Below are 72089 nucleotides of genomic sequence, written 5' to 3'. Positions count from 1 at the left end.
GTCCATATTCCAGTGGGAGGCTGGGGAGCAAGGGACACTGACAGCTAATCTGAGGAATCCCTGTGGACATCATCTGTGGACACGCCCTGCAGTGGGGCATCCTCCTGAGGTTTGGATGCCGAGGACAACTGAGATCCTACCCCCAAATCCTCACTATTACAAACACTCTTGGTTAAGCTCGCAGTGTGGATGTACAAATTAAATCCAGCATTCAAATTACCTGTTAAGTATGAAGCAATTTGAGTGTATAATGATAAAGTCAACACAGAACAGGTTTCAGGGACACAATCTTCAGTGAGGGATTTAACCCGGTGATTTTGAATGTAACTCCCTGTGTTTGTAGGGGTTGAAATGATTTCGCAGCATCTTGAATGGCAGGTTATGGGTCATCATCCATCAAAATCATGGGTAAGCAATGAACAAGGTTGAAGATGGGTGATTTAATAATAAACAAACAGATAAAGTACCCCGTTCTTATGGAGCATGGATATTATTTCATTTTCTATTTACTGTCAGGATCTCCATGATAAATAGTCCTTCATAACTTTGATTTTCACATGCTAGAGTTATTAAACTTAATTGCGTTTCCCCCCCAGTTTTATTAGGGCAGGGATGAATTTTCATGATTCACCCAACATCTGTAATTTGCTATAATCTCATTGTTTTGCTCTTTGTCTCAGAAGCTATAATATTAACCTAGGTCAATAATTCTGTCAAGCAGGAGTGATGATACTTGAAACTGAGAATTTAAAGCATGGAAACTATCTTATCTCAAAGATACAAAAATGAAAATCTTGGATAATCACTGGATAAATATGTTGAGAGCAGCTGGGGTCTGTACAGCCAGGGAATATTTGCCTGTTATATACTTACAATACGCTTACATTGTGTAAAGTCGCCTTCTATTAGCTGTTGGCTTGGATAGAACTTGATATTATGAGCATTTTTTCCTCCCCCCTCTGGTTCCCATAGAACAGTGTGCTGCATTATCTTAAGCAGTACCCTGAGATATCGTCAGCTCTTGGAAGAACTTCAGGGCACATCTGCAACCCAGAGAAAACTCAGATAGTTGTGCCCTGAGACACGGTACATGGATTCAGACATCACAAGTCCTAGAAGCTTTGTCACGTTACATCTTTTGTTCGGAACCGCAATGTTTTATACAACCATGTCTTGCTAGAGACTGGTTGTCCTGGCCAGAGAATATCATCATGTGCACCCATGCACCCCAGGAAATCCAACTAGAAAGCCTCAACTTAAAAGCAAATGAACATGAGGCACTTTTATTGCAGTGTCATGCATCACCAAACTCAAACGTTCCACCTACAGTGGAAAGAAGACACTTTCCAGATCTCACGTTGATCCTAATTTTCTTTTAAAGAATGTATTTCCAAAAAGCCTTTAGAGTAATCCTACATATTACTATTGCCAAAGTTAGATCTCAGTCTCCTGAGATTCATTACACTTAAATCAGCTGCCAGAAGGACCTGGGTCTCAGAGCAGATGAAAGAGGGATAGCAGCAGGCCACAGCTCCCTCCCTGTGCTGGGAAGAGCTATAATGTATTCTAGAGAGACTGTGTCCCGAGGTCTTGAATTACACAGATCTGTATAATGAATAAACCGTTCATTTCCTATTGTGTTAACAGGACTGTAATCTCCAGAAATCCAAAATTACCTGGAAAAGAATATAATACTCAACAGTAGCGTAACAGCAAACTATCCCCCAAAGCACAGAGTTCAGCTCATAACATAGTTTCAAGTGCCCTCTTCTGTGGGAAAAAAGTTCTTCCAGTCCTCTAGTAATTGTTTAAAATGAGCCTTTCAAAGCTCCGAAATGCCAAACTATGAGATAAGAATATGCACCGTCTTAAGCACTGTGGGTCACATTATCAAGCTCTTCTCTGCAATCACGAGAAATAGATATTGAAAAAAATCACCCCTGAACAAATGCACATATATTCCTTGTCCTCGCTCCTTTTCTTCTCCTTCCTCACAGTTCATTCTGCCTTTACAATCCCAGAGAGCAGCACAATGCCATCTCTCTTGCATGGCCAAGGAGCTTGGGTTGGTCGTGTCCCCAGGGACAGTGTCCCACCCATCTGATCCACAACAGGCTGTGGTTGTACTCGCGTTCATCATGTTTCCTGCTCTTTCATTTGCTCTCTACCTGTCCCCCCCCCCATTGCAATGTTTTCCATATGGCCAGCCTCATACCTTGATTCACATCCTGTTCTCTTTTTAATCTCTTTGGGCATCAAGGGGGGAAAAAATCAATCCACTTTATACATGCTGCTTTTGCAGAACTTTCATCTCCTCTGCCTCCAGCCTCTGATGTCTGTTCCTTTTACTGTGTCTGCCTCCAGTCTGTACTGGTAATACATGAGTTTGATATATATTTTTACACTGATACCAGACAAGGGTTTGGGTTTTCTTTAAATTAAGTTTAATTTCATCAATCACCAAGCACTGAGCAAGAAAAAGCACCAGAGCTTACCCATCGGACTAGGATGTCTCAGACACTGCAGTTTTTAAACATACGAGTAAAGAAGCAATCCAATAAGCAGCACATCCATCCGCCTTCTCCTTCCCAACCTGAACGGCCATCTACAGCCACGCTGCTTGGGGGCCACCCAGGAAACACCCTTCAGCTCTCACGGTTAACATTTTCAATAGCTGTGGCCCCAAGGGCCTTCTCCAGGGGCACAGGACAACTCTGGACACGAACCACTTGGGCTTTGAAGCACTGAGCCACTGGCCCCTGTTCCCAGGTTAGAATAACATGTGAGGAAGAGCCTTTTGGATTTGGATGACATCTGTTGTAAGGGACACAAAAGCTGGGGAGGATCCATGAGAGAAACAGTGAATTGCGAATCCTCCTTGTCCAACACAGCCTCGCTGCAGTCCTGTCAGGGTTTTCACTGCTCAGAGAAGGGAAGTGAGGCAGCAGACGCAGCTTCCTTCACCTGACAGACATGGTCCAGCTGGAGCATTTCAACACCAGATCCATTCTGGAGGCAGAATCCCCTTAAAAAAATCTCTCTGTGAATGAAAAGCCACATCCCTTTTGCAGCTGTTTCCTGAGCTCCTGTTCCTCGGTACCCTGAGGATGCTGGCCAGCTAGGTGCCCTCCTCACAGACCTACAGGACATCTGCTTAGTCCTTGCTACACCAGCCAAACTGTTCTGGATCCCATAACCTTGTTTGAGCAGATGAGACAATAGTTGAGTGTCTTGTCCTGTCTCTTCACCGACGCCTCGTGTGCTCAATCAGAACACTGCCAGGTACAGTAACAGGGAGCAGGCTGGAGCCCGGGAATACTTTTGCTCCTCTGGGAGAACATGGGTGCTTGTGAAGTCTTCTTATGGAGACATCCTACCTTGAGAGACAATATGATTTAAAAGGTAAGAGGTGTGAAAATCACTTCCATTTAGGTATCTATAGTGTCAGAGAATCACAGGATGGTTTGGACTGGAAGGGACCTCACAGTGCTTCTGGTTCCAGCCCCCTGCCATGGGCAGGACACCTCCCAGCAGCCCAGGTGCCCAAAGCCCCATCCAGCCTGGCCTTGGGCAATTCCACAGCTATGTCCAGCTAAAATGTCTCTTATCATGAAACCAGCAGCTGACACTATATATTTCTGGAAGTCACATAGTCTGAAAATTTCTGTTTTCACATATAAATAGTGACTAGGTTTTCTGGTCTTCAGGTAGCAGAGAAAAGAACCCAAAAGACTGACTTAGAAACATTCTTGTGACTACGGAGGTAAATGAAAAAATATAAACATTTTTTAAAGAATCCCATGACTTTTAGTCCTTCTTTATTTTTCGAGCAAGGCCCGGCCGATGAATTTTCATTGCTTGAAACTGAAATCACTGCTGTGTGCCATCCTCATGGCTCAAGAAAGCTCCATAGTAAACATCAAAAAATTCTACTTTTCCTGTAAAACATCCTCATATTCCCAGAGTGATAAAAAAATAGCTTATATATAAATAAGCTGGTCAGCTGTACTTAAAATATTCAAAGTAATTCTCTTCTTAGCACTTCTCTAAGATACAAAGCGAGGATCGTTGGCTGCTCTTTCCTGACATCCTTGAATTTCAAATAAAGAGACTCCGTAAGGCTGCCTGCTTTCTCTTCTGCATTCTCTTAAAAATGCCTTTACAAATTATTTAAGGCAAGTTGTCTTCATGGTTTTCAGTTCACTACAGATGAGAAACAAAGCTGGAGAGCACCCCACTGATAGTATTATAAATGCCATGCAGGTTCTTTTTTTCAATCCCAAACTTTACTTCAGTGCTGGCATTAATAGAGGCAACTCCTGATTTTGCATCAGCTTAAGTGAAACCAACATCAGAGCCACAAATATTTGATTTTTTAAACAACCAGAAAGACTAAAACACTAGAGAGAAATTAATTAATTAGTGACATTTCCAATAAAATAGCTGGGCTATCGCGTTTTCTTCCCATAGCTGTTTGAAGAAAGGAAACTCTTTTAACCACCGGGGTGTAAGAAAAATGTTGCCAACACAGCTCTGAATATAAAAACTGAGACATAAAAACACTATAAAAAACAATCTAACTGAGATCTATAAAAAACAATCAAACAAAAGCCCATAAAGATAATTCAGACAAGCCAGGTGACAATCAAGAAGATGGAGACGAACTGTATTTGCCAAGGAGGGCTGTGTTTGAATGACATGGGCTCACAGATTTATGCTAAACTACCCCACAGAGGTTTGCTCCAAAACATGAAACTTGGGACAAACATAGGCAAATGTGCCTATCTAGATCTGTTGGCTAATTCAAGATAATTATCAATTAGTCGCACATCAATGGTGATTATAGTGTAATTAGACTGTCCTTGAAAAACCTGCTCTGCAAATTCCCAACTCCTCTATGTAATTTCCAGCACCCAGGCCAGGATGCCACCAGCTTCCTGGAACAGCAGCAACAGTCTGGAAAATAAATCAGCATTTGCAGCATCTCAAATCTGTGTTGTCCCCATCCCTAACCCTCACTGTAAAGAGCTCCATGTGCATGATTAAAAGTTTCTCTATTGCAGTCCCATGTTTGGGTTTTCGCTGCCAACAGCTGCAGAACCGACTCAATGACCCAACGCTGGCTGGTCGGTCAGCAAGGGTTTGGCTCTGTTGGGAGCTGGCATTTTGGGACTGTCACACTTGGGTGCCCTCATCCAAGGAGGGATGTGCAGGCACCAGAGCCAAAATCTGAGCCCAGGGCCTGCTCCCTTGCCTCGGCGACACAGTGGGACCAGAGTCCTCCTGCCCACTCCTTGCTCTGGGGCCAGCACCAGGCAGCCAGGAGGTGCGGGGCAGTGCAGGCATCTCTGCCCTCCCTGGCACTCCTGCACTGTTCTCAGGAGGAAATGCAAAGCTGGGGACAGTGAAACAGCAGTGGAGACCTCCTGCTAAGTTGCAGCAAGAAAGAAAAAGTGGCAGAGCATAAACAAGTTCGTGTGACTTTTTATAAGCAAAAGTGTTTCCTTTTTTAGTTCAAAGAAGTGTTTTGTTCTGTTTACAAATGTCCTTGCATTTTACCTACAAAAAATGAAAACAATGCCAAAACCTCTAAGTAAAGGGAAAAAAAAAATCTCTTCACCTCGAAACAACTCCTTTCTCATTTATTAAAACTGTTGAAGAATTTAAGGAATTTTTTACCCAGCTCCAGTCCCTGGGCCTTCGGGGACCCTACAGCTGTCCCAGGCTCCCCGCTCCAGCATGGCAGGGCTGGCAGCTCCCCAGGCTTCAAAGCAAAGCTCAAAATCAGCTAGATGGTGGTTTACATGAAAGGAGAATCGTACAGAGATTAAAGCCTGGCTTTCATAAAGAGTGTTGGAATTGCAAGGGAAGACAGTATTTTTTTTTTTCCGATAACATCAATTGAAAAAAAAGAAACCAATCCACTGTTTTCTTTGTCATGAAACAGGAGCATTGACTGTTTGTTTTAAGGACACTTCACTGTTTGTTTTCTAGGTTGTTTTGTTTTTGTTTTCTTTTTTTTTTGGCTGAAAGTTAGAAAAATAGTAAATCTCAACCTTTCAGTAAATGTTGAGCAGCCTGAACAAAAATAAAATCAGATATTTTCTTTCCGCTAATAAACACCTCCTTAAATGTTAAATGTTTTGACGGAGACTCCTCAGCCAGCTTTACCCTCAGCTCTCCTGTAATCGCTTGAGTTACCTGGGAATTAAAATCAATTCCGATTAGAGAAAAAAAAAAGAAAAAAAAAAAAAGAGAGAGGAGAGACTGAAGAAACTGCACATGACTCCCAGCTGTGTGACATCTCTGCCACTCTGCGTGGTGACATAGACTCCCTGGAAGGTACTGGACACTTCTCGTGCACACCTGCTGAAGGCACAGGAGCAACTTGGTGGTGACCTCCTGCTGCAGGAGGGTCCCTCTGGGACCCCACATTCACTCTCTGCCTGTCCCCACTCAGGTGACAGCCACAGGATGGACAGAGCCTCACCACAGCCTCCAGCATCCAGTGGGTGATGCTTGGGGCAGAGGTTAGGCAGGCTGTACATTAGGGCAGCACTGGCCGTAAAGCCACCCAGCCCTTTTAGCAGCCTAACTGCAGGGCTGGACTCCAGTGGTCACACATTACACAGGCTAGATCTGCACAGAGGGAAGACAAACAACCTTTTTATGAGTTTTAAATTTACTGGCCATTAATTTCACAAGACAACAGGATGGAGTAAAACACTGGGAAGCTTCAGTTTTTGTCACGCTCTTCACAGCCACAAACCTAACAAGTGCTATGTACCTCTCTTATCTCCTTCGCTTACTCCTCTCATGGTCCATCTCTGAGTCTTGTCCCATAAAGGGTGAGACTGAGAAATCCTGCCTTTCATTGGAGTTGGAAATGTTCAGCCAAAACTCTCTTTTTAGATTGAATTTTCTCTCTGTGAAATGGAATCTTTCACCAAATCTTTCTGCTTTCCACATTAAATATATAAAGTTTCTTTTGAACTGCCAAACATCAGAAAGGGAATATCTGTCCTTTTCCAACTCACCACCATATTTTGATCCTCTTTTTTTTTTTATTTTTGCTGAATTTGAAAAGCACAGGCAGCAGACAGCCACCTCTCCTGCAGCACAGCCCTGGAGTGGCAGTGCCTGTACGCTGCCAGCCCAGCCCAACAAAGGCAGAGATGAGTCCCACAGGTGCTGCAAGCAGCAGTGGGGCTGAGGTCCAGAGCCCCTGGAGAACCTACCCTGGAACCTGTAAGTCTACACCATTTATATGTGACCTCCAGCTCTGCAGATGCATGCACTACCCAACCGAGTGCCTTCTTATGCCATCTTTGTTCATAATCTTCCAAGAACCAAATGAAAGCCCATCTTGCTGGAAGCCCCACCAGCCCTGGGAGAGGCACTTCTCACCCCCAAGGGTCCCACACGACCGACACCATGCACAGGGTGCTGTGACCACACAAGCACAGACCTGCCAAGCACTTCGCTTCCTCAAACGCTGCATCTGACTCTGTCCCCCAGCTTAACCTTGCTTTTGAGCAGCTGCTGTAAACGAGATTTCTCTACCCAGTTTTAAAACTTTCAGATTCAGACTACTGGCATTTCTGCTGGGTTCTTCTCCTCCTGACTCTTATCCACTACCCCTCTCCAGCCAGGATGGGCAATAAACCTGCAGAAGCCACAGGGTGACAGATGGAGCTAACACCAGGAGCCCTAACGAGCCACATAAACCAGATTGAACAGCAAAGTCCATTTGCTGGCTGGGGACCCCGGATATCCAAGCCAACCATTTCTGCCTGTCTTTCTCCATTCCCTTCTGTTTGCTTTATTAAACAAGTGGCACAACCAGCCCCAGCCGCTGCCTCCTGCCTTTGCCCACCTGTGATCCCAGCAGCTCCTGGAGCAGGCACAAGAGGCAGGCAGCACGTGCAGACACCTGAGCAGCAAAAAGCAGGCTTGGGATGGGAGAGCAGAGCACTGCCACCAGAGCAGGTCAGTATGCACAGGTGTAAGATTTGGCTCCTGCTTTAATATCTATTTATTCAGTCCAAACTAATGGCCCGTGGCTTGGCCCCCACTACCAAGTGATCTGTTCTTCCACGAAGCACTTCACTTCGGCTCAGAGGCTGGGCACTGATTAAAAAGGGCTTGTGCCACATTCAAAAAAATATTTCAATTGATAAAAACAAACCAACCACCCAGCTGAGGCTGAGTAATCTCCTGGCAGGAGACATGAATGAAGTGGAGCTGGGCACAAATGTTCTCCTGGACTAAACTTATATCCAAAAATAGGCAGAAGTAAAGAGAAAATAAGGGAGGAGGATGAAGAGAAAATAAAGGTGAATGCAGCACGTGCTGCAGAGAGGGATGCAGGTCTCAGAGACAGCCTGGGGGGGCCCTGCAAATACCTGGACCAGAGGTGGGAAGGAAGAGGGGGAGATCCAATCTAAAGAGGAGTTTGTATGTATAGATGGACAATTATGGTAAGATTTAATTATTTGGGATCTTTCCAGATAAACTTGTAATATATTCTTTAAAACTCTGGAACATCAAGATATCTCCAGACTTTGGCAAAGAAAGCGAGGAAACAAAATGGATTTCTGCAGCAGTGACACCTTTTCCAAGCTCTGCTCACAGATGATACCATGATGCCATGTCCCAGGTCTGAGGGCTCGCCCTGAAGGCTCCTCCAAGCACACCCTTTCTCCTCCTGATTTCTACTAGCCAGAAGAAAAAAAGAGTGGCAATAAGCTTTTGCTATATACATAGCCCCTTGTCCAACTGGCCTTCCAGCCTAAGGAAGGACGTGGCTGGACAACTTTCCTCTTCGCTTCTCCAGGTCTCAAGAGGCAGAAGGGTTTTTATAGGGCCGGGTTGGCTCCAGGCATAGGGTGTCAAGGCAGCAGCAAACCCAGGCAGGGAAAGCAATCACAGCTTCCCTTCCACTCCGCTTGAGCCCCCCAAAACAACATGTATGCCGGTGCTAAAGGAAGGATCCTCCAGCAGAAGCTGCCTGCAGAACTTCTCACTAGGGTCCTCCAGCATCTCACCCCTGCTCCCATCCCCAGGCACTGTCCTTGGCCTCTGCACCCCTCTGAAGACCTGGGACTGCACTGGACGTTGCCATCACTGCAAACTCAGCAGCAGTAACAAGCGTGGCCCACAGGAGTCAGCCTTTCCAGCAGCTACAAGGAGCCAGCCATGCTTCTCCCTCTTTCAGGGCTGCACAGGCTCTTTGCAGACACCCACCCAGAAAACCGTGCTTGTAAAATAACTTCAGAGCTCCAACTGCTTGAAGCTGGCGCAGCTGAAGGGAACCCGCTTCCAGAGATAACCAAGTGTGGCTGCCTGCCCAGTTTCAACAAAAGATGGATTTTGTAAAGCCAACTAAAACTATGCCATCCATTAGCAGAACTACAAAGCAGAACATTTTAAAGTTAATTGGTTTTGCAATTAAAAGATACACAGAACATGTGATGCAATTAATTTTACATAAACTTGGTCAGGAATTAAACGTAAAAGCACTTGGTTACTTCCTTAACTGAAGCATATGTTTACTTCCAACACAACCAGCTTCTTTGCATACCAAAACGGGAGGCACTGAAATGCTCACAGACAAATGCAGCCAGCACAACTCTGCACCGCTGTATTTTTTTCAAAAGCTGCCTTGTTTTGGAGATGATTCGAGGTAAATCACGAAGGCCAGTTTGGAAAGCTGGCAGGACCACAAGTGGGGACGGAGCAGTTTCCTGCCCCTTCCCCCTGGGAATTATCCATCAGCAGGGTATAAATGTTAATCCAGCAGCGTATGGTTCTCAGTTGATAAATGTGTGCAGTTGTTTAGTTCTGAACAGCTGAGTGGGTTTTTCAGAAGTTCAGCTGCTGAAAAAGCTCCAAGTCTGAGTTTTCAATGTACTGGCTGGTTCTTACCAAGAGAGCCGGCAGCGGGACTTTCTGGCTAAGGCATCCTTGCTTGTAGCATGTCAGGAATCACAGAATTGAAGGGGTTGGAAGGGACCTCAAAAGATCATTGGGTACAACCCCCCTGCCAAAGCAGGTTCCTTAGAGCAGGTTGCCCAGGTAGGCATCCAAACAGGCCCTAAGTATCTCTAGAGAAGGAGACTCTGCAACCTCCCTGGGCAGTCTGTCCCAGCGCTCCGTCACCCTCACCGTGAGGAAGTTCTTTCGCATCTTGGTGTGGAACTTCCTGTGCTCCATCTTGTGACCATTACTCCTTGTCCTGTCCCTGCAAACCACTGAAAAGAGGTTGGCCAAATCCCTCTGTCTCCCCTCTCAGTCTTCTCTACTCCAGGCTGAACAGACCCTGGTCTCTCAGCCTTTCCTCATAAGAAAGATGCTCCAGGCCCCATATCATCTTTGAGGCCCTCCACTGGACTCTTTCCAGGAGATCCCTGTCTTTTTTGTACTGGGGAGCCCAGAACTGGACACAGTACTCCAGGTGAGGCCTGATCAGGGCAGAGTAGAGGGGGAGGATCACCTCTCTTGACCTGCCGGCCATGCTCCTTTTAATGCACGCCAGGATCCCATTAGCCCTCTTGGCCACGAGGGCACAGTGCTGGCTCATGGTCAACCTGTCATCCACCAGGACCCCCAGGTCCTTCTTCTCAGAGCTCCTCTCCAGCAGGTCGTCCCCCAGCCTGTACTGAAACATGCAGTTGTTCCTTCCCAGGTGCAGGACTCTACACTTGCTCTTGTTAAACTTCATTTGGTTTCTTCCTGCCCATCTCTCCAGCCTGTCCAGGTCTCGCTGAATGGCAGCACAGCCTTCTGGCATGTCATCCACTCCTCCCAGCTTTGTGTCATCAGTGTATTTGCTGAGGGCAGACACGATTCCCTCATCAAGGTTGTTGATGAAGATGTTGAACAAGACCGGATCCAGGACCGACCCCTGGCCTTCAGCCAGACTCTGTGACGCCGATCACCACCCTCTGAGCTTGGCCAGTCAGCCAGTTCTCAACCCACCTTGCTGTCCACTCCTCTATCCCACACTTTCTCAGCTTTGCTAGCAGAATGTCATGGGAGACAGTATCGAAAGCCTTGCTAGAGTCAAGGTAGATGACATCCACTGCTCTCCCCACATCTACCCAGCTGGTGATGCCATCATAGAAGGCAAGGAGGTTGGTCAAGCACGACTTCTCCTTGGTGAATCCATGCTGACTACTCCTCATAACCTTCTTCTCTTCCAATTGCTTGGAGATGCCATCCAGAACAAGCTGCTCCAGCACCTTTCCAGGGACAGAGGTGGGATTGACTGGCCTGTGGTTTCCCAGATCCTCCTTGCCCTTCTTGAAGAATGGAGTGACATTGGCTATCCTCCAATCTTCAGGCACCTCTCCTGTTCTCCAGGACCTTTCAAAGATGATAGAGAGTGGTTCAGCAATCACCTCTGCCAAATCCCTTAGCACACGTGGATGCATCCCATTGGGACCTATGGATTTGTGTGCGTTGAGCCCACTCAGACGCTCCCAAACCACTCCCTTGTCAACAAGGGGGGAGATATCCACTTCCCAGACTCTTTCTCCTCCCTCCAGGGTTGAGAAGTCCCAGGGGGGAGTCCTTGAAGCAAAGACTGAAGCAAAGAAAGCATTCAGTATCTCCGCCTTCTCAGCATCTCCCATTACCTGGACACCCCTTCATTCAGCAAGGGACCCACATTATCCGTAGTCTTCCTTTTACTGTTTACATACTTAAGTTTTTTTTTTTTTTTTTTTTTTTTTTTTTTTTTTAATATCTCTTTTGCAAGCCTCATCTCTAGGTGGGCTTTAGCCTTCCTGACAACACTTCTATATTCCTCCCAAGAGGAAAGGCCCTTTTCCCACATTTCATAAACCTTCCTCTTCCTTTTGATCTATCGATGAGCTCCTTGATCATCCACACAGGTTTCCTGCACCCATTCCCTGATTTCCTACTCTTAGGGATGCACAGATCCTGAGGTTGGAAGAAGTGCTGCTTAAACGTAGCCCAACTCTCACATGCACCCTTGCCTTCTAGCAGCCTAGCCTATGAGATACTCCTAAGCAAGTCCCAGAAGAGGTCGAAGTTGGCTCTCCAAAAGTCCAGTGGTACAGTCTTGCTTTTAGCCTTACTTCTTCCACCAAGTTCCATCTTGAACTCCACCATCTCATGGTTGCTGCATCCCAAGCTGCCCCCGACCTTCACATCCCTAACAAGCCCATCCCTGTTGGTAAGGACAAGGTCCAGAAGCACCTCCCTCCTTGTCGGCTCCTCCACCACCTGCATCAGAAAATTATCTTCAATGCATTGTAGGAACCGTTTGGACTGCGCGTGCCTGGCTGAGTTGCTTACACAACTGATGTCCATAAAATTGAAGTCCCCCATGAGAACCAGTGCCCATGATCATGAGGCTACTACCAGCTGCTTGTAGAAGGCCTCATCAACCTCCTCCTCCTGATCTGGTGACATGTAGTATACCCCACAACAGTGTCCCCCATACCAGCCCACCCCTTATTTCTCACCCACAAGCTCAAGTTGTCATCCTGTTGGAACAGCCCTGCGAGCATGTCAAATCCAGCAGTTCAGCTTTGCAGAGGTCGTACAAACTTTTCTTTTCATGTTGATTAGAGCCCAGGAGTTACTGCGCAGGCTGGGCAGTAATTTGTCTCTTATTGAAAGGACGTTAAACAGTAACAAAGCCAGGTATGTTATTTTTGACAAATACAAAACCACCTGAAAGCAGATGTTTCAGAGGAATCATGATTATTCACACCTGTAGATCAAACGTCAGGAAAAATTCAGAGAAGAAAACCTTAGGTGGCAGATGAATTTCTCATCACTTTAAATCACTTTAAATGTGTTTTTTTTTGTTTTGTTTTGTTTGTTGTTGCTGTTGTTGTTTTCCTTAACAAAGGAAAACATACACTTCTAGCAAGACTAACACCATTTAAAACACCCCCAAAGGGTTAAATATCTTTGCAGTTGAAAAAACGTAATTCCTTTTGCACTGAGACAAATATTGTGTGTTGCTTTGGGGCTTCAAAAAAGGGGATTCTCTCTCTCTTTTTTTTTTTTTTTTTAATTATTCCTCAGCACTGCTTTGCTTTGAACAGCATCATTTCTAGGCAGGTGTAAGGGAGGCTGCCCTGGGAGCATGTCCCTGCATGGGGCAGGGACGGGGCTGAGCGGTGCCCATCAGAGCAGCTCATGGAGGTGCAGGGACAGCAGAAGCCTTCAGCTCACCAGAAGCATAGTGCTATCATCAGCCTGCTGGAAAGCATTCAAAAGCCCTCAGAGAGAGTGTTCATTTCACAAAAGCTACCTATCGTCCTCCAAATGGGCCAGTTTCACACCAGGCTCATTAAGGGGAAATCTGCATAAATTAACAGCAGCTCCTGGTGGCACTTTGCTGGGTTTTCTCAGGCTGATTTGCTGGGCACTGAAGCCAGGAGCAAGCAGGACCTCAATCTTTACACTCCTTTCAAGATGTTTTTATCTGTTGAGGATCCAACAGCAGCTGATAGACTTTTCTTCTTTGGATTTGTGCCAGCAGTCTATCACCTGTCCTTCCTCAAGGCGATGCAAATTCACTTCTCCCTGCCCCACTGAAGGCACTTCCATTTCAAGGGGATCTGAGTCAGTACAGATGGAAAGTCAGAGGAAAGTGGCTACAAGAAGTGTCCGGGCTTGGACAGCACCAAGCGACTGAATTGCAGGAGTTCAAGAAATTGCAACATGCTGAGCTGCTCTGCTGCTCGAAGGCAATGGGCCATGTCTCCAAGTACTCTTCCATGCTCCTTGCCACAATGCTGAATGGTTCCATCGTTAGCACACGAGCACTTACCAACCATTCACCTCCACATGTCACACATCTCACGCATGGCCAAGCCCTGAATATGGGCAGAAGCACATTTTATTGAATGCACATTTGCCAATTTGCAAGCTGGAGAATGTTACAGCAGGTTCTCCTGGAGCATGTCTAACATTATTTCCAGACAGCAATGTGTTTTTCCTGCTCCTGCAAGGAGTGACATCACTTTAAATAGCTAAGACAGACACTTTTTGAGACATTTGCTGGAAATGAAGCAGAATGCTTAGGGGCACCAAGGAGTGGAGCAGGCCAAGCCAGGCACTGCAGGCTGGGATTTGCAGTCCTTCGGGCATCACAGCACGGCTTCTACCTCCACCAAGTCACAGCTGACTTTTACCCCACACGCAAAAACTCACAGCCAGGGCACCTCCCAGCACCAGGTGATGATGTCCAGGAGGTAGCTGGAGGTCACTGTGGCCAATTTTGTCCATCCACAGCAGATGCCATTGCGAGCCAGCCTCACCCAGGCAGCAGTATGTCTGTGTGCCATGCCAGGAGAGGGGAGGCAGCAGAGCCAAACGAAGCCCAGATGCTTCGTTCCCAAATTCTTGAGACTCAATTTCTCCAGACCCAGCCCAGGGTCCAGCTTCTTTATCCAGCTGCTGGCTTCCTCGACAGGCAGCTTTCCTGCCCCAGATATTTTCCTTGGCATATCCCCAGTGGACAGGTGTTTGCAGGGCCATGTCGTAGCCCTTCCCACCCATACAGAGTAGGAGCATTGAGGAGCAATTGAAAGCAGTGTTTTTCTTCAAATAACTGATTGCTACATAATTAGCTCTTTTGTTCCAGATACACAAACTCAGCTAGCTAATTATAGGCCACCTTGCCAATGGTTTCTCAGTTCTCTATGGGTCTTGTTGCTGGGAGGCACATTAAGCAGCAAGCAAGAAAGGAAAGCTAGAAAACTGCACAAAATTAAAAAAAAAAAATCCTCTCGAGTTGTCAGTGAGAGCTTTCATTTTATGAGCAGCCACAACAACCAGTGCTTCCATTATGCCTCGCTGATTTGTCAGGCTGTAGGCATAAAGATCAGGAATGCTGCAATCCGAATGACTCTTTTCATGAGCTTTGCACACATAACAAAGACAGAGTTAAAAAAAGAAGAAAAAGAAAATCAAAGCAAGCAATGCTATCCAGCTGTGGTCTATGAAAGTACTTTCAGTTATTGAACTGTGCTGTATTTATCTCAGAGTTAGTGGGCAGGGTTTTTTTGTCCCCCTCCCCTCCCCCCCTCCAATGAGATGGAAGTCGTTTTTTTTTTTTCCCCCGCTCCCTTCCTTAGCTAACTCTCCATCCAGCAGGGTGTCAAGAAAAGTTTCACAGAGAGCAGATGATGCAGAAATGCACCACAACAAGGAAGGGAAGCATTGCAACAGGGAGAGCAGACAAACCTGAGCTTTTTCAACCACGCCAACAGCCCAGCCCCTTCCCCACCTTCCTCAGGGAGCAGTGAAGTGCCAGGCATGCTGGCCAGGGTATGAGAGGCCATGACATCCCACCACAAGGCAATCTGTGGTGAAAACAGTAGTTTGTCGTCCAGAGAGGGGGCTTCCCCCACGGCCAAGAAGAACTGGTGGCAAAAAGGGGACAGAGACCCTGCCTGGGAGCAGGAGCTGCCAGCTCCTGCACTGAGCCACACTTCATACGCCAGAGGCGGTCTTGGTTAGGTTTCACATAAACGTGCGTGTGTCTGGAGAAGATCAATTTTATCTGACTATAACCCAGAATGGTCACTGGTAGAAGTCACTTGTTTGCTTTGTTTTTTAGTGGAAAGTCACTCTTAGGCTGATTTATTATCATTATTAGTTTTTTTTTTGTTGTTTTTTTTTTTGAGTTCTATAATTTCGGGTGAGATCCCCAAATTAAAGGCACTTTTTTTTTTTTTTTTTTTTTTTTTCCTTTAAAAATGAAAAGAAACTCTTTTTAGGGGAGTTTTTTTTTTTTTTCCTCCTTTTTCAGAAAAACAAAGGAAATGTGCTTTTTTTTTTTTTTCTTCACAGAAAGAACACACTTTCCACTGAAAAGTGGCTTGGGTAGAAAGTTATTGCTTTGTACGAATGTCAGTGCCTCCAGATCCAGCAGGAAGCAGCACACCTCAGTGACAGCATCTCCTCGATTGCTTCAGAAAAGCCCTTGGTTCAGAAAAACCTGTTTTCTTCAGAAAACAATCGCAAAAAAAGCCACCCACAGCCAAGGGCACCAATTGAAAAAGGTTTCATTACAGCTTTGCTGAAAACTTCTTTACTCCAGGCCTCAGAACAAGAGGTCTTCAAGTATAACTGCTTTAACTTGAATGTGCTCTTTAGACCAAGAACCAATTGCATACACATTTGGCCACTGGAAAATGAGATTATTAAAGATTTATACATTCAGAAAAGCACTGTACAAAGAAAAAATGAACTTTTGGGAGGGTGGCAAAACTACTTAGATGCATCTGATTTTAAATGAAGTTCTTAATGAAGAATTTTTGCCTTTGGTTGTATCTCTAAGCATTTTTATTTCATTTTAAGGCTCCTTTTACGCCTGTTATTTAAAAGACTTCCCTTGAAGGAATATAAAAGCAGCACTTCTCCTTCATCTAAATTCACAGGACAGAAAAAAAATTAATTCCTCAGTCATTGTCTCTTCGACTCAATCTAATTTTCCTTCAACAACAAGGCTGCCTGATAAGACTTCTTGCCTGCATTGTTTGTCTGCTCCCGATTCCTGATGAGCAAAGGCTTCTTTTAGTCTTCTGGGCTCCTGCTATGGGCTCCACCAGGGCCAGGCTGCACGATGACTGCTTGGGTCACCAAGTCAAGTGCCGCTGGACTGGCCTCCTTCCTGCCGACTTCTGCAATTTCAACACAAATGGCTTAGTGTTTGAAGTGCTCCTGTGTTGTTGCAGAGGTCTGAAAGCTTCAGCTCCTAGTGTAATAGTTATGTGACAATTTACTCTTTCATCTTCCAAAAAGAAAAAAGCTTCCCAAAAAAGCATACATAGCAGAGAGCGTGCAGAGACTAGCACAACTGTAGTGCTGCAGTACTTTCTATGTCTGGAAGTGTTGCAACAGGAATAAAAAGTCAGTGAAAAAAAAACAGGCTTAATTACAAAATCCAATATTTCACAACATAAAAATAACTAAAATGATCTGAGACAGAATAATTCACTCCTTGCTTATCTAGGCAGTGCTGTATCTGATTAGAACTAAATATATGCAGGGGGAGAGATTTCACAAACATTTGCTTGCTTCTGAAAGCAGGTGGCTTTTTGGCTCCTTCCTGCTTTTTCACCACAAATATCCACCCAATCCAAGTGGAAGAAAGCAAATACCTCAGAGCAAGCTGAATTCAAGGTAGTCAGAGCTCTACCAAAACCACATCTTTTGTTGACTTTTGAAAAAGTTGCAGTGGCCATTACCTGGTCTTAATTTAAGAGAGGCACCAGTACTTGTGATCTCAAATCACACGCTCAGCTCTGAAATTTGCAGTCAGCATGAGGCAGACCAGTTGTTCTTGAGAAGAGAGTCAGGGAGCGCAATGCCTGTCTGCATTTCACGATCTGTTACCCATTGTCAGCAAACAGAAGACTGCTGAATTAAGAAAGGGCAAAAAAAAAAATAAAATAATTAAAGTAATTCCTTCCATTGTGATTTGCTCTCCGTTCTGTACCTTACCTGCCACCAGTTGAGTCGAGGCTCCTTGCGGGGATGTCTGGGGGCTGAAAGGAGCTTGTGGCCTTCACTTGCAAATTCAATGCCCCAGTTCCCAAGATCAACAAAAATGCAGGCAAATTTACTGGACTACTGCTTCAGGCACCACCCTTTATCATGGATTTCCTTCCGTTTATGGATTACTTTTCCTCAGAACACAGATGCTATCTGAATGTGGCTTTCTGCAGTTTTGAAAATGTAAATTTATTCTGTATTTCCAAAGTCGTGTGCTCCTCTTATCTGTATGTTACAGTTATCAGAATAAATACTAGTAGACAAGTCCTTGGAGAGATCCTGTAAGTACTTCAGCCAGTGACTAATCCAGGCGAGGAATTTCAAAACCTGGATTATTCTTGTATTAATTGCAAGAGATAACCAAGGCCTCACAAGCACAGAGGGGTGGGGAGAGCCTGGGAGGATGACAGGGGGCTTCCTCCTGGGAAAGCAAAGCACCAGTAGAAGAAAAGCCTTCCTCAGGAGTCGAGTGGAAGATGTGACCTCCAGCATCAGAGCTTGAAGCGAAGGCAAAAATTTTACAGGGCATTTCTGTGGTAGTTGGGTGCCTGTGTCTTAAGTAGCAACCCTGCAGTTCCCTCAAAGCCCACCACATGTATTCTTCAAAGCTTTGTTCTTCCCTAACCTGGTTCTCACCTTCACACCACACAACTTCCAGCAGGACCCCCCACCTCAGAAACTCCCCTCAGACACTGGAGGCCCCCAGCAGCTCATCCCTGCGCCACCACCCAGCCTGCATCAAGCAGCCTCAGCTTCCAAAACATAAAACCATGCCCTAAACCAGTTGCTCTCTTCAGTGGAAGGGGGAGTGATGCCCTTCCCATTGGGGGGAGAAGCCACGAGGGACAGCCCTGAGCAGGACACTCCATCCTCCAGAACTGCGTGCAGCAGAGACCCCTCAGGCCTCATGGCGGTGGGTGCTGCATCTGCTGGCTGCAGTGCTCCAAATTAGACCTGTTGGTGTTTCAGCACTGGAAAAGGACTCTGCAGAAGTGAGCAGGGGCCTTCTGCAATCACCTCTTCCCCAGGCTGCACCCCTACACGCTGACACATGCATCAGTGCCTTTGCCACCATGCTGCGGCCTCCCCGGCCCACCTGACATAGCTGGAAGAGCTGTGATGCCGGCGGGCGCAGCCCTGTCAGAGGCATTTTCCTTCTCCCCCTTACATAGCAGGGGGGGACTGGGATCACTTCGAGCAAAATGAGCGTTCTCTTTACATTTAATCAGCCTGGTATGTTAATTAAATATGACTTGATTGTAAAGGACATTAATTGAGATTTAAAACAGATACATTTAGGCGTCCATGTAATTAACTCTAAATAACAGAGGCAATAAATGTGAAAGCTTATTAATACAATAACCTTGCAAGGATCATTCAGATATTTCCTCCCCACACCCACACAGCTGCACAGCACTGGCTATCACACGTTACATACCAATTAACATCCTTTCAGAAGACGACACGCGTTTTCAATTAGCTGGTCTCTCACTTGCCGGCTCTGACAGCGGATCTACCTCTGAGCAGAGCCTGTCCCCCTCCGATACCCCTTGCGGCTGAGCTCTTTGCATCTCCTGCTGCTCCCTACTTCCACGTTAGCTCTGCTCTTTTGATCTGCGTAATTTGCGAAAGAGTTCAACCACCGAGCTTCTTCATAAATGCAGCAGCGAACATCATCAGCTTGGGAACAGGTAGAGAGGCCTTTGATTACCCGATCCAGACTTGGTGTTCAAACAACTAGTTTTTTTTTTCTTTGCCTTTCTGTAGACAATAAATTATTCAGGGCATTCTGGCCTGCATCAATTTTTTCTGTTTTGCCGAATGGTCCCCAAAAGGGCAGAACTGCAGAAGCGAAGTCTGCGTGCAACAGGAAACACACACACAGCACTTAGAGGCTTCTTTTTGAAGCAGCAACCTTTTTCCTTGTTTTTATCAATATCTTTTTCCCACATGGAAGTCCCCCTTTGAAATAAAATTGTACATGTGGCCCTTTGGGTCTAATTATCAGATCCTCAGCTGGATGTTATCTTTTACAGAGGTTGAAAAGGGGGAAAAACGCTAAGTCAAGTCAGTGTATTAACACTTTTCAAAATACATACATCATTTATCTACCACAGAGATGAGGTTTTGAAGCCTTGCTAATGAATACTATCTCTCCCAGCTTACTATTAAGGAGCACTGCTTCCACTGGAATTGAAGGAAATTGATAATTGGAAAAGTGGATTTCCCATCCCACAACAGCTTTAAAGATTTCCAAGACTCTTACTTTGAAGAGGGAAAAAAAAGTGAAAAATCTATAAATTTTTATGACTCGATCCTCCAAAAATCACAATGTTTATATTGGCTCGCAGAACTTCTGAGCATTCCCTAGGTATATCATTTTAATATTTCTTAACATAAAAGATTATTTCTAAAAGCAAATTGTATTCAAATAAGAAATATTCAAGTATCCACATTTTCAATACTGCACGCAAAGGAAACACTCTGATTTCCCCAGGGTCTTGGTGGGAGCTGGGACAGCCCCATGGAGATGTGGAGCTGGGCAGGAGGTGAGGGAGGGCTGGCTCACACAGTACATGCACAGCACTCTCTTCCACAGCTCCAGTGCTCGGAAGCATGTGCCTGTCCCAAGTGATTCCTGCAAATGCCATTATTCTACTGTGTTTTACAGATGGAGCACGAGCAGACTGAGGCCGTAATCGTGCACGCTCTGAGCCAGCATGAGCCAACACCGCTGCCAAACCCCAGGATGCATTCCCACCCCTGCAACACTTCAGTTTAGCAAAGTTAGTGCCAGGGCTGCAAGACTATTTCCCTCTCTCTCCATTTCTTTCCTTGCAGCACAGCTGTGTTGAAGCCTATCACTCTGAGCCAATTCTGCAGAGATTTATTCATTTAAACTAAGACTGAATGAAAATCAACCAAACAACCAGAAAGCAAGCAAAAACTGCATACCCACTAAGACGCGGATCTCCCCACCCCAAAGCCTTCACTGTCTTAAATTGAGTTTGATTAGAAAAATAATCAAGATGTTACAATGAAAAAATGAGATGTTGATATTTCCAGAAACTTTTCCCTTATTTAAAAAAAAATAAAGGCAAGACGGTAGGACTTAGCCCAATATCACTAATACACTTGTTTCCTCCAAAAATCTATGTTTGATGTCAACTTACTGTTTGCTGGGTTTTGTGGGAAGATTCTGTCCTGCTGCCTCCCTGGACTGACAAACATCCCATTGCTCATGCAGACGGTGGCCTTCTCCTGCACTGTGCCTACACAATGTAGGTCTCAGCCTCTCGTTAACTGTAGTGTTAAGACATCTGCCTATGCGAGCACATCCTTACAGTTCATTTTTACATCAGTTTTGTTGTGTTCTACTTTGCCTTGAGCTCCTGACTCCACCACTTTCACTCTAAACAAGGCATATCTTCCACCCAGGAGCAATTAGCCAGGCAGGTGCAGGCTGCAGGAAGCCAAGAGCAGCAGCTCAATGTCTGCCAGCAGCCTCTTAGCCTGGGAAGTCCTGGGCATCATTCACCTGGCTCTGGCATGCTCCAGTCATCCAAGTGTCCTTCTGGGCCAGGAACAGATCGCGGCAGACCAAGCACCTCTCCACATCCTCAGGGAAGCCCTGAGCTCATCAGCCAGCCTTAGGTGGAGGAGTTTAAAGTCAACAACAACTGCAGCAAGGTGGCTAACAGCTCCTCTTTCAACTTGCAGTCATGTGCTCTTCTCTTCCCTCCCCTTCCATTTGGCACCAAGGCTCCTTGGCATAAGAGGTACATTTGCTCTTTGTGGGGAGCGTTGGCCCGACAGCCATTCCATCTGGCCTGGCTTATTAGGGAAGATGCACCTGTCTTGCTCCCCTGAATTGCAGGATGTCTTTGGCTGGTCTGGGAACTCATCAATCCACCTGGAATACAAAACACCAGTATCAGCTCGGTGCACTGGATCAAAGATGAGAAAGCCCGAGGAGTGCTTTGGATGGTATCACAAAACAAATTTATAGCTATTTCTTATTACCATCCAATCTAACATATTTTAGGCCTTTTCCCCCCTTTTTGATATGAGAGAAGCTAGGATTGTGTTCTAACTTCAACAACAAAAAGCTTTAGAAAGACCAATCCCTATTTAGAAGAAAAGCTACAAAGGTGTTTGGAGGTTCAATAGGTTAAAATAACTCCACTTCCACAGCAGGTGATGACAAGATCCTTATTATTGATTTTTAAGGACAGCAAGTGTTCCATCACCACCTCCCAAAACCTTTTAGGTCTGTTAAGCTCAGCCACAGCATTGTTTAACAAAAGTACAGTCATAGTCTGGTTGCTCAGGCTTTTAGTCCAGGGACAGGAACACCAAAGATTCAGCTCTTCTCAGACAACTTGGGTATTTCCATTGAGAGCAGTATCAGCTGATTTTCTAAACTGAGTGAAAATATCTATTCTACAGAGCAATTACCTACTTGTCTAACTTTGATTTTAATTGAAGACTGAGAATTTTAAACCAGGAAAGACATCCTTCAGCAAAGGGAACTGCATTAGTACAAGACAGTTCTTGCTTTTCAGCACTGCTGCAGCTTCATGCCACATTCCCCCTCCGGCCCCACCAGATAAGATCTTTTGAGTCTCATTTCTTGCACAGAATAAAAGAGTCCAGTGATTAGCACTTACACAAGAGCAACTCAAGTTCACTGTGATTTTAACTCAATCCAAGGCAAAGTGACCCGTTATTAGCTATTTTGGGAAGTGCTCCTACTCCAAAGCATACAGCTTTGTATCTGGGGAGTCTTCCTGATGAAAATGGTACAATACTTGAATTCATTTCAAAAGATTTGGTGTTACAGTTTGGCAGATGTGTTGGAAAATGCCTGACTACTCAAGTACAGCATGGTCCACAGAAACCACACGCTTCCCTCCCCTCTCATTAAAATGGTGCAAAGAGAAAGAAATCTTCAATCTTCTCATACAGCCTTTTCTGAGCCAGCTGGAGAGAAGGGAAATCAGTCAAACCTCTGTCAAGAAATGGGTTGAAATTGGTGCCTGATTTCCAGATTTATTTCCTTCTCTCCTCAACTGCATCTAAATTTGCATATCAGGGGAGATCATTTTTCCTGCTCCCAGCCTTGGAGGAGCAGGCAGGTGTGGGCTAATCAAACACCATTGAGCTTTAGAGCTAAGGACGTTATTGCTTCAGGCTGTGCAGTGTGATGCTCTGCCTCCACCTCCCAGCTGTCCAGTGCCCTCCCCATCTTGTCATCTGCGTGTATCGATCCATATCTGAACCTGCCACTGCATTAGGGCTCACCTGTCCAACCCTGCAGCTGAGCAAGAGCAGTCATCTTCAGATGGTCCATAGCTCTGATATCCTCAGAGATTCAGACCCTTGCAGCAACCCTTTTACCCCTGTGGTTTTCAGGTCCAAGTCTAGAAGCCTTCAGGATTCATGGTGAAGGGTTTATTATAGCTGGTTTTAAAATAACTGCATATAGCATAATATTGTCTATAGAGCTGACACCAATAGCCAGCACTGCTGGAAAGTTACATGAAGAGAAGGGAGGGGTCACATGATGTACAACAACATATATACATGTAGTTATATATATATATATTATATATTTAGTTATTATATTGTTATATATAATATATAGTTTCCTTCTTCTACCCCCCAAATTGCCCAACTGTTGATACAAATCAGGAAATCAGCATGCTTCATCACAGGTTAAAAAGAAGGGCCATGCAGCTTTTGAAGTTAGATATGCTCTTTCCGAAGTTAAAAAAGGCCAAATAGAAATAGAGAGTAAGAAAAGGGCCCCAAGTCAATGCAGAGGAATCGCTGTGAATTCAGATACGTCAATACAGAGCCTCAGCAGAGGAGCCTGGGTCTTGTTTGTGCTGTTCATCGCTTGGTCCCTAAAGGCACGCTGGTGCATGTTCTCTGCTTCTAGAGCCCAGAGAAACTGAGGCAGAGGGAGGGGAGGAATCTGCCTGCAACCCCTCAGCAGAGAGCAAAGGCAGCAAGAGAACCTAGGGCCCCTACATCAATGTGTCCTTTAGGTCAACCAGGACACTGAGAAGTTACTGGAATTGGCCACAGGACACTTACTGGCTGGTGATGGATGAGGAGCAATTGACTTGCTTTCCCACTGTCCCCAAACAGAGGCTGTGCAAAACTCTGCCAGCCCACAGGCAGGTGTTGATGGCTCGGGAAGAAGATGTAGCAGGAGAAGATGGATGTAACAGGACTCACAGCACCATCCCTAACTCAGCACTCTACTCACCGAATCCCAGCACGTGGCAACCAAGCCATCCAGACTGGGTTTTGTGGGCGCTGTGCAGGCATCCAAGAAGAAAAAAGTGGAGCACCAGCTTCAAGTGGTGAATTGACAATGAATGAGAATGGCTTAATGTGGAGGATCTTATCAGAGACATGGAAAACATTCTTCAAAGGCTCCCAGAGAATCAAATTACTTTGGAAAATGATGCCACTAAGACTGGAGGAAGAGGGCACTAAACCACATCCTATTACATCCTGTGTCTCGTCTCTGCAGCATAGACCTGTGGAGTCTCCTTCTCTGGAGATATTCAAAACCTGCCTGGATGTGATGCTGTGCAACCTGCTGTAGGTGACCCTGCTCGGCACAGGGACTGGACTAGATGATCTCCAGAGGTCCCCTCCAAACTCAACCATTCTGTGATTGCACAACCCAGCACACTGAATTTGAGAAGAAAGCCCCAGGTTTTTTTTTTTTTGTTTGTTTTGTTTTGTTTTACCACAATAAGCCTGCTGCCAACCTTATTCTAAAGCTCCCAGGTTTGCAGGGGGTAAGGAGACTGCATGTTTGGGTGCCCTGTTTAAATCCAGAGAACTGGCTGATGCTGTGTGGTACCGGCACGAACCAACTTCACCTGTCAGTCCTTCTGCTGCTGCTGCTCAGGGATACACACAATACAAGCAGGAGGGCAAAAAAAAAAAAAAAAAAAAAAAAAAAGACCAGAGCCTATCTCCAAAACCTGACAGCAGTGCTCCTTTTGCTGGACACAGCTCAGAGCTTTGTGTTGTGAGTGTTTGTGCTCTGAAAGCACAAACCTGAGGATTATTGGGTCTCCTTTGCTAGCTGATTGCCAGAATGATGATGTCCTAAGCCTGCGTATGCCAACAATTGCCAGAAGGACAACTGCTAACACCAACACGATTCCTCCCACTCCTTGGCAGCCCCAACGGGGCTTTGAACCACGCTCCAAGTGCCACTGCCCTCAGGATGCCCAGACCCCAATTCCAAGGATCCTATCAGACTCAGCCTGCCGCTTACAGCACCTCAAGCACTAAGTGCTGCTATATTTACTCACACATGGCCAGGTGCTTGCAGAATAGATGCTATCATTGCTGTTTAAGCTCCTAGATAACTACTCCAGTAGGACAATCGGTGTACAAGCAATTCTGATGAGGCCGTTAGATACGCTGCCATCAGTGCTAATCAACACGACTGGAGTTGTTGAATGTACTTGCAAAGTGCTCCCGTCAGCTCCACGAAATAACGCAAAACCCATGTTGCCTTATAATTTCCCTTGCAAATTTATCACATCCGGTGAAGGTATGAATTCCCCATTATGTCCAAAAGCTGTCAAAAAAAAAAAGGGCCTATTTTCTGCTTAACCATAAGCTTTGATGATGGGTATTGCGACAGCTCATTTTCTATAACGAGCTCATCACTGTAAAATAGCATTAGAGATACGGCAAAACACAGGAATTGAGCTGCTCTGCAACGTTTCAGCCTTGTTAGCGCCACCTCACACCAGCAGCCAGCTCCACGGTCACTGCTAGCCCAGCAGACCCGTTAGCAGCGACAGTGCCCGAAGAGATGGGACAGCACTTTGGGTGGAAGCTCATCCCGTGGTTGAAGAGGCACAGAAACATCCCAGCAAGCACTTCCAATGAGTGTGGTTGTGCAGCATTGTGACTACATGAAGCACGGGCTGCTGGCAGAGCAGGATGCGAGGCAGGTGCAGCACCTGGAGCAGACCACGCATTGCCAGAACTGCTCGGGTACATGGTTTGTGGGCCCACCTGCACACTCCTTTAAATGGCACAGCAAACTTAGGGCCTCTTTCTGTTCTCTTTGACTAAAAGGATTAATTAAACAACTCATGGCTCTTTGGCTGAGAACACGGACTCTTTTTTCTTCAGCGGGTTTCTCATTCAGTTCAAGTGTGTCCCTTTAACTACCAGAGCTCTACTGGGTATCAATGGTGATGTGGACAAATCCCTACATGTGCTGCCTTCATCTCTGGGGGTTTGGATACGAGCCCAGCAACTTCATCTCAGGACTGAGGGCTCTGGAGGGCACTGCTCAGCTGCTTGGGGCAAAAGGCAGCAGGACTTGGTTTGCACGTGCTGAGGTTTGCCCTCTGTTGCAGGAGCTCAGCATGCTCAGAGTCCAAGGAGTGTTCTGCACAGGTTAAGGGACACAGCTCCAGGGGAAAGGACAACCTTGTCTGCAGTGGGGCTTCTCTGCACTAACGCAGTGCTGGTCATCAACAGCAACACACCAGAGACATGAAACCAAAATCCACCTTTCACCAGGCTGAGGAACTACCTTCTGCACTTACACCCCACTCCATCACCCCACCCAACTAACACACAGAGCTCTTGCAGACCTGGGCCCTCTGCAGGGAGCAGACAGCCCACAAGTCCAACCACAGATAGTTTTTCCTACATCATCTCTTTGGCTTCAGACATGCAAGCATAAAAACCACACAGAGAGCCTGCCAAATGGCACGATTCAAATCCTCTTCCCTTCCAGCCTCCATTAGGTCTCAGCAGTCACCCCCCACAGCCTTCAGACCATTACAGGCTACTTGACTACGTGTCGACGATAGCCAAGAGTGCACCCCAACCCCAACAGCCTGCAGCACAGCCAAGCCCTTACAGCCCACAAGAAGAAACTAGATTCTGATCCACAGAAGCCTGCAATCACCCTTCTCATCTGTATTGGCTGCAGGCATCTCTGAACACAGAGGTGCCCCCCAATTCCCTGGGGGATTCTCACTGCAGGAGGAAAGGCTCTTCATCTTTGGGAGACAAACCATTCCGGGCAGCACAGTTCAGATATGCAGATATTTTACTGTGGCTGTATTTTATAGTATGGCCATAAAGGCAATAAAACAAAAGGTTAATACTAGCAAGTTCATAAATTTAGTAGTCAAGGATTAGTACACTCTTGTTCGTCTTCTCTCACTTTATTGAAGTTTTGGATACAAAGGTTTAGATTTGCCCTTGCACCAAGTTTGAGGCAGCAGGAAGAGCCAGGCAAGGTAGTTAAACAGTTTCTCAATCTCAACAATAATTGGGGAGTTTTATAGTAATTCCTCATTTCTGTGTCACAGACCAGTGCTTGTCCTCAGCAGGCTGTGGTGACACATCCCCTTCTAAAGCTAGCCCAAGCTGGTGGAGAAGTTACAGCCTGCAGCCACCACCTCACTTACCAGGAAGGATTTATCTGAGTGCTTGCATGGCCAGAGAGAATCCCAGCTGGATTCCTCCTGCAGTGCCCAGAGCTCAGCAGGTTGACTCCACGTCAACAGAGGCGAGCACTCTGCCTTTTCCACTTACTCTCATGGGCACACATAGCCCATACTGGTCAGTCTTCCACAGGGATGTCCAAGAAGAATAGTTTCATGTTCAACAAATAAGGCTCTTGGTTCCTGTAGTTATGACTTACCCCAAAGGGCACAGAAAGCACACTTAATGGAGGCACTTGGTGTGTATCACCTCCCTGTGCCTCCACACACATCCATACGCAGTGAGAACAACCCAGTCCTGCCAGGGAGATCCCAATGGCTAGAAATTGCAACTTTAGTAAATTGAGAAACCATTTCATCCTAGATCTTCCACCCTTTCCTGAATGTCTGGAGAAGCCCAGGAGGGCTTTTGTCAGCCACAGGATTTCACAACACAAGGCATACACCAGCCCACTTGCCTGCAATAGGAGTGCTGTCAGCAGGACGATGTCCATGTGCTCATGCAGTGGTACCAAGGGGCCATGCCTATGTGAGAAATGCCTGCACTAAAGAAATCATCAACTCATGTAGTGATACAAACATCCAAGGCAGCTAACCCATAGCATGCTCCCTGCTTTGCCTTTGGTCTGAGACAGCAGCTCACAGCTTGTGGGGCAATGCTGGGGCACAGAACACCAAGGCCAATGTCAAGGGACAGTTCCCAAAAGCCAGACAGGACAACACTCCTCCTGAGGAGGAAAGGCTCCCTGTCTTCTGGGGGGGAAAGACTTTTAACGGTATGGATGTGAGCTGTGCTGTACCATTTCATGTCAGAGCCAGAGAAGCCATCCTGGTGCGCTTTGTCTACCATTACATACCTGCTCTCCTCAAAGACTCTTAGAAATCACAATAAATTCTGTTAAAAGGAGATACCTTTAAGAAGTTATTAAGATTATTTGAGGGAAAATTATTTATACTATATCTCAGGAGATTTACAGCCCATTCTGCCTCTCAACATACCCCCATTGTTTTTCCAATAGTCACTGCAAATATTTTATCTTGAGCCAAGATTAGCACTGTGCCATTTACTATTCTTATTACAATCTCCATGAGAACAAGCCCTCCACATCTTTAATGCCACCTGTAGTCAGTGACTTATAGTTATGTTCCTGTGCTGTGCTACTTTGATCTCTTCAGTATTTGGTTGGTTTTATGGGGCTGCCTCTTCTGTTTTTTCTCCATTTACAGCCTCACTAATCTGTGAGAAAGGAGCAGAATAGGCAATCAATCAAATTGCAAAATACTGAAAAGGACAAAACAGTGTGGCGCAAGAACTCTGCTTCCAACTGAACTGACATAATTAGTTCCCAGGGGTATGAAAAGCATTTCCTCTCCCAAGTGATGTGAGCTTCCTTCCAGAAGCCTTGTAATATACATGTCACAAGATGTCACGTAATGCTACTCCCTGGAGTTCGACAGCCTCACCGAGTCCAGGTCTCCCCTAACAGGGTTTATTAAGTCAAGAAAAGAAACAGCAGAAGGAGCAGACAACGCTGCACAGGGCTGACCAAACCGTGTTTTAAATATGTTGATTTAACAAGCACTGGACAGGACGACACATTTTGTACCAGATGTCTCCTACCCAACTGATGTAACGACAGAATTGTCTGCTGCAGAGTCTGCTACAGGGCAGATCCCCAGGCAGGGTCATCCACGGTAAACAGGCACAATGAAGGATGTATGCAAGCCACATGGAAGCCACTGTTTTGGTACTAAACTACAGTTATTTCCCTTTCTAAGCAATTCCTCTCTGATGGGATCCCACTTCAGACACTAGTAAAGATGCTTTTCTAAGCAACCTGAGGCTATGCAAGCAGCATCCTCCATGGGAGGGCTTGCACACTGGCCGTTTGCATCATTTTGCTGCTGGCTATTACTTACTTATGCTCCTTGTGGTGCACACACAGACAGCCTCTAGTTGCCAACTGCATATGTGCAAGGACCTCCGCAGAACTAGAAAGAGGCAGAATGGTTTGTTTTTACAAACCACTAGACATGCAGGTGCATGGGCTTTTTGTTCATCTGCAGACCCAGATCAAGTTTTGCGCAAAGAAATTAGCTACCTGGCATGAGGTTCCATCTTCAAAACTTCTTCCCCAGACCCCAAACCAAAAGCCAGGGTATGAATCTTGATAAAACGAAACTAGTTGAGACAAAAGAGAACGAGGTAGTACAGGACATAAGGAGGATTGTCCGAGAGTTATGTCCTTAAGTTAGCCTTGAAACAGTGCTGCACAGACTTTCTGTTAGAAAGCTAAATGTTCCTGGGAACAATTGATTTAAAATGAGTGAGGTGGCTGGGAGGATTGGTCAGTAATTTTAGAACTAAAATTGTGATTAAAAACACTTCACCACCAAAAGTTCCGAAGCAGATTGCCTGATCGTGATTAATATGATACTACAGGACTCAGCTGCACAGAAGAATGGCAGAGACCAAACTTGAGTTAAATTCTTATCAAGTGAAATGTATCCAGTGTAATCTGATAGGTCTTAAAAGGTTAATGTAAGCTAAATCAATGCTGCCTCCATCCAGATAAGGTGTGGGAAATTGTCCTTGAGTGCGAATGTTCACAAGTCTGCAGATGAGGGTAATAAAGGGCTTTCATCTTGTGCTAATCTTTGCCAAGTCCATTGCGATGCATGAAAAGTTGATAAGGAGACTGATTTATCAGCCAACACACATAACACTGGCGTAGGTAGGGTTTTAAAACATTTCATCTTCTTGGTTTACACTGGTAATCTTCATAAAAAAAGCCAACACCTTTTTGACTATCAAAGATGCTGAACACAAGAGGCAGGTGTCACAGCACCTTGCCTTGACAGCTTCTTGCAGCAAAACCCTGGGGATGGGGAGAAACCTGGAGACCTGGCTCAACTGGTAAAATGGCATTTAAGAGCACTGTTCTCCTGGAATAAGAAGCTAAGTGGAAGCAGAGCCTCAGCGTGCACTTAAACTTCAAGCACATGGTTAAATCCCAGGGATCAAGGAGATTTCCAAGCTCTATTCAAATCCATCAGAGCTAAAGGGGTGCTTAGCTTCCATGCACGACTGAAAATACCTCTCTAAATTGACGGCAAAACTTAAAATGTAGGCTTAAATGCTCTTTTGATGAGTCAAGTCAGGGACAGAAACCAGGAAAGCAAGGAAGCCCTGACTCCACTTCATGCCCAGACAGATGCAGCTTTCATTTTGGCCACACACTTCTGCTGGCTGTTTGTGGTTCTTCTCTTGACGTCTCTTGGTTTAGCCCAAACAGATGCACAAATAAAAATCTGCTCTAAAATCAGCTTGGACACACACTGACAGACACGTGCTGTGACACTTGCTTCCAGAACAATATTGATCCTGAAGTTCTGTATAAAATCCTACAACAGCAGATCTTGGAATCACAAAGACACAAAAAAGGGAAAAGCTCTTGAGCTGTACCAGCCCTCAGGCAACAGAGGATTTTCTCCTGTAATGCACTTTCTAACACTTCGCCCAGCTTAGGTTTAAAGACTCGAGTTCACTTGAAAACACCAGATCCAGCAGCTCAGCAGAGACCATGATGTCATTATGATTTGGTGGTAAGCGTACGCACAAAATGTGCAGATTTTAATTCATTTGGAGTTATCTCTGTCCATTACAGAGCTCAGCTTCCTCCCGTGTTTTCTGCTAAATCACAAAATTGCTCTTGCCAGCTATTTGCCAGCCTTTTCCTCTACCCAAGCAGATGGTGCTAGGAGGGATGCACTCAGCATTAACTCCGTGTATTATTGTTACAGTTGATTAATACCTGAACACTCTGTAACAACATAAATTATGATTATGTATCTAAACAAGCAGTATGTGCACACAAAACTTACAGGAGATGTATTTTCCCAGAATGAGCTGTCAATTACCAAGTATTTATACATTATGTTTACACAGGCTTTTACAACCAACACTTGAAGCACTTTAAGTATTAAGTACTTAAAACTATCGATTCGATTAATTCAGCCAGCTTCATAAAACCCTCCTCTTCCACTTCTCCCTGGCTGCAGCTCCTATTTGCAGCCTCCCCCCTGGCCTCAGTCCTGCTGTCAGTGCATGGTGAAGCTGTGGGGTGAGAGGCTGGGGGCTCACCCTGCCAAACACCACAGCAGCAATGCCCTAGTAATAATGCAAGAAAGCATGTGCCAGCCTCCCCACGTCCTCTTCTCCTCCAGTCCGTGCTGCCTTGAGCAGATTTCAAGGCACGGGTGGGCGCTTTGTTCAGTGCACGACTCTCCCTCCTGCAGCACTGGTCTCTGAAGCCAGCATTGACCCACAAGGCCAAAATCTGACCCAAAGCAGCTTCACACGTGTGGTTCTGAACAGCTGAAATAATTTGCTGCTTGCTATCAGGAGATGCTCGTGGGATGAAAAGCCTGAGGAGGGAAGCCCTGCTGTCCAAGCCTTTGGCCCCAACCCTCAACTCAGAAGCCATGGGGTCTGGCTGGCTTTTATCCCTCCGAGCATGGGAAATTAGCTCATTTATGTCATCTCATTAGAATGCCCCTTTAGAAATGGGATCTGCATCTGTGATTTGTACAGTGCCTAGCACAGCAGACCCCAGGCGCTCAGCCTCACTAAGGGAGCAGCCCAGCTCTCATCATCTGATGGAACAATTAACGTCAATCCACTTCTCAGCTGTAGCTGCCTCCCCCTTCTTTAAATCAAGCCCGAGGTACCATGTTTTCCTGTCACCTGTGCTCTTCCCGTCAAATCATTATTTTATAGCCTGCAAAGAAGTTTGGCTCAGGAAAAAAGAAGCGAAAAGCAGCATCCCAGCCACTCAGAGTGAGGGATAGAAGGCTAAGTAGTGGCAAGAAGGGCAGCCAAATCTCAGAATATTATTTAGGAGAGAGCAATAAATAACAAAGCCAACGTTCATGCAGGCTGTAATGGGTTTTTATCACCAAAGAGTATGCATCTTAAAGAACCAGGGGCAGGGGGAGCCAGGTAACAAGTTCCAAACCCAGAGGCTCACGACACCCACTGCCTTCTGAAAAATGAGGCAGGGGAGGACAGGAGACAGCCTAAGAAGAGACGGATGATACAGATGGCTCTTTACTGTCCCAAACTCTCGACTAATAAAAAATCCCAGCAAATGGAAGCTAAATCTTGAAGGAATAAATCAATAGCATGGAGAAATAGAGAGCAGTGAAAAAAAGGAGCCGCTGTGAAGGGATGCTCCAGCCTTGACTCTTCCTGTTTTCCTTGATTTGAGGCTGGAGACAAGCAGGACAGGGTGCGGTGAGCTGGGAGAGCAGGGCCCCAGCACATCAGTGCCTAACAGGGAGGGCACGAGGCTGTCCAGCACCAGGCTCTGGCCTCACACTGAGGTCAGCACTTTCCATCCTCCTGTGCCTCTGGTCCCCATCTCCATGCTGGTATCACCCTGGCACAGTGAGTTCCTGGCCTCCAGCAGGGTGTTTCTAGGCTCTGGCACTTGTACCCCTTGGCACAATGAGGAACGGGACCTGCCCAGCCTCTATCTTACCTCCCTTACATTTCTTAATTCTGCATTCCCCACTATTTTCTTCTTGCAGAACAGCAGACTTGGAAGTTTTAAGACGTGGGCAGTGCTGTCTGATAAACCAAGCATTGTTTAGCATTTGATACAACCTTGGCAGTGGTTAGCAGTCACCCTGCAAGAAAAGCTTTTGCAAATGCAGCCAGCTTCAAATGAAAAGTGCAAATGCTATCCAACAGGGCAAGCTCCACACGGATCTAACAAGCCAGTCATTTGAAGAAACTGTTTATGAAAAAAGACTTTAAACTCTTAATTTGGTGCCACTGGCTAACAACCCCCCCTTGGCAGTTCTCCTCTGCGTGGAATAACATTTGTTCCACAACTTTCCCACCCACTCAGTTTTTCTTGCAGTTTGAGTCAGTGGCAAGGCACAGATCACATCAGGATGCTTGGCAGCTCCCAAAGCTCTGCTTCTCATCCCGTGGCTCGGCCGGATAGCTACAGCCCTGACACAGAAATAACACCTCAACTAAACAACGTAGGACTAGACATCTGTCCATGGCAGAGCCACAGAAAACAGAGTCACAAAGGGGTTGTGATAGTGAAAGAAGCCTCATGTGTACCTGGGAAGGCTGCACTCACCCAGCAGCTCCTAGTTGCTCCAGGACATATTTAATGGGACCAGGTGGATCTTGAGGAGGTAGAGGGATAAAACCATCAAGGTGGAATAGTGCTGAGACCACCAAGTTTCTAAATTCCAGAATCCAGGTGCAAGGGCTCTCTGGATTTAGAGGTACAGCCTGCAAGCACATGCTCCTTTGACACTAACAGCAGTAAGAACCCACACAACTCCAGGAACAGCCCCACAGGACCATGCTGCCAGCCACACAGCTCACTCACCACCCAGATTTCCACATGTTCTTTAATTGTACCAGAAAGAACAGGTAAAGCTGGACTCCAGCTACTTCCATTATCAAATCCTATTAAACAAGCTTAAGAAAAAGCACCTGAAGAACCACATTGCTCTGAGCAAGCACCTTCCTCTGGCTGCTGAAGGCTCTTTCATCCAGATAGGACTGGGCAGGTTTCAATCTGCTGGTGCAAAAGCTCCTGCAGGTTTCCCCTCGCTGTAGGAGGGTCTGCCTCTGAGCAGAGTAGATTACAAGGGGTTGTCAGTAGGTGAATCCTCTACAGGTAAACGAAAGGATTCAGCTGGCAAGCTTCATTCTGTAAGAAGCTAGAAACTATTTTTTACAGCTGAGCAGCATTTGCTGTTGTATGGAGACATTTTACCTTACTGAGCTGTAAGTAAAGGCTGTTGAGGTGCAGCTGAAAGCCCATCAAATCCAGGGTATTCCAAAAGCACCATCTAGAAAATCCGAGCTTAAAGTGAGTCAAAAACTCTTCCGATGATATCGTGCTACCAGCCAAGATGTATTTTGGTGTGAATTTCTCGTTTTCTACACCAATTGCCGGAAAGATGTCATAGTAAAAAGGAAATGAGGGAAGCACTTTCCCTGAAACATGCATGCACCCACCCAATTCAACAAAGTATGGGATGCATATACATAGATGCTACTCTTACATGTGCCTTCTAGCCATGTTATAAAACAATGTTAATGTATTTTTGTCATGTAAATGGAAAAAGCAAGGTGCAGGCCTTGAAGCTGCCTTTGGAGGCAGAGCAGGTAAGCGGTGCCGGGAGATGCAAACCAGCATCTCTGACGGTACCGCTGCCTCCTCCCAAAGCAGCACACAGGAACTTGGTAGAGCACAGCTTCAGAGCTCTTAGAATTGCCTACATACATGAATAATAATAGCTTACCATTAAAAAAAAGGTTGTATTATTCTTTTGATAGTGTTGCAGTGTTCTTGAAAAATGGGTGTTATTTATTTGATCATCCCCTAAAGATTCTTTTGTCACAGGCTATTGTGTAAATTTGTGTTCAGACAATTTTTAAAATGTTGAATTATTCACTTGATTGGCCTTAATGTCTTCTCCCGAACACCTCAATATGGTGCGATTATTATCAATATAAGGAGGGCTAATAAAAATGTGGAAATAATAACTGCAGCTGGATTTTCAAAAGGGAAAGGATAATTTTCTAACTACTAAAACATTAGTAGTTAAGAAAGTTAAGATAAGGGTAATAAAGCCTTGCGCTTCAGGGCTTTGCAAAAGGGGTTAGGAAGTAATTATTTTAAATTCTTTCTTTGGTATTATGTAATTTAACTCTCGTTAATAAAGGACCCAATTTTCAAAGGCAATGAAAGACGTAGCTAGGAACTAGATGAGATTTTAAAAAATAGAAGTCACTCCTCAACTTGCTTCAGTGCTTTCCAAAAATCCCCCTAGACGCTTATTTGCATCTTCCAACTCCTATGATAAAATACTTTTTCTTTCCAAAATGTCAATTTGCTGAAATCGAAGCCTTTTACTGTAATGTAGGAGCATTCGCTCATATTTCGGATGTCCCAAGTAGCTCAGTCTGAGGCGCCGAGTTGGATTCATCTGTAATTTGTAAGTGCCCCTGAGGAATCGCTGTGCTGTCAGCTGCTCGCTCCCTTCAAATGCAGGGTTCAGAAACATGGGAACGTCTGCAGTATGGGTAAATGACATTCCCGAGGTGGCAGTGAGGTTCTGCTCTGCAGGCTGAGTGTGCAGAGCGGCCTTTAGGGGAGATTCAGACAGACTCCACCAGATTTGTCCTCTGATGGACTCCACGAACTTTTCCTGTTCTGCTTTTGATGCCTGGCCCAGGACACTGCCAGGGAACAACTGGGCATAAGTCCAGAGGTCTCGGTTCCTCTGTTTCAAAGACATTTTCTTCAGGATCACCATGCTCTACTAACTGTGCAAAGAAGCGTGATTCCTACATCTTAATGTGCTTCATTTCTTCTTGCATGCTATAGCGTATCTTGTATTTTGGTGTACTCATGCACTTTTGTATTCTGATGAGAGATGTTTTCCATCTCAGATATGCCCCAGCATGGATGGTGAGAGTGCTCTCTCTGGTGTTTCTGTGTATTCACATTTCCAAACCTCCTGCAGTCTGAAATTAACACCCTTCATACATTCTCCCAAAGTTTTACCTGTCTTGTTAGCATTTTCACAGTGCCATTCTTAAGTCCACCAGATAATAGAAGCTCTTCCTGGTGCATTAGAACCACACGGCACAGCTGGGTCAGGTTCTTTCCTGGCTTCTTCTTCCTCTCATGGGATGTCAAGGCATCTTCACAACACCTCCAGCCTGCCTCATGCTTCCCAAAGGTGTTGCAGTAAATGTCACTCGAGATCTTTGTTCTCCTTCACATGACAGAGGAGCTTTGCACCTCCCTCCATGCCCTCTCAGTGAGCCGTGCACTGCGATAACCCTCACTTCGTGAAGCGTCGGGGAGTCACGGAGGTACTTCTGATGGAAGAAAGCTGTATCATGAATAATTGAGGGGCATCACAGAAGCTTCTCCTAAAATGAATGGAAGCATTGGAATTGCTTCTGTAATGCAACACACCAAGTGTTCAAACACAGGCAGCTATGGAGGTGAAATAATTGTCCACTGTAATTATGACCAGCCATCAGAGAGTATGCGATGGAGCTGCCAGAGGTGGAGCGATGTCTGCTTTAACCAAGTACCCCTCCTTTCTTCCACGCTCTATACTTTTTCCACAACACTGCACAGGGTTGAGAGAATTAAAACAACTTTCTTCCATTTTCAGACAAGAGCTGAGCCCAAACCACTTGCTGGTAAAAACTTTACTGGGTGTCCCTCACACGTGTGCAGGGAACGTGTGCTCCTGTGTGGTGGGAGGAGGAATGGGATGCAGAAGAACCCAGTGGCGTTTCTGCCTCTGCATTAGGTGTTCATCTCCATGCCATAATTTGTGTTTTGCCCAAAGCTCCCAAATGTAGGGAGCTATTCCAAGGTTTAATTGAATTGCATCTTTGCACCATCTCTTGCTCATCCTTCAGTTGCTGTAGAGTAATTGTGCGTACCTGTGGGCTTGAGCCATCCTTTTACTTAGTGAAAATGTCACCAGCTTATAGGTTGGGAATGAAGTTTTCTGCTTTTGCTTCACTTCCTATCCTCAAAGACCTTCCAATCAAAAACCAGTACCTGATTTACAGTGATCCTGCTTTCTGTGTTGATTGATTTCAGTTTTTTTTGGAGGAAAAGGGGAACTAAAAGGTGTGAGGGAGGTGACCTCCTGAAAATTGCCATAGATTCCTGACTGTTGAATCAATAGGCTTTTAGCCATTAGCTTTCAGGATACCAAGTTGTCTCCCAGGGGTGACACTTTCAAAAACTCCCTGTAATTCAATAGAAAATTTAATGCTGGCCATCAACAGGAGTCAAATTAAAACCGCACTGAGTAATGTGCTGGATCCAAGCATGATGTGGAACACAGAGCAAATTTGTGTGAAATTTTCAAACCCATCTAGGTCAGTTCTACCGACATGCGAGGGATAATTTATTCACCTGGAGAAGGTGTTCCAGCCAAAGAGATCATTAAGTAGAAGAGCAGAGTAATTCTTCTCACACCAGCCTCACAAGGAGGATTATACATGTATTTGGTTCTTCCTTTCTTTACCTGTTTTGTGTCAAATTGCAGAATACGGCTAAAGGGGATTTTATTCATTTTGTTTACCAGCTGTGCTGAGTTCAAAACTGCTGCAGTTGAAAAGCTCACCCAGACACCACGAAATTGGGGTTATGTCCTTGAACATAAAAATTTCAAGTTTCTACTTTATTTAACCTCTCAATAGCTAACATATCAAATCTTCTCCATTCACAGGACTAAAGACTTCTCTTAAATGTCACCCAGCAGCACCGAAGACCCAGTTCTGGGAACTAATATTCCAGCTGTCAGTGTTGTGCTTAAAGATGTCATTGCCATGCTAAAGACTCTGGAATCAGAACTTAATTAGCTGTTTTGTTTACAATGAGCAAGGAAGACCAGATTTCTCTCAGTTACCAAAAGGAAAAAAAAAAAAAAAAAAAAAAAAGGAAAAGAAAAAAGGCAGACAGAAAGATCTATTTATGACAACAAATTAAGTAGTGTTAACTCCAGAGACGCACAGGGAAGGCGGAGAAAATAGAACCATGACTATTTTTACAATCACAGTTTCATTGAAATAAGCATGCTTGGAACATTACTTTACAAAATATCCAGACCAGCTCGGAATGACATGGAAAATCTGACTCACTAAAGGTCCTACTAAGACATGAATTTTGAAAATATTTTAAAGAACAAGGTCAGGAGCCTGGAAGTGTAGATACTTTGTGCATGGAGCCATCCCTGTGTTTTCAGGCAGATGGGGATACCCTGCTGCAGGAGTCCGCATGGAGCCCACTTCAGCACAGCCCTTCCCTACTATGGGACCTGTGGCACTTTTCATCCTTACATGGGGAAGAAGGAGTTGAGCAGCTGGCTATACACAGAGCAATAATGTCCTGAAGAAATGAAAACCCCACCTTTGCTGTGTATTTTTTCTGTTTCAAGAACTGTGTAAAAATGTATGTGAAACAATAGCAGTCTGAAATGCCCTACGGATTGTGACTTACAGACACTCAGGCACGTGAGTAACTTTCTCTCTGGAAGACAAGATAAATACAGAATCTGCTCATGAGCCTAAATATTTGCAATTCTGGGCCTTCTTTTCTTGCCAGCACCACTGGCATCCCCAGTTCCTGCAGGTGCCTGTGCTTGCCTGCTTTTGCTGTCACCCCGAGGGCTGCATAGCCCACTGCTTACATGAGACAAGGCTGTCACAGGCATCTCACATTCTGCAGCACCGAGCTGAATCGAGTAGCCTGATGGGTCATTCTCTTTAGCTTGATGTCTCCTGAATAAGAGGATTATTTCATCTCTCCCCTGCTGCCTCAAGGAAGGCACTGGAACAGTGGGAATGTAAGGCAGGCAGAAGCTTCCAACTCTAAGCATCCTGCCTCCAGCGTGGGGGCTTTTCAGCACTGAAAAGTCCCTTCCCTCCTTGGCTCTTGCACCAGATATAATTTAGGTCATCGTGTTGTAACATTTGCCTTTGTCTGACATCAGTGCCAGCATCCTTAATTCAGCAGGAGTGAGGTGGGAAGGCATTGGAGAAATCAGGGGCAAGGCGGAGCTGGATGAGACCTGTGGGCTTGGCCCCCCTGGGCTCAGCAGAGCTTCCTTGTGCCCTGGGGGGCTCAGGAAAGCAGGCCAGCTGAGCCCCCAACAAAACCCCATCCCTACAGAATGGCAACTCTGTTCCCTGGCAGGCAGGGCTTGCTGCCCACGTCTGTCAAGCCACTGTTTGTTCATTCCCAGGATGAGCAGGGAACAGAAGAAAGCAGGCACCAAAAACATCAGTGAGTAAAGCAGGGAAAAGACAGGTGGCTTAGAAGCTGCCTGGACAGGTAGCATTCCCCCCAGACCACGAGCTGAGCTGGAAAACATAGGAAGCTCTGCCATATGTAGGAAACAGGAGACACGGTAGCAAAGTGGAGGAAGAGACACCAAACGTAGCTAAGCATACTCTGCAACAAGGTTCAAGCAGATTATTGGCATTAACTTCCTGAGACCCCAGTGAAAGCACAATAACGAGATTTCTTCAATTCACCAAAATCTCCTGACGCCTAGTTAGAAAGGAAAAAGGCCTTGTACTGGAGCAGGAGCCAGGCAAGGCAGCAGAGTCACGCTGCTACACAAGCATCATCAGCGCAGAGCCGAAGCAGCACCCACAGGCAGAAGGGCTGGCTTTGAAAGGGACTCTCTATTTTCTTTTTCCCCTGCATAATGGAATCCAGATATTTTTATTACAATTATTGTTATTTTTTTTTCAGACAGGAAGCAATGTTAATAGAGCTCCTCCACAGTTGCCTGCAAAAAATAATATATATGTATTTGAGTGGCAGAAAAAGCTATTCTTGAATATAAACTGATGCTTGGTGAGACTTTTCAACGTACTGCAAAGGAAAATACATCTCAACTAACTGCGTTTCTCCCATTCAGAGTCATTATACCTCAGCAGTATTTTGAATTTAAACCCACTCAACATGGCACCTAGGTCATCAGAGCCAGTTGTGACCTTGAAGAGGCAGAAGGCATCCACCCCGTATCAGTAGGGTGCTTTCAAACGTCTGTCTGCTGCATATTACAAATACAGTATGTATCACATTATGGCCCCTGGCATGAATAATGTGGAGCTACCAAAAATACAGTCACCATGGTAACTGCTTTGAAAGGCTGGGTAGAAAAGACTGGCCTGGGAAGGGGTCATCTCCACGCAGATGGTGTTTGGGAGGGGAGCGGAGCACGAAGCTATCACATGAAATGCACCACAATGGGAAGGAGACGGGAAGATGCTAGAGGGTGGCTCTCACCTGAAGTTCTTGGTGTGGAGCAAGCAGCTGTGGTTGTCGAGGACTTCTAATGCACAGTTTAGTGTTTTAAGACACTCCAGTTTCAACCCCTTCAGAAATAGCTTTGGGTTCCTCTATGGGACTCCTTCTCCTGGGGACTGGCAGGGCTGAACATCAGCACTGAGAGGCTCCAGCGAAGTCTTCTCATGTCACAGCATCTACAAAAACTCAACATCTGGTTGGTGTTTCTCCCATTTTCCCATTGACCCATCTTTTTTTTTTTTTTTTTTTTTTTTTTTACACAGACCAGTACCTTGCAGGCATGCAGAAGGTCCTCCTCTGTGGGATTTCTTCTGCAGTTAACTAATCCTTTGTGATTTCACCACAGAGGTTTTCTTCAAGGGTATTTCGCAGAACCCTTTGGAGAGGCAGATTTTTTAGCCTGAAGGCTGCTCATGACAAGCTCACATTGTCTGCATGCTATTCGCGACATGCCTTTGGTTGCCTGAGTCACTGGGCCTTGCTTCTGGTCTCCAGCCAAGTAGCTGGAACAATTAATCTGAAACAATTCTCCTGGCGGGAATGACAACAAACATACGAGCCTGTGATAGAATTCCAAAACCACTTGACTTTCTGCTTGGATTCCAAATTCCCTATGCTTTTCTGTATTTCCCATCACCAATTGTACCAAATCACCTTTCCCATTTAAGGGATTCCACAATAATTTTCAAGAATATTTGCTAGTTATCTGATTCCTCTAGGGTTAAGGCCCTGTGTTGTCCCTGCTCCCATCAACCTGCAATCACTCCAGTTCAGAATAGCACCAGGAACTGAACAATGAACACTGCTTCAGAGAGTACATGATCCGAAGAGATGACTCCATCAGACCCCACCATGTTAGGAGGTGGGGCACTGGCCAAAAAGCTCCGTGGCACTGTCTTTAAAGAGTAAGAAACCCATTTCATTTTGGAAACTGCCTTTCTTTTTCCTTAAGCAAGCTGTTTAGAGGTAACTTCTTCAGCTTTTTCAGGGTTCTCAGCTACGACCGGTTTCCTTTTGTGTGCAATGCTGATCAAGACAGGGAATTCCCATCTGCAATTAGGGGATTAGAAAGCCCCTGAAGTACCTGGACTGCATCCTCACAAGGACTCTTGCAATGAAGGACAGGGGTCTGTGGAGCTAAGTGCTCATTTCCCATGTAGAATCAATCCCTTTCTCTGGAAGCAGACCTGTATTTCCACTATAATTAGTTGGGTTTCTGTTTATTTCTGGTTTATTTTAGGGAAAGTCTAGGGCTAGACAAAGTGAAAGATGAGGAAGTCCAGAATAATGAGAAGTTTAGGCTGGGAATTTCAAAATAACCTAAGGTTACATCTCTACTGCAGTCATGGAGCAGTAGCTGTGCAGCTGAGAAGTATCTGACCTCGTCAGAAATGTTTCCAGCCTGTTGGAATGGTAAATTAGTCCAGGCTGAACTCTATGCTTGTTGAACTATTATTGGTAACGAATTTTAGACATCCTCCTGCATTTGACTGTTTAGCTACCTGGAACTTTTGCATTTCCTTGACTTTAGGTCTAACATGTCCTTAAGAGAGCTACACATCTACAGGCTATTGTACAGCCTGTGGTTAACTCATTCTGGCTTCCAAACACCTTCACAAACTTTAAATTTAAATAAGTAGCCATAACTAAGCAGCCAGAGGAACAGCTTTGGCATTAAAACACTGGAGCTGCTGGGCTGCGTGCCTTCTACCCAGTTTTTAATCTGTGTCTTGCTCTCCTCTATTAGACAAGGGTAACTTCATCCCCATTTTTACAGTTTTTTATTGCAATGAATAGCTTTTATGTAGGTAGAGGATTGCTAGGATTATCTATCTGGCCATGGTATAAACACATTCTGAACTCGCGTACCGTGGGATCACTACAGAAACTGAACAGTAAGGGATTAGGTTCTTTCAGAGTTGCACTTGAAGCACCTACAAATGAAGAAATACCTAATGGTGGTGGCTGAGACGAGGTGGGTGCATACATACACCAGCACTTCAGATAGGCAGCCGGAGAGACAGCTGCTGTGCTGGGAATTTTTATTGTTCTTATATAAAGGCTTTTATATGTCCATTTCAACTACTACAGCAATGCCACAACTGTAGGTGTATTCAGTGGAGCTGACTTGAACAACCTTCCCTGGAATTCAGCCAGCTTGCTCCCCTCTCTCCCCAGAACAGCTCCTGTTCACCCTCTGCTCACATCTCCCGGTAGAGTCCTGTCCTTTTGTAAGCACAGACACTGTCTGCATCAACTCTAAAGTAGTCTGGAAGTACACCTCTTCGGGGTGTGTAAAAAAGGGAAGTTCAACACTCTGGGCACCTCATTACTGGCAAAGAAGTTAGCAAAAAGGAGATGATATGCACACATTCAGTAATTGGGATGGCATTAGGCTTTTCCTGTTATTATCAGTGATGCAGTAACTGGATCGGAAACTCCTGTTGTGGTTTGTAATGTTTTCCAGTGAGAGACAGTCTACTACATAAATGCATACTACTTGAAAGAGATGTCTTTTTTTTTTTTTTTTTTTTTTTAATCCCCTTTTCCTGGTACTTAAACTGCTGTTCCTGTGTCCTGGCTGCCAGCTTGCCCCCAGTCTGAAGACCTCCACTGTCTTGTCTCGGGTGTTTCAGTCCACTAAAGGATGCCTACCATGAGCTGCCATGTGGTGTTTGTGTGCTTAGCCAGGCAAAGTGATATTGCCTCTTTGCACCGTGTTCAAGTAAGTCTATTTTCCTTGAAACAACTCTACCACTGCTTTCATATGGCTGTGAGTTATTAGCCCATGGAAGTCCAGATACATCATCCTAAGCATTAGTCCCAGCATGGCAGAGGAGGACAGTCCATCACTGGAAGTTCAGCATTCTGGAGCAGACATCCCTCGGCTTTTAGTGGTTGTCATTCTTTCATTACTCACTGCAAATGGGAGAACAACAAATGAAAGGCTTTCTTCTTGCAGCGTTTCAGTAGATGGGCAAAGATAGCCAAGGCAATACATTGTAGGATACATTGCTTAACTTAGAGGTCTCTGTGCTGTAGCTCCTTATAACTTATTCATGATTCATTACTCTTTCTGGGTTGAAAATTGAGAGAAGGCCATTAAGTAACTGGAATGCATATTTATTCAGGACTAAACAGATGTTTTGGAAAAGAGGCTGCAGATAACGAGTCAGCAAGAGACGCCAGGTTTTTAAAGGCAAAACAGCAAATAGCACAAAGAGAGACTCCAGAGCCGGGTGGGGAGCTCCTGAAGCTTGTAAAGAATCTCCCAGTCTGCCCTCACCAGTGTTGCAAAAGCGACTGTTGGGTGAATTTCTAGCATTGCCCTCTCCATTAGGAGCCAAACCCGCTGAAATGGGCCTCACATTACATGCTTACTTGGGTGCAACAAGCCAGGCAGTCAGAGGGCTGATCCTGCTCTGCCGTGAGCTGGAACCGCTCAGCAGAAGTCATGATAATTTGTGCCCATTTGAGGATCCAGCTCTTTGAGTTTTGTTAAAATCAAATCTTTCCATCCACTATTTCTGATGAATATTACGAGCCTGTCTATTTTTTTTTCATTTCTCAAATGTCAAGTAGATCTTTTACAGCAGCTCTTAAGAAGATAAAGGGGATTAAAGGATCATTTTATCCTATTTAAAGTTAGCTCTCAGACGATAGGAGTAAACAGGCACATTTTAAAGGATGTTAATCTCAGCTTTCTCATCCCCCCCCCCTTTTTCTTTTTCTTCTTTGCTAGCAAAATTTCACTTTTGTGGGTGAAATGACTGAGAGAAGGCAAATTTTACTACCCTTTCTCCTCACTTCAAAAAGCAAACACAAAATATCACTCCTGATTGCAATATTAAAACTAAGTTTAAATTGGGCTGTCAATCACTGGCTTAGATTTTATGGCAAAAAGATGGAAGGAATCAGGGGAAACAAAAAGTTCTCTGACAAGTGGAGGGAGCATGTCCCCATCACTAGAATTCAGAAAGCACGGCAGCTGCTTATTAGCAGAATAATGGAAATATTGTTTAAAGAAAACTGAGCATCAGAAATAAGAGCTTTGGACTATCTGTAGGGATTTCAAAATAAGCTGTCAGGGGATTGGGAGGCAGAGACAGACTTGTTAACCTCTAATGAGGGATGGTTAGCTCACACTTAATGCTTACTAACTGAAACCCCGCTGTTAGCATTTCTGGCCTGAGCTGAATTAGTGTTAGCAGAAGGCACCCAGCTGGCTTCTCGCTGCCCCCATTCAGCCGTGCAACAGGGCCAGCAGAGGAAGCTGCTTTCTCCTCATAGTCAAATGTGACAAATTTGGTCCTCGAGATGCTTTTCAGGGCAGGATCAGGAAGGCACCTGGGCCCCGTGTGAGTTACGGGCCTCCCTGTGGCGGCAGCTGCAGGGTTAGCTGTTAATCTTCCTGTCTGCTAGCTGGGAATGTGCTCAGGGAAGGAGCCAGTGCCTCAGACCAAAGCCAGTTTGCATTCTGCTCTCCCGATGTGGTGACAGCCTCAGGGTGGCCTGGGGGCGAGCAGCACAGGGGGCAGGCTGTGGCGGAGCGATGCAGGGTGGGCACTGGCTGGCCTGGTTGTCTCCCCATTCAATCCAGGGAGCTGTGCTTTAGTTTAGCAAGGAGAAGATGGCCTTTCATGTCAGGACTTGTGAATGTCGCCACGTTTGGGATCAGGGGTCACCGGTGCTTGTGAAGTGGCCCAAGCAGCAGCCAGTCTGCAAGCTCAGTCTTTGAGCCGTGGCCTACAGCAGCGCTGCTCGGCTCTGCCTGCCAGCTTGTGGCTGGTTTCGGCTGCACCTCATCTAGCCCGTAACTGCTAACTTGCAGATGACCTCAAGCTCCATTTAGCTCATAGGAAGTCTCAGTTTTGTGGCCATATTATCAACCTCCAATGAATCCAGGGCACATCAGGAATCTGACAGCTGAAGGCCTGCATGTGCCTCATAAGCAAATGGCAAAAGTGTGGTACAAGTTTTTTGAGGCGTCTTGTCAAGCCATACCTGTATGACTTGATAGTAGAAGCCCTTGGTTTGGTCGGCTCTACGTCCAGACCACTCTGTGACATCCAGGAGGATGAGGAGATGCTCATAGGAGGAGATGCACTGACAGAAAATGAGTCTTGTTCGGGACTCAGCAGACTCTGGAAAATTAGGTCTGTCATTCTCCTTGATAAGAATAAAGAAATGTTTGCAGTGCAGGAAAGCTTCTTCTCCAGTGAATTTTGTGCTGTAATTGCTGCTCCCATGAACACTGCCCTGAGATCTGATGTGAAAGTGGCAGTCACTCCTTCTCAAACGCCATCTCCAGGAGCCCAAGCCCAGTGTGAACAGCATTACACAGACGGAGCCTGCAGAAGGAAGAGTCACTGCAAAGCAGAAGGGAGCCTGCTGCCAGAGCGCTGCCAGGAGCGCCACTGTGAAGCTGCCCAGGACATGGTTTTAACCAAGCGAGCATCCGTTGGCTGAAGGCAGTCAGGCACACTGAAGATGCAACTGTTTTATACTCCGACACAGATGAAAATATGGTCCTTTCCTGCATGCTGGGGACTGGGGGAGCCAACATATCCCAAGCCAACCTTGCTCTCTGACAGTGCTCACACAGCCCTGTAAGGTGTCTTCTGCCACACCACGTCTTCATGAACTGCTGTAGGACAAACCAGTTTCTCTTCTCATTCACATGAGACCTCCAGGGCAGTCCCAGACACCACCACCTCTGCCTGCAATCTGTCCTGCTGCTGCCTGGCCTGCTCCCTGAACCTGGGGGCTGCAGGGCACCGGTGCAGGGGATTGCGGAGCAGCATCAAAGGCTGCCCAGCAGAGGTGGAACATGGCAGAGAACCAGGCATAGCAGGGAATACACCAGTAGTTAGGTTAAGGTACATTTCACCTGGGGGCATTTGGTGAGGGTGGATCTGAAGGCAGCATGGTCAGCACTAGCTGTTTCAGAAGGAGCTCTTAGCTGGCCTCATGCAGCAATGCTCCCAAATCAGGAGAGCATGCCTTGAGTGCATGAGGTTGCTTTTTCTCCCAGAGAGTTTAAGGCTTGTTCATGCTTTGTTTATTTCCCTTAATCTAAAATAAAAGTAATTGAGACTGAAAGTTCATGTTTTACTCTTTGTCTGAGAAGCATAGCAAAGAAAAACAATTGCAAAGGAAGGCAGTACATTTCACTTTCAAGCTTTCAAGGGATTATTACCAACGACAGGAGAGAAAAAATAACAGCTTTTGAAACTTAGGGGAAAATACTTTGACAGGATCCCCATTAAACAGCCTCCCTCGTCTTGAAGCTGCAGTAATTACGTTCACTTAATACCAGACAGTAAAATATTTACAAACAACACAGGGAGCTAAATGGAGTTTCCAGCCACAGCACAGCTGCACGTCCAGCTCTGCCTCTGCTGGAGCTTCTTCTAATGGGGAGAGGCAATGGTGTTCGGCTGCGATGCGCTGCACCAGCGGTGCATACACCCACTGCAAGAATCCGCCACCACTGCCACCTCAAGAGCAGTAATTCCTGTGATGTAGCTGCTGGGGAAAAACATTGCCTGGGGTCAGGAGGAGAGGCATAATGTGAGCCTGGCACATCCCGGCACAGGGTGAGATCTCCCTTCCCAGCATCTCCCTCCCAGCTGGAGCCCAGCTCCTTCTCTTCCCCTCTGCAGGAGTGTCCCAGGGCTCCAGGAGCTTTGTCCCTCAGCTTTAGAGCAGTTGGGCTGAGCCTCTCATTAGCAATACCTCCTCCCCACCAGGGCTGCGGAAAGTGGAGTCTCTCTACAAAGTGTCTTTCTAGTTATTTTTTCCCCACTTTGCTCCGTTCCTTTTTATACTTGCTCTATTGCTCCTGTCAGTCTCCCAGGTAGAGGGAACACTTTGCTGCAAGCTCCACTAGACTGAAGCCCCAAGTAGTAGAAATAGCACAAATCCATGACAGTCCAGTGCTCAGACACCTGAGTCTCCTCTGTCAGGGAAGATTCATCAAATCCACCTTCAGTAGTGGCTTCATTCATATGATTGCTGCCAGATGCCAGGTCATTAATACCGATCATCATCTGGATGAAAGAGACCCTCCATTAATATGAAAATATCTTTTTTTTTCTTTTTTTCTTTTTTTTTTTTTTCAGCGAGGGAGTATGAACTTTGATACCCACAAAAATTACACAGGACATTCTGGAGAAACAATTGTCAAAGAAAACAGTAACCTGGCTTATCAGGCACTGTCACAAGCCAAGCTCCATCACAGCCTTTCTCGGAGAAAAGCTGCAGGGATGGAAAGTGAATGAGTACACAGTCGCACATCGATCCCACAGCCTGGAGCCTGGCAGATAAAGACTTTAGGAGAAGGTTCCAAAAAAAAAATAATTTGGACATATATTATCTCAGACAATACAGCACTGCACACAGCCGTGGCTTTTCACTAGACCCCATCTGGGGCTTTCAGAGGGGGGTTCACGGCCCCAGCAGCACCACTCTGCAAACCACAGATATCTGACTACGGACGAAATAAAACGATGTAGAGAATGGAGAAGAATCAGCCTGTGGCTAGAGCACGTTTGCTTCAAGTGTGTCACACAATCAGACTGGTTCTCCCCCTTCTTTTCTGCACTGTGTTGCTGCTCCCCTCTTTATCTACACCGCATACATATTAGCTGTTCTCTGGCTCCTCTACAGAAAGAATCAAGTTGGTTTTATCAGAATATAAGCATGGACCAGGGAACAAGTCCCCATGCTACACATGATGTGCACATGCACTATACTGCACTACCCCTTGGCGTAGTGCTGCTATGGAGCTGGGCACTGCTCCCTCCCCAGGGACATGACCAAGCCACTGGACCCTGCTCCTCAGCACGTTTTGGTGCCTGCCCACCACTGCTCACCCCTAGACCCTTCTCATCCTGGTGAGCACAGCATTCCTCGCACATAAACAGTCTCTAAAAACAAGATTTTACCTTCCGAGCAAGTTGTTGGATGCCCTTCTGCACAGAGGGAGAGGTAGACAGAAGGGACAAAGCAACAATACAGGGAGTGACTAAGGATACTGGAGACACTGGGGACATTCTCCTTCTTCCTGCAGGGTGTAGTGGGCAGCCGGCTGCTCCACCTCCAGCACCCAGTTACAGAGGCACCAAGGCCGGGGTCCCTCTGCAGCCTGCAGCTGCCTGGTGCTCCTAGCCCAACCTCTCTGCCCATTTCCCTGCACTGCAATTGGCCTGGACCTCAGGAAGAAAGGGGCAAGAAATGATCATGAAGACCTGGAACCCCCAGACACAAAGGGTATGGAAGCAGCACTGCTGGGGACATGCCTTCAAAGCCGCGCTGCAATCATGTCCCCAACCAGCAGCCTTGTGCTGCGCGCTGCCAGCTGCAGACCAAAGCCAGCCCCTGCCTCTGATGCTGACAAATGAAATAGAAAATAGTAAAAAAAATGAGCCCCAGAGACGTCAGACCATTTCCCTGTTGCCTCACCACCATGGGGTTGCTCAGCTCCAGCCCCTGCCAGAGCAGCTCCTCATTTACACCATGCCTCCAGCTGTCCTCCAGAGACCTGAGCAAACACTGAAGTGCTCCGGTGAACCGGACTGGAAACTGAACAAAGCTAAATTGAGCAAAGCCCATTTCAACTCTGAATGAGCATGTCCAGATAGGTGGCTAATACGGTTTAACCGACCCACTTGAGAAGTTAATTTGGACAAATTTTCCCAAAAGCTGTCATGTCGGGGGGTCCTGCATCACCAGTGGCCTGGAGAGTATTAGGAAAATGCCCTCTTCATTAACCTGCTGTCAGTAGTTTCCTTCCCAGCAGTCGTGCACTACTTTTTTAGTAGTTTACAGTTGCGTTGGACAATATAACACCACAAGCATTAAATTACTCTGCCACTTGCCAGAGAACTTGAGCCATGTAGATGGCTTTTAAATCGCCACACAGCACAGAAGAGGTCTTCTGCAACAGGTACCTTACCCATAATTGGAAACTTCTTTAATACTTTATTGATTGATTTCTTTATTACCCTCTGACGAAGTTTAACACAGTAAACAGAATCGATCCCAGAGGCCACGGGCTGGGGCCAGCCGCTTTCTGCCTGCTGAGAGTAGGTTGGATTCTCAAATTGAATTATAGTTATTGTTCTGCTTGTAGCATTTTTTATGTCTCATCATGACAGATGGCTCTCTAAATGATAGCAGATTTGTATTTCATTAGGACACTTAGTCAGAAGATCAATACCACTTCCACACACCTTTCTGAGAATACACATACAGACCATACAGGCTGCTAGGAGCTTAATGCAATTTAGACAGCATTAGCTACACAGCAGACATATGTTTTACTTGTAATAATGTCTCATTGATTCCAAAAAGGCAGCCCTGGAAACCCAAGCGCTCTTATTGTCACACTTCATTTTTCCCCCTTGCATGGTGGAAAATGGCATTTTTGGGTGCTGCAGAGGAAGGTGAGTAGGGCCCGGAGGCAACATCTGTGCTCCACAGAACCTGGGCATGGCTCTGTCTCCAATCTCCATTGCCCTCTTGTGGTCCTCAAGCAATATCTCATCAGAAGAGACCTCCACAGACTGAAAAATTATTTCTAAATTGCAGCCAAACACACTGATGGAGGCTGTTTCTGTCTTAGAAGAAAGGCAAAACGTTTCAAATAGGCTCTGTTTTGCTTAACACCTTCCTACTCCCTTCATTGTTCTATCTTTCCACTCCCCCATCTTCATCAGTGTCATTGATTCAATCCAGGAGTTACTTTAGAGTTACAGGCTATATTGATTAATTTGGGTTGTAATGAGTCTTTTCAATGTAAGCAGCGGTGCATAAAAAATTGGTTTTAAACCTCCCCCTTATGGTGCATTGATTTATTGTGATTAAAAGAGGATATAAGGCTTTAGTTATTTGTTGCTTGGTGCACAGATACCACCACAGACAACGCTGGAAATGAGGTTTCCAAAAATGCTGATAGCACTTGAAGGTGTGTTGAGCAAATGGAACCTGCAGTCCTCCAGATGAACACAGCTGGTGGTGAGAGGAAGGAAAACCTCATCCCTGGGCAGGAAGGACAGGAACACTGAGAGGTCCTGCCTCCGTGGAGATGTGCTCTCCAGGACATGAAGAACACGTTACGGTGGAATGGGCACCAAGTTCTGTGGCTATGTCTTGGATGCCTTTCAAGACACCTTCAGACCAAGTAAAAGATGCAAAATCACCAGCTGAGAGTACAGCCATTGGGAGAGAGGCTACAGCCTTTTGGAGCTCACAGCACGTGGGCTTAGCACCTTCTGCTGCCTCTCCCTGAGCAGGGGCTTGGAGCTGACCCTCCCTTAGCCCTGGCAACTCCTTCAGTTCCTTGGAGACACTGGAAAGAAATCATCTTGGAGGTTCTTGCTCTATTTCATGACTTTCATATATAGAACTGTTCCAATAGGAGAGGGAATAATTTGTGGTGGGATTTAAACCCAGGTGTTCCACAGGAACAGGCTGACCGAGATTGGGGCTGCCTCTCAAGATGAAAGGCTGCAGGGGCAAGAAATCCAGTGATTGCTGGACAATGCTAGGGGGTGGTGGTGATTTCCTGAGGGGCTTAATGCAGTGACCTTCACCCAAAGGTTTCCCCCAGAACATCCTGGCAGCTCTTCCTTCTCTGGTATTCCATCCAGCTCCCCCAGTTCTGCCCCCTGGAAACTGCACTCTCCCCAGGACCTTTCCCTCTCCATGCATACCACAAACGTTGAGCTCAGAGGATGTCTCACTTCTAATGCATCCAAATTCGGCGCAGATCCCAGGCCAGCACTGCCCCATAGCATCAGCAGAGCACCTGACCCACTCTCACAGCACAGTGGGAATGGCACTTTTGTGGCAGGACTTCAGCATCCACCTCCAAACTTCTCCAGCTGGGTTCCCAGAACACTCCCGCAGCCTCTCCACGCTGAACCCAGCATCTCACCTGGGACATAACAACCTCGTGCACCTCCTTGTGCACCCGCATCCCCAGCACCACCTTCACTGTCCTTAAACCCCCACTAACATCACATCGCTGACCTTTCTGTGTCACTTCTCATCTACATCGGGACCACAGAAATCAGCCCCATGCCTCCCCTGCTCTGCAGATGCTCAGTTTCAGAAGCCTTTGACACTTTCTTTAACAGAGAGGAGGAAAAAAAATCTAGTCTTATAAAAAACGTTTTATGTTGAGCAGTGCTTACAGCTTCATGAATTGCAAAACCATTTTAAAATCTTGGTATTACAGGAAAAGCCGTTCTGGTTCACTGCCTCTGTCACTAAAACTCATAGCATGCACCTTGCCAAACCAATTAATGCCCACCAATAGACTGGGATCCTGAATCCTATTTTCTAGGCTTGTCCCCGTCCCTCTGAAGAAATATCTCATCCTCCAGTACAATTTAAGAAATATGGAGGGAGAGTCAGAACTGGGAGGGGGGGGTGGGGGGAGGGATGATCATGTTTATCAGAGAAATGTCAGAAGAAACCAAATGAGCATATTCTTTATAATATGATCTCTTTTCTGTTTCATTTCCTCTCTTTTGTGTACGGAGTGGCAATAACAGCAGCATCGAAGCCTTGACAGCCGAGAACTTTTGACCCAGCCCTGACTTGTCATCATAAAGTCTCCTGGCCCCAAAGTCCCCATTATAGTTTGGACTTTGAAGAGCAATAAAGAATGTCAGGCTGACAAATATATGTTATCAGAAGAGATTTCTTCTTCGGTTTACAAGATGATTCCACAGTTTTATTGCACCTCTCTGGAGGTCCCAGACTATGCACTGTTATTTTTCTGCTCCCACTCTGAGAGATGAGCAAACAGCTTCATATAAGGTTTGTGCCCAAAGTAGTTGTCACTCCAGGGTCTTAAAAATTTTAATGGATAAGTCTTAAAAGGTCAATGGCTTACAAAATCAAAGCAGATTGCTAAGGGGAAGGAAAATACAGATGACAACATTGACTCAGGCTAATAGGGATGCATCTTTTTGGCCATTCAGCTCTGCATTCTGCCACAAACTGACCCCAAGGTGCGGAGCTGTGACTGCTCCAAACACCATTCTGCACAGTGACAAACTACATCAGCAAAAGGACATACATATTTGCTATTATCACTCAAAATTTCAGATGCTTCTAGAAATCTGGAATTTTGCAGAATAATCCTCAATAAACTTAATGTTATCATCACATTATTATCCCTCTTACTGCTTCGCAGTTGTCTAAGGATGCGAGCTGATAACCAGGACAATCCACTGACTTCCAGTACCTGTCTCAAAGAACTGATGACTAAATAGAAAATTGAAGGTAAGTGGAAAGAAAACAGAAGCTCCTCTCTCTGACAGTGTGCCTTGGATTTCCCTTTCCTGGTACCCTAGGATTCTAGGCTGAGACAAATGCTGCTGTTACTTCAGGCCATGCTGAAGGAACAGAACAGATCTCATTCCTGCCACTGGGACCAGGATCCCTCTTAGATTTTTCTTCCACTCCCTGTGTTCTGTAAAGCATGCACTTGAATGGGGATGTGCTGATGTGAGATGAGGGTCAGATTCAAGCTCTGTCCTCCTTAGCAGCCCCATTAGCTGAAAGAGGGCTGCCCTCAAGTAATTCTCTGCTCTACTCAACTGTATGGGTAAATGGCCTTAAAATGTACATAAACTGTCTGGGAAATGCTCACCACTTGTCCTTATTAGGGTGCTTTCAGCTTTCAGCGTAGGACCCGTCTTCACAAACTCTGCAAATGCCATGGCTTCGACTCACTGGAATAAGGCATGCCCACGCTGGTGACCGGACTCTGAGGCATCTTCCTGAAACAGACCAAAAAACAGCCTCAGCTGAACAGTGGACAACGTCAGTCTGCATCGTTAGCAAGCAAACCATTAGCTTTGGCCAGCCAGGGATCTGCATCACAGGTTTTTTCTCCTTCCCATGCTTTCTGTGCGGTGTCACTACGCCCAGTTAAACAGCTGCTGTGCTGTTATAGGCACATCCAAATGACAGGTGAATGTGTCTTCATACAGACAGGCCAGCAGATGATACACGGATAGAGCGTGCACCATCCCCTCAGTATTGTCTACTGACTCTTTTCTGAATGCAGCTGCAATGTAGTAATTACTCTATCAAAAGGACATCTACAGGCTTTGTACTACAGCATCCATATTTCTGCTGCAACACCTGTGCCTACCTACATTTGTGAGTGCATTTGTATTTCGTTATATATCTGTATGATGAACTACGTTTCTGAAGTATATATTCAATATTTTATACCTCATAAGTATGGCACGTACTATAAAAACAGGCCTCATAGAAATTGGCAAGAAAGTATCCATGGGCCAGTTTGATGGATATATCAGGAGCTAATTGTTCTGCAACTACCAACACCCCATGAAAGAACAGCTTTCAGAAAAATACATGTTTGCAATAACTTGAAGGAAAGGGCTGGAACGTGTCATCCGTCGCCATATGCGTGCGGAGACAGGGCTCTGCAGTAGATGTGCTTGGTGAGTGGTGAGGTACAATTAGGTGAGTTAAGTACAATAACAGTAGCAATGAAATGCTGCATACTTTCCACTGCAATAAAAATGATAATGATTCTGCTGAAAAATATCATTACTTCACACTCATTTAATTCTGGAAATCTAAATTCACAAAGGAAACAAGAAGCCCTTTAATCTCTTGGTAGATAAATAGCCCAATTTTATTTCTACTATTATTTTTTATCATTTTCTAAGACTTTTTATAAGACTTCAGAACATGAGAGCAAAGTTTAATTAACATTATCACATTAAAAAGCACAGCCAAAATTTTCATGGAGTTTTAATTGAAATATAATACTGTCTCAATTCTTGTGTTTTTTTGCATCAAGCGTAATGACGAAAACCACAGTGTGGGCTGATTGCTGATGGTGTGTGGTATATTAGCAAAGAGGGGTTATCAAAAGTAGCCATTTGGATAGCGTAGGATGATCTTTCCTTGCAAAGATGTACCTAGCTGCGCTGTGAGCAGAAAGCCATACTTTCTGTTTCCTTTGTTTCCACCTCCAAAATGATTGCTTTGTCTCCACAGGTGATGCCAATTACAAGCAAACATTTTTTGGATGGAGGTTCGTGCACCTGCTTCTCAACCGTGCAGAGGATAATAAGGCGGCTTTATACTCAAATAACACCTTCCATCAGAGGATCTCTGAGCTCTTTGAAAATGTTACATTCTGTCCCTCGGCAGCTTTTTGGCAAGAAGAATCAAATCTGGGCCCTCTGACTAAAAACACGCAGGCATTCCCCTCTGGTCACAGCTGCAGCGATGTTCTCAGCATCTCATTATGAGGCAGCCGATGCTGGAAGGTCAGCGGTGCCACCAGCGCGGTGCCAGTCCCCAGCTCTTTGTCACACATGGGGGCAATGAGGTGGCTCTGCCCACAGCTACCGGCAACGAACAAAGCAGGCGGGTCAGTGACAGAATGACCGGACCCAGAAGTTCCCTTGGCTGTGCCAGCCCAGGAAATAATAGCTGACATTTCCATTTGCAAAGCCTTCCAAGGGAAGGGGTAGGATGAGATTTTCAAAGCTGCCTAGGAGCTCTGGACATTGCTGTCTTACCTGGCTTAACAAGGGCTGCACGTCCATCCCTAGGCAGTGAAAATGTGAGCTGTCCTGTTGGATTTTCACTCGGTCCCAACTTGAGTGAGACCAAGTTGATCCAAGGGTGGCGAAAGTCCCCTGTTCACAGCGAGAGTGCTGCTGGTGGAGGCACAGGCCCTGTGTGTTCCAGCAGGATGAGGATCTCACGTTGGTGATACCCAGCTTTGGGAAACTGCTTCATTCTCGATGCTGAAATGACAAGATACACGACAGCCCAGACTGCCGAGGTGCCCTGTGGAGCCCTGCACACCAGCCTTGCTTTTTCCCATCTCCACACATCCAACGGGAGGATGCAGCTTTTCTCCACACCCAGACCATGCTGCTGACACTTCTGACAAAACTGGAGCTTACCTTGTTCCGAGGAGCCTGCTCTGGCTGAACACAGAGCTGCACGGCTGATGCAGGCAGGCACAGGGGATGTTCTCCTCTTGTCTTCCAGCATGCTGGCTGTGACGACTTTAAATATTTCCTCTGGGCTTTGAGTCACCCATCTCCGAATGACACGCTGAGGTGTTCTGGTCCATGCATGCATCACTTTTTTAAAGAGTTTATTTTCCAGCTGACGACTGGTAACATTAGTTCACTATTTACTCTCAGGGAGGCAAAGGCAAAAATTGAGTGTTTCACTTACATGGTCACTAGCTGGCAAAATTCCTACATTTGATTTTCCTGAGGCTGTCTGCATCATTTTGAAGTTGCAATAGGAAGCCTGCTGGTCAGAACATTTCCAGCACAACGTATTGTCATTAAAATATACTGTGCTGCTGTAGCCAACTTCTCCTATAGAATTATAATGGTTCGGAGGATGGTTTCTGATGGGAAATTTTCGGAAGCTTGTCTTTTGTGACCGAAGAGGGAGAATGTGCTAGAAAGAGAGAGTGATGGCAGAAACAGGGGGAGAAAAAAAGCAAAACTGTGTTTGAAGAAATTATTCTACATTCATTCTTCACTGGAAAGAGAAGAAACCTCAAATGTCTTTGTGAAACAAAATCAAGGTTAATTTCTTTTTTCTGGACAGGAACGCTAGAACCTGAAGCAGCCAATGTGAGTTCACTGAAATCAGTTTGCAGTCTGATGTTTGACTCCGTTCTTGCCCTAGACCAGCCTTCCTTTTCCAGCCATCTACAGCAGAAAGCTTACACCAAGTACCACTTTCTGTACGGGATCAATACCGTGGCTTACATGCATCAATCTGAATAAATAACCTACCTTCCCAGGAGTACCATAACTTTGATTAGGATCTAATTATAAGACTTTCATACTTATATATATATATACATATATATATATAAATCCATATTCTTTTGTGCCATACATTGCCATACATTTTGAGAGAGCTGAGGACTTTCAAGGAGCAAGTTAGGGCAGACCCTAAGTGGGTAGGGTGGCCTTAACTAAATGGTTGGCACAAGGACACTCCCCTCCTAGGTATAGACCTAACATCCTTAATGAACTGCTTGGGAGCATTTTCCACTGTATGTTAGGAAAAATACATAAATAACCGTGATTATGAATTTATATTCTTTCTCAATGCTCTCAACTTCTTGGCAAACACAACAAAGGACAGATCTGAAGACTAAACTCCTATTCTCCTTTTTGTTTCCCCCATCCTAAATCAATAGATATATAAAAGTTAGAGATGAAAACAAATCATGATCATGCTGCAGCTTTCAGGGGAAAATACCGTCTACAAGAAAACAAATCAATAAAACTTCGTATTCTTGGACATGGTCTTCTGTTTTGGTCAATAAATGCACTGTGTTATGCAGTATATCACTGAAGCCTACAGCAGTTTGCCAATGACTGAGCACGTATATTCGTGGGGGGAAAGAAATGGCAACTCCAGTCATTAAGCAAGTGTATTTCTCAAATGTAATTTGGTTGCTTTCAAGAATTATTTGCCCTGCCAGCAGATGGCAACAGATGAAGCTGAATGACTGCATGACTTCTAGGGCTTTCTTTGTATAGCTTGCTTCCCGAAATAGAAAGCACATCCTTAGCATGCATTTTCTGCGTTGTTTCAGACGGGAAGGTTCATTGATTTTAACAGGCAAACTGACAAAAAGCAGGTTTGATGGAAGAAATGTAGGTAGATAGATTAGATTGAATCATCTCTTTAATGTTCAAGCAAGGCTGCCTTAGTAAAGAAAAGCAAAGTTTTATAAATACCCAGCAAAACCTCACCTCAGAATTTAGATCAAGAACTGAAGAGGCTGCTTTGTTTGCTGCAAGAAGGAAGCAGAACACAATTACGCTGGTAAGAACTCAGGCATGGTTTGTATGGAATTATCTCAATGAATGGGAAATGATACAGGAGGGGCTGCAGAAAGTGGAGTGGTTTAAAATGTTGCTGTGCACCAATGTTAGAAATGTGGAGGCCAGTGTGGTACTCAGCTTTCAAACTAATATGAGGAAAATAAATGCTCTGCACCTCACTCATCTTCTTACAAGGTTCAGCTGCAGCACTGCATGCAGAGCAGCACGACTGATGGAGGCTCCCGAGAAGGATGCTGGTCCTCTAGTTCATTAAAAAAGGACACCTCAGGTTGTTCACTAAACCCAAACCAATATTCTGTACTCCGAGGGTATGGACAGCAACAGGCAATCAAGTCAGCATGGTTTAATGAGCACTAGGTTAAACGAATGGATTTTACTTTGGAGCTGTGATGCCTGGAGTATGAATGCAGTCACTGACGGTGGTCTGGCTGGGAAGTGGTAACTCATTGTGCTACAGCAGCTGAATTGGATTTGATCAACTGTGGCTACTGCCAGCATGACCACTGTTAACAGGGGTTTGGAGCAAAGAGCTACTGAGCAAACAAATAGCCACAAGCTGCCACCGCTTGTAATGGCAAGAAGAAGGTGCTGCAAATGCTGCATCGCTAGATGTCTCCCCTAAAACTTCTGCCCTCATGAAATCTGTCATGACTTCTCCCAATAAAGATCTTAATTTTGCTGGATGGGTCTCCTCCGAGCAGCACAAAGTAACCATCTGTCACAACAAAGCGTCATAAGGCAAATGAATCCTTCTTGGCTGCCACAAACAACACGCCGAGCTTTCCGGTCTATTGATTTTCTTTCTGTCTTTCCAAGTAGAATATTAATACATGTCTCTGAAGGGTAAAGTCAGAGATTATCTTGGAGTTAATAAAGGAAGGTGTCTTGCTCTGACACAATACATCCAGCTGCCGTTGCAACCCCTATTGTTGCTGAGTGTCGGTTAGACAGAACAATACGCAGCTCCATGGGACAGGCTGAGTGACAGGAGATTATTCCCCCATCCCAAATTTCTCCACCATTGCTGGGGTGGAGGACGTTTGCTTTATGGACCTGAGCCAGCTGGGCTGGCTGATGCTCAGCTGGCATCAGCACCATGTTGCCATGATGGTGAGACTGAACAAGACCCCAAACCCAACACAATTTGGTGTGTTCCAGGCCCCAGTGGCATGGCAGAGCCAGCACTGCTGCATGGCGTGCTGGCCGTGGTGTGAGGCTGAGGTAGCGGGGTGGCTGCACACTGGCTGGGATTGGGTCAGTGTCCTGCAGGTTCGGAGCCTCTCTCTGATTTATAGCGACTCACTGCACATTTCTGTGCCCCTCTGGGAAATGAGAAACAGCACGTGCTGCTCTCTCTGCTCCCCTGGAGGTGTCTGAAGCCCATCTGGAGGACAGGCACTGCCTTGTGCTGTGGCTTGGATGAATCCCCCTCACTCCTCTGGTGATCCCTACTTCTCCTTCAAAACCGTGGGGAGAGCTTGGCAAGGATGAGGTTTCTAGCTCAGGTGAGAGCAAGGCTCATCCAGGACAGCTCTTTATGCACAAGAAGCTCCACAGGTTGCTTGTTGACCCAGACACCAGTAAGAGCCACCCTTCCACTTGTCAGCCACATGAAGACCGGCTCTGCCTGTAGGGCATCAGCCCTGCAGGGTGCACCCTGAGCACAGGCAGTTCCCATTCCTTGTGCTGGGGAGAGCCTCGGGGAGCACACGCAGGAGAAACACAACCTCTCACCGCCTCACCTGCTGGTTATGCTCGCTGCTTGTTCCTCCAGTTGTTAATTATTATTACGGTCTGCAAATCTGTAGCTGATCACTCAAACTAGTCAAATAACTTTGGTCAGATAAATGCTTTAGATGTATTTTATGGCACATTTTCAAATGATTATTTGATTAATATTTTTCCCTAATGTTTTCAAAGCTTAATTTTTTTCAAGTTAATGAGAACTGACATGAATCACATCACCCTGTGCTGTAACCACAGTGATAGATATGCTTTGTGCAGGTACAACACTTCCATGTACCCTTAAAACTTCACGAGTTTTTTTGTAGCAACAGTTGAGCTATCTTCTGGGATAGTCACTGCTGTGAGGTGAGGCCAGATGTCTGAACCCCCTAACAAAGAGACAAGGAATATCAGCTTCCAGAGGACTAACCCAAGGCACAGCAGCATCCATCTAAGTATCATTTACCCTTTATTAATTGGGAAGCAGAAACAGGCAGCTGGCAGCCTCCTTCCAGCACTGCCTTCAAGTGAGTACAGCCCGTGCAGTGGCAGTAATTAAATCATTATTCACCCACCCTTCTAGCAGGTGCAGCGCTCCTCGGGTGGGTTCTCATTCCCCTTGAAAAACACCGGTAGAAAATTACAAGTCAAGTCCGAGCAAAGCACTCAGAAAATAATCAGAATTAATATCCTCTCATTTTAGATATCTAACGGGGTACATGCTGGTGTGTCTGCTAGTTACTGCAGGCATGCTCTAAAGGCAGTGGTGTCTCCAAAGGGGAATTATTTGGGCCTGGCCAAGGTGGCTGTCTGACTGTGGGAGCACCTCCCCAGTACAGGAGGAGCCTAATTCTTCCCAATGATTCTGCAAGGAGTTTACAATGATGAGCTCCTGTTGACACATTCAAAAAGTAAGTATATAACTTAGGGTAGAGGAATTGCCCCTCAAAGGGCCATGTTTATATATATATATATATATATATATATATATATATATATATATATATATATGGGCTGGTTAAGTTCTGCCTCTTACAGCCAGCACAGGAACACATACTGAGCCTGCTTTGGGCCATGGCACAAAGGGAACAGGACACAACAGTGCCCTTGTCCCCAAACCCACCGTGCCCATGTCCGCTGCTCTGAGGCTTTCCCGTGTCACGGCCTCCCTCCTGCAGACAAGAGGTACCATAATGAGAAACCTGTGAGTGTCCCACTGGGAAGGGAGCTGCTGCTAACCTCTACGCCTGCCCCAGGCTTCAGGCGTGCAGGAGGGAGGGCAGCATTGCCCCGCAGGGACCTGCAGGGAGGAGCAGGCAGCGAACATCCTTGGGGATATTGGTGCTGGCTACACCCCGAGCAGCCGTGGATGACTTTGAACACTGAAGCAGCATGTCCCGTCGAATGGCTATAGTGATTTATGTGCTGAAGAGCAGGGAGGTGAGACGGATCACTGTGTGATAAATCAATTTGGAGCTTTTCATCATACCATCAGCAGTGAGAGCAGAGCTCTGGTGATTTGCAGCAATATTAGCCTGCTGTGATTCATCTGCAATGCCCGGCCCTTCTGTTGCCCTCCAAACACTGGAGCAAAATGTGGGCAGCGTCTGACTGCTGGCACCAGGACATCTGAGACTCTCACCTTGCTTTGTTTTACTATGGACGGTTCTGCTGCCTTATTCCACCTCTCCTGTGAACACTTCACTGTCAAGTGCAAGAATCAGGAGGGGCCAAACTAACTCTTCCACTCTCTACTCCTATGTATTCATGCAGCTCTCTCTCACTTTCCTCCTCTTTAATGGACTGCTGTAGCACCCCCTGAGTCAATGGAAGACTTGTACTCACCGACCCCGAGGGTGGCAAGAGCATCCAGAGCCGAGGGGGACGTTCTCCCATTCCCTAAATGTGACTGTCTGATTCCCATGGATATTGTCAGGCAGCAGCTCTCAGTTCTGCTCTTTTAAGAGGCATTAGGCTAAACAGTGTTGCTCAGCAAAGTCCTCAGGCTGCACACACAGGACTGTGCCAGCTGCCTTAAGGACTAAGGAACTTTCTGCTTCTTGGCCATGACCCCCACAAGCACCCGTGGTAACTGAAGTGAGAGGAATGAGCTGTGGACACAGCAGCCAGGGGAGGAAATCCACCAGATGCTTCTGTTCTAAGCTCCTGTTCTCCTAGGATGAGCTCTTTAGGACAGCCACAGTAAATGGGCTAAAAAAAATAAATTATCTGGAAGTACTTGGCTTAATAGGAGCATGTATTGTACCACCTCAGAGTTCTTCCAGTACCACAAAATTGGTTACTATTTGCCTTTCAAAGAGGCGTGAGAGTGAAAGAAATCTTTGGGCTTACCCAGCTGGCACAAAGCGCCCTCCTGAGACACGGGTGCCAACAGGGGCCACCAGCCCGTCGCCAGGGCAGAGAAGCCCCAAGGGCTTTTCTCTCTGACCGATGCCTCTGTCAGCATCTCCAGCCGGTGGATGCACTGTTTGCCCTGGATGGGGTATCCCCTGGAAGCAGCGTTCACCCTTCCCGCAGACATCCATGGCACCACCTCACTGTGCTTTCCCAGAGGCTGCTGAGTGTGTAAGAAGCAGAAAATTGTATTAGCTGAATTATGACAATGTTTAGATGCCCCACATGAAAGCACCATTGCCTTACTCCATTGTAACAGCAGGATACATCCTGGAAAACACTGGCAGTGACTTTTAAATTATTCATAGCATTACAGAATAGTTGTGATTGGAAGGCACCAGTCTGGGATCACCCAGTCCAGCCTCCTTGCTTGGAGCAGATTCACACAGAGCACACTGCCCATAACTGTGTCCCATCAGGTTTTTAGTATTGCCAAGACTGGTGACCCCACAACCTCCCCAGGCAGCCTGTTCCAGGGTTTCACCATCCTCACAGTGAAAAAAAAGATTTTTTATGCTCATGGAAGAGCCCAGGAGGCTCTTGCCCATGAGGGGACTTTGTTGGCTCATGTTCACCTTGGCATCCATCAAGATCCCTAGCTCCTCTCCTGCTACATTGCTCTCCAGATGCTCAGACTCTGATGTCCTCACACAAGGGGTTGGTTATTCCTCCCCAGTGGCAGGACTTTGCGTTTCTCCTTCACCAGGTGTCCCCCTGCCCATTTCTCCAGCCTGCCCTTGCGAACGGCAGCACAACCCCCTGGCCTACCAACCAAATTTTCCACCAGTTCTGGAAAATTTGCATTCAGACACCCTTCTGGGTGCTGCGCATACACTTTAAGAAGACAATAAGGAGGAGAAATGAGTTAACTTGAACAAGAATCCCTCAGCGATCATTTCAGAACTGGGAACATAGTCTGGGCCACTGATGGATGAGAGCTCTGATGGATGTTTTATCCTCTAGGTTGTACTGCTTCTCTTGGCCAAAACCAAGCATGAAGTTATACTGAGGCTATTATTAGCAGCCCTGTTACTACACTACAGCCAGAAGCTTCAGTGGCGTATTCATGTGTGGTTGTGCTTGGCACGGCACACGCACGTACAGAAGAAACAACCTTTATGCCAGGGAGATCCTGCGAGGACACAGCAGGGAGTGGAGCCAGCAAATTACCGTCTGTAATCCTTCACAGAGAAGGGAACAGAAGTGAAATACAGGCTCTGCTGCCCCAAAAATCAGGGACGGTGCCCCCAGCCTATGTGTGCAACCGCGTGCGCACCAACCCAGCTCCTGGTTCTGCTCAGACTGTGTAGGTGGAGAAAAGTCTTTCCTGAGATGTGTTTGTGTGCATGCTCACAGCCTGAAAACATTTCTTGCTGCTGAAATGAAGCAATGCTTATGGAAGTACAGTCTAGTGGCTTTAACTGCAAAAGCTCCCATGGAAACCGTGGTTTCAGTGAAAAACATATATTAATGCATATTTTTAATTTTTCTGTTATGTGAAGATACAATTCCTAATGAACATTTCAGTCCTCTCAGAGAGATAATGCCAGACACAAGATACGTTTTCAGTGTAATTATGAAGATGAAAATGGGTATTTCTCTTTTGAATTGATTTGGTAAGTTTATTCCTTTTTTAACTAAATAAAACTTTAAAAAATCAAATGACATGGCATATCAAAATAATGGTAGGAAATTAGGTCTCGTGAAGTTTCTGCTCATGTTAGTTTCACTCTTGTTTTGTGGTATAAAAAAGGATGCAAAAACATCATTTTAAGTGTTAACTAAACGAAAATCGGCACTTTGTTTTGAAATATTGATTGAAATATTTCCACCAAGCCCTAAATCATGCTTTGGTTTTCACTGCTCGCTCTCAAAGGAGACGAGGCAGCACTAAACCGTGTACACACACAAGAAACCAAAGCACAAACCCGCTACATGAGCTGCTGAAGTTGCACAGCGCTTCCGTGAGGCTGACAGAAGCCATGCCTTTCAACTCCCATCCCAGACTTTCCCCACCGGACCACGACTCTCCTACAGAGCGTGCTTAAAAACACATCGTGTAGCATATCGGATTTTATTAACCTCTTAGAGAGTCCTTCCACGTCCACCCGTTCGGTATTCTGCAGCAGTGCCATTCACACCTGTTGTTTTTTTCTCATGTTTGGCCTCTTTATTGTCTGGTGTAAAGTACACCAGAAAACTATTGTAAAGCAAGATGGCAAGTGGCAGGCCACTGTTTTATACTGCGTTTGCAGGAGAGAAGGAGCTTTTTTTAATAGAAAAATAAATCCTCTTTAGACAGCCAGTAGCCACTTGGGTGAGTCTGTTTTATGAATACTGCAAGGATGAATACCCAAGGATTTCCAGGTTAAAAGTGCTCTCTCCAGGCACACTGCCTACCTCTCGGATACATATCCAGATGGCCCAGCCATAGACAATTAATTGACACGGCAAGTGGAGGACAAGAACAAATAGCTCTGCTTTCCGGGGAGTTTTGCTGTTGGTCACAGACTTGGTGGGTACAACAGCTGGAGGAGCCTGCTACTGCCCAGGATACTTCAGACTCTTCCCTAGATGTAGAGAATGGGCTGCTGGTGCTCATTGTGTTGGCCCCAAATTAATTGTTTGACTTCATCACACTGGGGGCTGGGTGTCTTGCACACGTACGGTTAATGGAAAAATGAAAAGGATGAGGGAGAGGGGAATACACTATCCAGACACTATCATGAAAATAATAATCTCCAACTCTTGCACGATTTCACAGATATTTTCCATGTCTCTCCCTTTTAAACACTCATTGTTTTCCTCTTTGCCTTTTTCTCATTCAACATAGACAGACAGTGGTAGACAGAGGCAGCAGAGGAGTGAAAATGGAAAGAAAATCAGAACCTTCAACTTGTTTCCTCCTCTGTCCCAGTTTCTGGTTTTCATGATTTATTTTTATTTTTTTAGAAAAGTTGATTTTGTACTTTAAAAAAAAATGTTACAAAAAAAACATTTTGTCAAACTTCAAAGCAAATTTATAACACCGTGTTACTTTGGAAGACAATTTGAAAACCAGGGGGCTCACTCAGTTTCGAGTACATTGGCAACACGAGGGCTGGGTTCAAATAATTGAGGCAGTTCACCACAAGAAGTAATGCCATCGGCTGTATCCCACCCAGAATTTTTGGTCTAATTATTTCCCTGGAGTGCCCTTGCAGACAACACTTCCCCACTTGCAACTCTCTTTGACCCTCTTTGATTTCTTCTTTGCTCAGTTCAATTTTACTCTCAAACCACTTCTGAGTTCGCAGTTAAGTTGTGGTTACTCATAAAATGTCACTCAGGCAATCTTGGGTGGAAAGGTTAATGCAAATAAGGATCTCACTGTTTTCAATACTCTCTCTCTTTCACCAGCAGACAGAGATTTCCTCTCCCTCTGGAGCACTTCTCTGCAAAATAATTACCTCATGCAGATGAAACACGCTGAGGCTGAGTTACTCCTCGGTTTCACCAGAGGATGACAGAGGAATCACTGATGCTCAGGAGTTTCATGCCAAGATCTGTGCTGCCAGGAGCTCCCCGCTGCTCCCCAGTGACTCTGCTGGATGTGGTGTGCACACTCCCCATCTCATGTCACGTACTCTGGAAGTGTGCTGGTGGCGTGTGGGGTGTACTCCCTGCAGGACAGGGGTTTTATAGCCTTGCATTTTGCCAATCACTCCAGTAAAAGAAAGGTTTTCTTCTCGTTTGGCCAGGTCCTGCCCTCTGTTTTGCATCTGGTGTGGAGGGCTTGAACCCCTTGCCACGCGGAGCAGCGAGGAGCACAGCTTGGGAACAGAAAGCTCTCGGTGGTATCTTCACAGCACTTCCACCATCCACGTCAGGCATCTGCCCCACCATCCACCTGGAGGCCCAGCACTGGCACAGCCTGCCGGACTGGGGGACCCCCAGAATTCACTTGCTTGCATTCAGGTATTCCCAGTATGAGGCACATCATTCCCAGTATGAAGCACATCAGCACAAAACGCGTGGCAGGGGTGTGACTGAACATGAGCGGCTCTTTTGTTCCTTTCCTGAGCCCTACAGATCTCATCACTAGCACCCAGAGCTCCTCACATAACTCAGGCTTTTGCAGAAAGCAGAGCCCTGAAAGGCTGGTGAGAGGCAAGGAGGTCATGCACACTGGTGCTGAGGCACAGGGTGGCTTGAGGATTGTCTCCATTTCTCCATCCCCAAGAAGCACGGCTGGCCAAGGGGCTCTGCAATGGGATGGCTGCAGCAGTTCCAGGGGTGGGCAGAGGGTTGTGCTCTCCCATTATGCTGCCGAGGTTGCACACTCCTGCCTTCTTGCTGGGGTTATTTTTTCTCCTTTGCCTTCTTTCCCTCCCAGCTGGCTTAAATAACAGGCAGCTGGGGCAATGAAGCCACTACGCTCTTGGCAGCTACAGCATTGGTGGAAGTAGGAGAAGCATTCAATTCATCCAGTGCCCGAACTATCATTAATAAGACATGTTCGACTTTTCCTCCAGTTTCACTCATTGGAAAGGCGTATGCTGGCATGGAGGAAATCTGCTGTTTATTCAGAAAATAATAATTTACATCATCTCTAAAACAAGGCTTTCTTCCTGAAGGATTCTGAAGTACCTACCTACCTGTACTGTGTGTACCTCGTTTATCTGCCTACTGCAGGACCAGCACGGCAGTATGAATCATGCCCAACGCACTAATGTCAGGGTGTTTTCTACCCAAAGTACAGAAGTTTTGCACTTGGATATGTAGAAAAAAACAAAAAACAAAAAAACAAAAAAAACCCTGAATATAAATCTGTGAACTAAATATATACATTTTCAAAAACAAAAGCACATTCTGTAATTCCTATATAAAAAGCAGAGTATTGTAACAGTTTTATTATAATGGTAACTTGAGGATACTTCTTGTTTATGGGATGCAATAACCATATCATAGATAAAATAAATTCTAAAAGGCGGTGGTGGAATATTCAGCACCGCAGTTTATTAGCTGAGAACGGAGTTATTACCAAGTCGACTACAAACACCCCCGTCTTGCAGTTGTTATTATTGCAATGACACTTATAATTAAATATTAAAATAGCAACAGGACAAATTCAGGAAAACCTTTCACAATACGGATGTAGAAAGGGACATTAAAAAAGACGCTATCGTGATCCTTCCTTTTCTTCTGCTACCAACTCTCCCTGTTCCAGCCATGCTGCAATATTAATCTGCATTCTCCCCTTCTCTTCCCTTCCTCCCGGGGCACAAATTCCTGCTGCAGGTAACAGTCCCCACTGGCAGCTCAGCACTGAACTGCCTGGGTGACGGTCTCCCAGCACAAACAGCCGTGTAACACTGGCAGCAATTCTGTCTGAAATAGCTAATAACCTGCTGATTGTAAAACTGTGTTCTAGAGATACATTTGGAGGAACGTAATTAGAGAGAGGTATTTGCCTGCGACTTTGCATACCAATCTCTCTCTCGCTATCTCCATAAACATGAGGGTTTAAATGATGTAGCACAGCCTCGCGTTTATTTATCAGCAGTTGAAATGGGACAGTATATAGCAGTACAACACACTACCATTTCTCCAAATATCAGCTATATATCTGTAGTGGCTGCAAGACAGAAATGTTTCAGACCAGCAGTTAAATGTGGAACTGGAAAAGGGCCCTAAACTAACATAAGCGCCCAGCTCCAACCACGGCAGAGGAATATGGCTTTTCAGAGAGGGGTCACTCAGCAGTGTCTGGCAAGAAGGACCCCTGGGGTATTTCACGCTGGGCTCACTACACTCTGGAGCCATGGAGAAAATACTTGGTCATTTATTTTTATAGCAGAATAATGCTGCAGTTCTGCTTTGGCTCGGGCAGGCTGGCTGCATACCGCACGCGCTCTCAGGAGATACCATCCCCTCGGCTGATTCCCCAGGTTCTTGCTTTTATTTCTTAAGCACAACATTTTACATGGAGTCACCCTAGAATTTGTCAGCTGTGCTCTAGCTCAGAAGAATTACAGAAAAAGAAGACTGCCACAGACACTTTTCTAAGTTCATACAACTGAGACTTTCACTAGCGCTTTCTGCAACAAAGCAAATAATTCACAGACAAGTGGAAGTGAGATGGGCCAACCCCCACAGCTAAAAATAAAGGCTTTAACTTCAGGATTTTAACACATTTATAACCACAAAGTCCATTTGCTGTTTCCACTGTACCTTATAAATTAAACATGCTGTGTTTGCTTTGCCTTTAGTATCACCTTTCTCATAGTAATGGAATTTGGAAATTCTGTAATCTTAAGTATATTTCTGAGATTTAGAGGTGGTACATTTCGCTTTGAAGAGTCAAACTAACAGAGCAAAAACTAGATAAAGTCTCTGATACCAAATGCTGTTGGAGAGAACTCCTAAAGATGTGGTTTGATTGCTCTGAATACTTACACTCTCACAGCAATATTATTTATTGTAAAGAAAGCACACTGATCTGATGGAAACAAACTGCCTTGATAATTCTTCATCCAAAACTTCCATATGCTAAATGCCTCTCGTCCTGTGATAAATCGTTTCACTGTCACCGAATGCCAACAACTTAGCAGGTTGCAGCCTCTGTGTTGAAGCACAAAATGTCAGCCACTGACTCTCCAAGGCGGCCCTGCTACTTTCCAAGGCCCAGAGATTGCCAAGAAACCTCCTTTCAGGTGTGTATCAGGGCTTTCTACTTCCAAAAAATCAGAGCCCGAGCTGCAGCTGGCAAGGGGACAAAGAGTGGAGAAAAAGGAAGAGCTCCTCCTGCTGAGAGGACTGCCAGCCAGGGAGGTTTATCTTCCAGATGATATGTCCCTATCAGCCTGTCATCTCGGATCGATTCACGGCTTCATCAAACATCACAGCTCGTCATTAAGAAGGGTTATAAAATCAGGTAGACGAATGGCACTGAGACCCCAGTCTGCCAGGCAGTGCTGCTCCAGTTTGCTCCCAATGCTTTGTTTTCCTTTCTCCCTTTTCCCTGCCTCTATATTTGTGAAGGATGTTTGTAGGGCTCGTAGGCAGTGATGGCTGAGAGCTAAGATGCCTCTGCCCCCTGTGCAGAAATTACCAAGAAATTAATTTCATCAAGTGGGTATTCAGAGCACAACCTGGTTGCTGTGACAGAGGCTGGAAGTTTACAGAAATTGCCTGTGATTGCTCCAGTTTGCTTTGCTTGTCCCGTTCAGTGGTCTCTTCCCTCCCACTGAATTGCAGTGGGAGCATGTTACCTGTATCCCTGGTTAGGTCCTTCAAAATCCCCCCCTCTCCTTGCTTGGCAGCACACTGAGCCATGCCAGAAATGACAGACATCTGTCAAGCTAGCTGCCAAGCCCAGCTTAAAATCCTTGGTGTACCTCTTTCTGGGCACTTCCACATGGAATTAAACTTTTTTTTTTGCTATTATTTCCCTTACCTGAACAGTGAGATTGGTAGTAGTGAAGATGTGAGAATAAATTAATATTTATAATGTATCTGAAGACAGTATAGGGTCAGATGCTCTGCCTACATGAGCACAGGATCAACTTGCATTTTACTTTAATCTCTTTGCTATCCAACTCCAGAGGCTGATCTCGGAGCAGCATACCACAAACCTCATTGCAGATGGCAGATCTCAATGGGATGAAAAATTCTGAGGGTATCCCATGAACTTGGAGCACCCGATAGGAGCTGCCAGGAATTATTTATCACGGCTGCGCTTTGATTCATTGCAGGCGCTCTGTACCGCAGGCCTGCAGCATGTTCTGAAATCACCACCCAGCTGGGAAGCCCTGCTACCCTGCAAGCTCTGCACAACCTGCAAGGTCCATGCGGAGAAATTCTCTTTGAAGCCCAACGTCAGCTCTTCCTGCTGACTCTGCCAGGCTGGTTTCAGTATGTTTCAAGGTGTTTAGCAAAACTTGCAGAAATAGCCCGAGGTTCTGCTCTTTCCAGGAGAAGTTTCTTGCGCTGGCAAACCCTGTGAGGCTGAACAGCATGATTGTGAAATCTCGGGTTTTTAATCCTGTGGTGGTCGAGTTAATGAAAAGGAACTGAGGCAGAGAATGGATGGAACAGAATGATCCTCAGGCTCCAGTGGTGTGAGACCTGAACAAACAATGCCCCATATGGTAGATACAAACACACTTCTAATACATTCACTATGTTAAAACTACTTATTTAAGCATACCTAGTGCTCCAAGCGTAGACCTGGCTTCACCAAGATGCAGTAGCAATAAATAAACTAACAATTTCTACAACTCTTGAATAATCTTTGCTCTCTTTGCCCACCCACTCAATAGAAATACTTCAATTTACCTGTAACTGTTTTTTTTTTGTTTTTTTTTTTTTGGGGGGGGGGGGCAGAGAAGACGTGGTTGCAGGCAAAATAAGGATCATTCAGAAATGTTGAGGCCTTGAGGAATCAGCCCTATGTTTGCACTGAACAGCAGGAAGGAAAGGAATTTTAAAAGGAGAATGACAGGTCACTGACTTTCGCTTCAAAGACTTTAGAAGCAGCAACAACAACCACAATAAAAACAGCCTGAGGTTCTGATCCTTCTGAAACACAGCATTCAGTTCTGGCTGACGCTGAGCTGAGATTTCATTTGTTGTACAACCACGATTTAATAAAACATTGGCTTGAGCACAGACCTAGGACTTACTTGGCCGATTAGCAGAGTTTTGCGTGTAGGCACGAAGTGCTGAGCAGTACGGCAGAGAGCCACGGTCCCTGCTCTGCCTTACCTAGGCTGGGCACCAATCTAGCAGTAGGAACTGTGCACGTAGCTCAACAATCTTGCCTGTGCCCTTCTCTTGTGTCCACCCCACTCTTTTCTCCCTCAAGAATCAGCACTGGGAGCAGGAGACAAACCCCAACGTATCTTTTGGCTTGCAAAAGCACAGGATGAAGCTGCCCTGCTCAGAGAGGTGGAAGGCAGAGGTAAGCCTTGCCCCCAGTGCTGCCAAGCTGCCATGCTGACATGAAACCAGAAGCTGACACACTGCGTGTCATCTCCCGGGAGGGAAAATGTGTCTGTTCTTTGTCAGTCAGTGGATCCAATACAGTTGTTGCTTTTATTTATCTTGTAAGCATCATCCTGATAAACATCTACCACTGTCAGCGGCTTTATAAGCTTTATAAAGCTTTATAAGCTTTTTTATATAAGAGCAAGTGCCGGGTCCTGCACCTGGGACGGGGAAACCCTGGCTGCACGTACAGACTGGGCGATGAGACGCTGGAGAGCAGCCTAGAAGAGAGGGATCTGGGGGTCGTGATAGACAGCAAGTTGAATATGAGCCAGCAGTGTGCCCTGGCAGCCAGGAGGGCCAATCGTATCCTGGGGTGCATCAAGAACGGCATCGCTAGTAGGTCAAGGGAGGTGATTGTCCCGCTCTACTCTGCGCTGGTGCGGCCTCACCTCGAGTACTGTGTGCAGTTCTGGGCACCACAGTATAAAAAGGACATGATACTGTTGGAAAGTGTCCAGAGGAGGGCTACGAAGATGGTGAAAGGCCTTGAGGGGAAGACGTACGAGGAACGGCTGAGGTCACTGGGCCTGTTCAGCCTGGAGAAGAGGAGGCTGAGGGGAGACCTCATCGCAGTCTACAACTTCCTCGTAAGGGGTTGTCAAGAGGCAGGAGACCTTTTCTCCATTAACACTAGTGACAGGACCCGCGGGAACGGGGTTAAGCTGAGGCAGGAGAAATTTAGGCTGGACGTCAGGAGGGGGTTCTTCACAGAGAGGGTGGTTGCACACTGGAACAGGCTCCCCAGGGAAGTGGTCACTGCACCGAGCCTGTCTGAATTTAAGAAGAGATTGGACTGTGAACTTAGGCACATGGTCTGAACTTTTGGGTAGACCTGTGCGGTGTCAAGAGTTGGACTTGATGATCCTTAAGGGTCCCTTCCAACTCAGGATATTCTATGATTCTATGATTCTATGATTCTATATTCTTACAAGTTTATAATGACCCAGTTTCTCATTTCTCTGCATACATAGAAGCCTCAGCTTTCCCACACAGAAGGCAAACTTCTCACGGTCCACCCAAATCAGCAAAAGAACTTGCTCAGATGACCAGACACTGGAAGGAAAATGCAAAGAATAATGTAAAACTACCACTGAAAAATCAAATAAAAGAAAAATTGAACTCATTATTTGTTAAATCCAGTTTTAAGGGTTTGAGTCATGAATTTTGCATGCTTTCAGCTGGCACAGCTGCATGTCCAGCTTATAATTTCTTTCACCAGGAAAGGGTGGGAAGACCCCACTGCAGTTCTGGGCCAAAGCTATTCCTCTCATATTGCTGCACTAAGCTGGGCTGACTTCTGAAAGGGTGACCCTAGTGCTCCGTGCTGCAGGGGTGTCTGAACCCGCTGCCCAATTAACAGCACCAGCAGAGCAGGCTGGTCAACAGCCCATGAGTTTCTCAGTGCTTTTGGACACCACGCTCTGCTGGTGAATAAACTAACCTGAGTTTTAAGCACCATTTTGCTGAAGTTGGAGGTTCATTTTGTGGAGATCAGTCCAAAACTAGAGCTATTAATTAAACAAAACCAGCAGCCAGTGAATACACCAGTGGTGCCAACTTTCTCACTAGTCCCCAGGGATATTGTCTGAAGAATACAATCTAGAGCAGCGGCAGAAGGTCTGAACAGCAGAAACAACCACTCATCCACCGTTTAATCACCTAAAATTATCTTGGAGAGGACCGCTGTCGAGCACAAAGAAGTTTCTCCACTATTTCTTGGAAGAGCCAGGATGAAAGAGAGCAGCAAGGAATTTATCACCCTGCGAGCCAAGAAGCGCGTTATGAATGAATGGCAGGCTGTCCGGAGCTCAACAAGTCAGCTCCAGCACCAAGCAAGAAACAGAGCAGGAAGCTTTTGTTAAACTATATATTAGCTACTGAGCCACACGCTTCAGCCAACGTGGCACTGGCACTTGGCTGGCCATCAAATAAATTCAACATTTAGAAAGGATTTTTTTTCCTGATGGATGCATTCCTGAAAACGGATGGCCATAAAAGAGAAAAATAGACTGGCTCTGCCCCGGTAACAGCAACCTGTG

Source organism: Aythya fuligula, chromosome 23 (genome assembly GCF_009819795.1).
Source record: "Aythya fuligula isolate bAytFul2 chromosome 23, bAytFul2.pri, whole genome shotgun sequence".
Taxonomy (NCBI): Eukaryota; Metazoa; Chordata; class Aves; order Anseriformes; family Anatidae; genus Aythya; species Aythya fuligula.
The sequence above is the reverse complement of the archived record's forward strand: the minus strand, read 5'-3'. Positions refer to the sequence as shown.